This window comes from Pelecanus crispus, chromosome 1 (genome assembly GCF_030463565.1).
Source record: "Pelecanus crispus isolate bPelCri1 chromosome 1, bPelCri1.pri, whole genome shotgun sequence".
Taxonomy (NCBI): Eukaryota; Metazoa; Chordata; class Aves; order Pelecaniformes; family Pelecanidae; genus Pelecanus; species Pelecanus crispus.
The window spans coordinates 8,763,359-8,828,867 of record NC_134643.1 but is presented as its reverse complement, the minus strand read 5'-3'; the positions used below and the strand labels follow the sequence as shown (position 1 = coordinate 8,828,867).

The following is a 65,509-nucleotide window of genomic DNA, read 5'->3' as shown; positions in this document are numbered from 1 at the left end:
AACATTTCAGTCGTTTTAGGTAAAAAGAGGCTGCTTGACCTCGGGGCGCGTGCTGTGTACGCAGGGCTCCGGTGCACTCGACCTCCACTCAGCCTCCTGCAGTCAACGCACTTGAAGACCAAAGCACCGCAGCTTCAAAGATGAAAGGCGTTACATTCAAGCAAGGCCAGGAAATGACCAAGCTTTCCACGAGCTTGACTTCTTCCGGAGCTGAAGTACCGGGTGGAAAGTCAGAAACACCTCCCGGAGCCCTCCAGCAATTGCTCCCACGCTCGCTGTTTGGTGAAGAAGGGTCTCCAGGACTCAGTGGAGAGACACTTCATGTCATTTTGAGCCACTCAGAAAAAAAAAAATCCCATGGGGTGAAGGATGTGGCTTCCCGACATGCAAGTGCTCTTGACCTACAGAAACCTTACGGTTGGGTTTACGCTCGTTGTTCGGCACGTATATATTATATTCCTGAGCAGTCTCTGGCTCCACCTGGATTAAATACTGAGGGTTGCGGAGGGTCTGGGTGGGGAAGCTCTGCGTTGCTGGAGTGGGGCGACTGTGGGGGTCCCCTGCGTGGCATACGGCATTTATGCTTGGAGCCACGGCTCAAAGGGACAAACGGACACAACCTTCTTCAACAGCTGTCAACCAAGTACCAATAATAAAGAACAGATGCAAAACACAGGCCAAACTGGATGAAAACCACAAACCATTGCTTGAACATAAATAACGTGAACAGATAGTTCATAGATGAGATGAAGATGCCACCCAATGGTAGGTGGGTTTCTTAAGACAAATAAAACTGGTTTTCTGTCGTTTCCCCAGAGGTTTCACTTGTGTAGCTCATTTCAAGGCTCCTTTCACATTTCCAGCCGAGGGGATAGGTTGTGCTCGTCTCAGCCTCTTTAGGACATAAACCAACAAGAACTCCCTTTCCATTGCTTCTTTCCCACCCGTCCTCAGTGCCTCCAACACTTGAAGCTCTGAAGATTTTGGTACGAAAGGTATCGCTTGGACCGGTCAGGAGTAAGAAGACCACACTTCATCCTTAGGGCTCTAGAACAGTATTTTCCATTATCGAGTGCCATTAGATAACAGCCATTAGGTTGGCCTCCAGGGTGCAGCAGTCTGTGGTCTTCAGAGATGGGTCACAGCCCCAGCGAGCTGGTGCCATGGCAGCACCGAAATCTCAGCTGGGCCCCGGTGGTGGTGTGGGAGAGCCCTGGCCCCTGTGGGCTGTCTGGTGGCCCTGGGACCAGCCAAACACACCCTGAAGGGGACAAAGTGCTCAGGTGTCCGTGCTGAGATCAGAACACGGGAGTTACTCAGCCCGTGCTTTGCTGTAGTATCTCTTTTTTTAAATGCTATATGTCTTCTCCACTTAACCGATGCACGTCTCCTGCCTGGACCACTTGCTTGTGCATCCAAGTGCTTCTGTGGGTGACATGTTCAGTGAGTAGGCAGCAGCTTTAATCTGATGAGTGAGAACCTGATTGAGCTGTTAACGTAACAGACCCCATAGATAACAGCGGATTTAGCAGTTGACTCGGCCAGGTGTCTGTTTTCGTGATACAAATGGTTTGATAAATTCTGTCTCCTCCAGTGGATGACAACAGTTGTTCAGCACGCGGCGTGCCTCGTGGAGCTGGGTCCTCTTTCTCAACAGGAGACGTGCTTGGATCGTTAGGTGAGAAATGTCCCGTGGGAGCTGGTTTGCTTCATCCGAGAGATGATGCTTCCCAGCAGCAAGTACCTCAGCGAGACTGCTGCTTGTGCACGTGGTCCTGTCCATGAATTTCATTCTCTCTGTCAGTGCACGATGCAGCTGAATTCCTTCGGAGGCTGGGAATGAATAACTCTTTGTAGCAGTAGTCCTCAGGGAAGGGAAGAAAGAAGCTAAGGTTGAAAAGTTTCTCTGAGAGACCATTTATTGGAAGCTATACAGGAATAACAGCAGCGAGAGGACATATCAAGACTCATGGGTCGCTTAGGGACAAACAGGAATTTCTGCCCTAAGCTGGGATTTCCTCCATCAGAAATGGAAAAGCAGGAGAAAGCTTTTGGTGTCGGTCATATGATATCCATGAACCAATGTGGTATAACAGCTGCACAGGCTGATGTGATCCTGGGCAAGGAATTTCTACAGGAAAAAGGAGTAATTTCTGCCACGGTACCAGGTACCAGTGAGATCCCATCTGGAGTCTGTTCATCGTTTTGGCCACTCAAGCTCAGGAGAGACTGTTTTGTTCTGAAACAGGTGTTGGGAGGAGCTCAGCAGTGGGATGATCGGCACAAGTGCCTGTCTTCCAAGAGAAGACTGAAACGCTTGGCTTGGTTAGCCCTGCGACAGGGAGGCCAGGAAAGGATGCTGTGGTTTTTATACACAGCATGGGAAGGAGTAAATGCTAAGGAGTGAGATAAAATGTTTAAGCGAATGGGTTATGTTGGCACAAGAGCAAATGGCTATGAAGGATGCACTTGTAGTATCGTGTTCAGACTGCAGGATTTCAGTCAATCGAAGGAGACCAGCTCTAGGACAACCTTTCAGGCAGAGTTGTTGGGAGCAGAAAACCAAATCGCTTTAAAGATGGTGTTTCAATGACTTGTGAAAAATACTGTAAGGTGTGGAAAGGGGGCTGGCATTGGAAATCGGACATCCTTTTCAACCTGAAGTCCTTTTTCCATTTTTTTCCATTTCTTTTTCAATTTGGCAGCAGATCCTATACCATCCATGGACTAGGATGCATTTTGTGTGGTCCCTCTCCTGCAAGCCAGAGCTCCAGGAGCAAGCCCTGCTGCCATCAAGAGGCTGATACACATGAATTAGGATGCAGGATCCACTGAGCTCATGTGTCAGAGCTCATTAAAACTTCTGAAATCTTCCTTGGAAAATGAGACCAAGCCTCTAGTCCTGGCACCTGTGGTTAAAGAACTCTCTGCCTTAACATTTATGTTAGTACTCAAAATACACGTCTCATCCTGGGTGAAAATCTTCTACCTTAGGTATCAGTCTGCTTCATGGATATTCCGTATCTTACTTGGTTGGGCAGTGATGCAGCGTGGGTGTGCAGGGCATCCACACCACAGGACGGATCGCACGACAGAGCTGTTGGTTTTCTGCCACATTTCAAAGCTTGGGGGATCCTCTGTTCCCTCTTTACTACCCGGTGGAATTGAACAAATGATAAAATTATTTGCCCCATTTGCTTGGTGATTTGTTCTCTTTCCCATACAGACTTTTTTTTTGTAAAAACTGAAGCAAGCTGCACTGTCTGAGAATAAAGACAGGCTGCTGACATTAAGTTCATAACAAGAGCATCCATGACTGCCACAATTCTGGTGCCCCATAACACTGACTCACTTCTTTCTACAACGTAAAGTAAGTATACCAATCTTCAGTGAAAAGTACATACACTTTTCAGGTCTGAAATAAAAAACAACCTGCTTTTTAATGGAGGAAATAATACAAAAGGAAATCTTGGATGGTTGAATGTTGCAAAGGTTTGCTCTGCTCAGCTTGGACACAATTTGCTTTCCCTTGTTCTTGTTTAGTGCGCTCTACAGTTATCATAGCTGGCTGCGCCAAAGTGTTAGAGCAGTTCCAAGGTTTGCGTGCTGAGCTTTGGCTCTCCTTTCTCAAAAACAGTCCTGGCATTGCTTCCAAGAAATAGATTTTGCCCATAAATTGCAGAGAGCTTTGGAGTCTCTTCAGAACATCAGCACTGCAGACTCATAAAAAAATATATGTTCTCTCCCGGCTAATATTTTATTTATTCTAAAGGCCATCATGTGGTTTTTCCTGTACTCTGGGCAAAGATTTAATTCAGCACATATATGAAAATTTTAATATATCCCAAGGCTAATTATATATCATTGTCATCGATGCTGCTGCCTCCATAACTCATCAGCTGGCTGTTCGAGTCCCAGGGAGGTCAGTAACTCATCTGTGCAGGCAATGCTGTCTTTCGCTCCTCACCGGCCCAGCTCTCTGATGCTCTGCGTGTGCTTTCAAGTAATCTAATGCGCTGGGTTTTCTAATGCATCAATTTATTCCCTAACTCTTTGTTAACACTGGCTTTCTGCTGCAATTTATCTTAGTCGCAGCTCCAGCAACAGCTGCCACTGCTCTCCTGTCTCCTTCCCCGTAGCGATTTCAGCTTCCCGACACAGCCGTTAGTGATTACAGCCTGGTAATTGGTTTTTGCACCATTAAATCAGCCTTCAGCTCCCAGTGCGATGGCCCTTTGGCTATTCTATTTGGCATGCTTTATTTTGAAAGGATACAATTTTCTTCGGAGCTTTCTAACAAAGCTTCCACAATCCCAAATTCCTGGAGGACCCAGGAGCTCTTTTCATGTGGTTTTAAGACCAAAGGGAACCTGATTAACAAACTTGCTTTGTTACAATGGACTTTAAACTCATCTCTGTCCTAACAAATCACCCAACAGCTCCCAACCTGAGGAAATGTTCTGGAAGCACTAAAAATGAACAAGATGTTTACAACACTGGGATCCTTCTCTGTCGTCCCAGAAGAGTTGTGTTTGTCTCTCTCCGTGGAAACAGTCACCCAGCCCTGGCAGATCATCAGTGGGAAAACCAGCCCGAGGACTTCCAGCATTGCTCCTCCACCCCAGAGCAAGGGGCATGATTTTTTTCCAGTTAATCCTGCAATGCTGAGATTGTACATTTCTTGCCTTTGCATGTGCCAGGGGACATCTGCTGTGAGGACACGGGGTTTCTGAAGGTTGCTTGTGAAAAGAGGAGAGTAACCAAAACCTTTACGTTTTGCGGTTCCCACGGTCCGTTTTACTTAGCAGCTGCCAATAAGAACTGAGAGGTTTTTAAACTGATACCAAGCAGTGTTACAGATGTCTTCAAATTGAGGGGGGAAAAAAAACCAAACAAACAACAAAACGCAGAAAAATATTTCTAGCATACTCTATCCGTAATCTAGTGATCTAGCCAAAGCTCCTTGCTCACTTCTCTCAGCTTATAGCAACTTTCTTTGAGTGCCTTCCTTACAGCTTTTGGAGGTTTTCCCTTAAACAAGGCTTAACGCATTATTTTAGCATTAATGGAGAGCTCCAGTGGCAGTGGGACCCGAAGGGCAGATGCCACGCGGGGGAACACGGCACTGCTGGAGTGACCAGCGCCGGCACCACGGGGCTGGGTCTGACGCGAGCAGCCCATATCCATCAGCTCCCTGGACGCTGTGGTCATTGCCTGGAACACGGGGAGGAACATCAGCCCAACGGGAGCGGGAAAAACAATCATGGCCTTTTATCGTTTGTGATCAAGGGGAGGTTCGGGGGAGGCAGTCAGCAGAGGGAGGCATGAGCTCACAGATGCAGTGCAAGCCTCAGCCCGTGGCATCCCTCCGAGCTGGGAAATACAGGCAGCAGGCTTTAACTGGTACTGCAAAACCATTTTACTTTTTCCACATTTGTGTTTAGCTCTTGGGGATCACATGAGAGGTTGAACAAATGAAGAAGCTGAAACATTCAGAGTCAGGGATGGGTTGTCTGAATTACTCATTATAATCTTCACTCTCCTCTGGGTTTTCCAGCAGTCTGAGTTTCATGAGGATTGTGGATTCTCCCTCCTTTACGTTATTTTATTTAATGTATCACAGAAGCTTTCCCATCTGCTCCTTCATGCCCCAAAATCTCAACTGAAAGAGTCACAGCATTTGCTAGAAGAAGATTTAGAGAAAAAAATACCTTCGAGATTTTTTATTTCTGAGAAAAAATATTTTCTTAAATATTCTTTAAAATATATATATGTAGGCATATACCATGAAAATTTCCCTTCTGAGCCTCTGATACGTGTATAAGCAATTTACCAACATCCAGCTCTTCTTTCAGGTTGGTGGCAGACTTTAAGTGGGGCAGCACCTGTGGGCCTGCTTCAAAACATCCCTTTGAAGAGCAGGGGAAAGATGCTCAAACTGACGCCGGTCGCTTCCGTGTTTGGAGCCTGTGCACCAGGTGAACGGCAAAACCAGCCCTCTCATCTGCTGTGTTTGCAAATTAGACATCGCTTGTCAGCCCAGGCAGGGTGGCAGTAACATCACAGGGAAATGTGGATTGTTACTGTATTTTCAAGAGGAAAAAAATGCTGGTTTTAATAAATCACAAAAGGACATAGAACAACAGTACCACCTCCTGATTTTGCAGGTTTTCTATGTTGTCATTTAAGCTTTCCACAGCAGGATGAACAGAGAAGGAAAATCTCCCCCTCCTTGTCCTTCCTTGTTATGGGCATATGGTCCCCTTGGCACCGCCACATCCTTGAGATGAGGAATTTTGCGATGCTCTCTGCGGAGAGCTGAGATGAAAGACCCTCCTCGCCCACAGCAAGCATGCTTCGCCCTGCCAGGAGAGGTCATCCCACCAGCAGGGAGAGTCTGTGTGACTCCTGCATCTTTCCAAGTCACCTCAAGGCTACCTGGCAGCCAAGCGCATCCAGGAGAAGGAGGTTTCCTTCCCCAAACTCTGTGTCCCCGAGGCACACAATCCATTAAACAGGGGTTAGTTGTGGGTTGACGAAAACACCTGCCTGAAATCCAGACTGCTGCCTCCTGTGCTGAAATATTTCCTGCTGGCGCTGCCAGCTGTGCAATTCAAAACCTGTGGCAGCTACAGCCTCTGACTTGGAAAGTGAGTCATTTAAATCCTATTTGCACAGGGGAGCTCTTATCTTACTAAAAGTTTATGGATTTCACAGAGTCTGAGGGTGGAGGGCTCCATCCCACGCGAGAGGTGTGAACCTCTCATCTCGGGGTCTCGTGCAGCACCAGTCACTGCTTTTGTTTAGGTAACTCTGGGCTGAGATTGATGATAGTGGTTAGAAACTGTGTTAGTCCTAGGTGGTAAAATAAGATGTTCCAGAAACAAAACCTCTGAAGTGCCTATTTCTTCATCTTTCCTGCGGCTTGTTGCTGATACTTTGAACCAGACAAGATGCATCTGATCAGCTGAGCCCAGAGGACAATACTTTCTAACACCTTTTTCTTTATTGACAGAGTCCTAGTGTAACCACTTCATTAATTTATCCCTGATTAGAGTCTGTTTACCCAGTCTAGTATCATTCCTTTTCCTTTTAAGTAGCAGATCATGTTGACCCTCCATCAGTCCTCTGGCACCTTTCCAATTTTCCAAAGTCTGTTAAGATCTAAAAATTAGTAAATTAGAGAGTCCTGAGCTACTGGTCTTAAGACTGGGAGTGTACATGACCCCGGACTTCTCAACTGAACATGTTTATATTTAGCAGGTGATGCTTCACATCCTCGGTTACAGATGGTAAATTATTTCATCTGGTTTGGATTGGGTCCTCCTGCTTTGCTCTGCTATAGTAAAGCAGGAATTATGAGTATTTGGTGTGTTTTATTCTATCTGATGGATGCAAATGGTAAAACTGTAAATAACAGAGAAGCTATTCCTTCCCTAAGATTCCTAATGACATTTTAATGTCGTCTCACTGTCTGTAGCATACTTAAGCTTTTATATTTCTTCTTTTTCTTTTGCCTTGCATTCTCAATAATCTGCTTGCAATATACATACTATCAATGAATATCTCTTCTAAATACCTCTTCTGAACTCATCCTTCAGATACATAAATCTTTGTTGAAATATTGCTCTGGTCTGAGAAAATATTAATCCAATGACATTTTAAATAGATCTCTGTGTTTGTAGTTGCAAGGGTGGTGATCTTTCTCACTTGTTGAGACCAAAGTTGTAAGTGACAGGGTATCAAAGAGATATTTCATGTTTTTAATTAGTGTCTCCTCAAAACAGTGATCTTTCAGCCCTTGGTACATAGACCTCCTCCTTTTTGAAGAGTCAATGGAGAGAAGCAGGCTCCCTCTGGGCTGTGACACAAGTTCCTTCTGAACAAGATGAAGATGGATCCACTGGGGACATTAGGATAGGAGTCAGCAGGCTCTACCCACCGCAGCCGCAGAACAGGGCTGCAGACCAGAGCCATGGAAAGAGGCAGATCTGCAGGGCCACCGTGCTCTTTCCTCCAGAAACACTGCCCAACACGTCCCTGTATTGAGCGTGCCTGGCTCCAGCCTGTCTCTCCGTGCACAGCATCCTAGCACCTATCTCCTTGTGCCCACAGCCCACCTGCTGGCTCTTCCCTGCTTGCATCCCGGCGCTGGCTGTTCAAAAACATCGTGTGTTTGGCACAAGCACATCCCCCAGGGCAGTGCAGTGCAGCTGACATCCTCTAGACACCCCGGGCAAAAATGAAAAATGTGCTATGCATCCAGTCCGCCTGCTTTTTGCTCCATCCCCCTTGCAAAACCAAGCAGCTGCCAGCAGCTTATCCACCCAAGCAGGACACCTTCCCCTTGGCTGAGGCATGTGGGCACTCCTGCCAAGGCAGGATGAACATCTGCAGCGAGATGCTGGGACCGCATCCTGCTTCCCCAGCCAAGAAGAACTGAGCTACTGCCAGCAAGGGAGGAGGTTTCTGCGAGTACAAGATCACTGGCAAAATGCTGATGCATCTGCGTGATTGACTACCTACACACGCTCATCCTTCCCTGAACTCATGTGACCTTTTTCCCTCCCTCTCCCATCCTCCTCCTGTTTTTAGGCATTCCCTTCCCTTTGTCTCCATGTCCTTAGAGCTGCCATCTGCCTGGACATCTGCAGCAGCAGGACAGAGGTCCTGCTGAGTAGGTGCCTTTACACGGCATCATCCTTCACATCGCAGCCAAGCCGCCCACCTCGGGGAGGTTGGTGTGAGGACATGTGAAATATGAGAGCATCTGGTTCCAGAAGTTATTTGGTTAAAGACTATTCCATACCATAAAAATATCAAGTAACACGGAAAATGCTAAATTAAACAGACAGACACGCAAACATTAATGAGCAGGTGATGAGAGAGACAACAACAGAGGCCAGAGGCTGTCAGGCACTGACTGATGGGCCATTAAAAGAACTACTCCAGCCTTGGAGAGGCTCAGCCTCGATTTTGTAACGGATAAGGAGGAGGAAACCTGGGTAGCATGAATATTAAGGGATATTTGAGGGGGTTTGGGGGACTGCACAAAACTTACTATGGGATGTTATGGGGAAGGACCACAGACACAGAAAGGGAAGGATCAGGGTGGAACAAGTATGGGAAGATGGTGAGGAGGGAGGATGGAGGGGCCAGAGGTGTGTGAGCAAGATGTCAGGCTGGACGTTCACCTGCCTGAGCCCTGCCCCTGCTCCCTGCAGTCTGGCATGTCTTCTTATTAAATCCCATTCTTAATTACCTTTTCTGTGTCATCTCAGTTTCTATCCTGTGTGCCAGGCATATGTCACCAATCACCCTCCCAAATGCTGTTTGCGAGTGTGATGAGCTTTGAGCTTCAGACTTGAAGTAAATGCAAAGTCTCAACTGCAACAAGAAAGAAAATGTGTTTTATTAAGTAATTACAACTTGCCAGCAGGTTCTCAGTACAGGCAGGCTACTAAGAAAGCAGCTCTGACAAATAAATATAAAACCAGTGGAACTAGGGTAATAGGAGAGAACCTGCAAAGACCGTAAGGCAGCTCCATTCAAGCTGCTTTCAGACAGACTTTGCTTGTGCCAGACAATGTGAGGAACAGCAGCATCAACAGCTGTTGAGTTACAAAGTTGTCTTTAAATGGTTTGAAGCTGGTCAATCATTTTCAACACCCTGAAACAAGGGAACCATGTTTGAAAAGCAAAAGGTTGAGGCTCAAGTGTCTTCAGAGCTGGAAAGACAACAGTATGCTCAGGTACCAAAGTGAAAGTTAAAATGCTTATACGATTTTTTAGGTGCTTTGAGCTTCTGTGACTGCAAAGAAAATAACCACAGTATTACTTTCAGACAATACTGTTCCATAATGAATTCCAGTAAAGGCTGAAAACATAGAAAACCAGCCTAGAACACACAAACACACCCTTTATTTCCCCAGTGTAACTGGATGAATTCAGAGAGGTTGCACCCTTGCCATTTCACTTGTAGCTGTCAAACACAAAGCCTGAAAAGTAGGTTTTGGAAAAGTTTGGTTTACCTCCTTTCATGACCTTCAACAAGCACAGAAAGCATTTATTCTTGTCTTGTACAAAGCCACGAAGTGAACTGGAATTAGACTAAGTATGTCAGACTTGGGCAGCTGGTGAGCACTCGCTAACAAGGAGCCTTGCCATCATCCATTTGTTGAGCTGCTGCAAATGGTCCCTGAAAGCATTACTGTGTTCCCTGATAAGAAGAATACCAACAGATAAGAAAAGTACCTTGGAAAGTATTTTCAAAGAATTACTTTTTATTAAGACTCAAATCAGTAAAATAGCGAATATTTTCATCTTTAAGCAATAAAATGGAGAGATGTGATTTTATCTCTCTCTTCAAAGTTACTGAAGTTCAGTAAAAAAGTTTTTGTAATGACATTCAGAAATAAGTTACTTATCTTGATTAACTGTTGTGTCACCCCTAAAATGAAGCACAGCTTCCCCAGATTGCTTACGTCCAATACTTCTTCACAATTTAGCAACCTTAAATTAAGACACAAGAAAGCTGACAGGTCTCAATATGCTTAAAACTCAGGTGACAGACAAGACATTTCAGTTACAGATTTATCAAATAAGAGAAAATACTGACACATTAAATTATTTTGACAGCTTTTTTGACTGAAAGAGATACATCTAGCATAACAGTAGCCGAGGAGAACTTGTAAGTACTTGAGTATCAGCTTCACACTCAACAAGCACAGCTGAGTACCCAAGCCACTTCCGGAAGAACTTTGACAGGCTGGAGGAGTGGGTCTATGTCAGCCTCGTGGAGTTCAACAAGGCCAAGTGCAGGGTCCTGCACATGGGTTGTGGAAACCCCAGCATCAGTGCAGACTGGGAGCTGAATGCATTGAGAGCAGCCCTGCCAAGAAGGACTGGGGGATACTGGTGGATGAAAAGCTGGACATGAGCTGACAATGTGCGCTTGCAGCCCAGAAAGCCAACCGTACCATGGGCTGCATCACAAGAAGCGTGGCCAGCAGGTTGAGGGAGGTGATTCTGCCCCTCTACTCCATGCTCCTGAGACCCCACGAGGAGTACTGTGTCCAGCTCTGGAGCCCTCAGCACAAGAAAGACATGGACCTGTTGGAGCTGGTCCAGAGGAGGCCACAATCACATTCTATGATTCTAAGAATTAACTCAAGCAAACATCCTTATACTAGATTAATGTTATTTTTGTGATCACAGACAAACTTGAACTCAGGCAAGAAGCCCTGTACCTGTTTCTTTAAAAAGAGAGGAACCCCTTTGGCTTCATAGCTAAGGCCATTACACAGCTAAGGTCTTTAAAAAAAGAGAGGGGTTTTAAGTAACCTCAAGTTTAGCATAAACTGGAGTGAAATATGGAAATTAACTGAATGTCAAAGGACAGCTGTAACTGAAACTGTCACTGCCAGTACAAAACCTGCTATTTTGCTAGTGAAGTGAGTGAACTCCCAAATACAGCATTAGGGCTGACAAAAGCTATGTCTGTAAGCTGGTCTCCAGCACTAATTATAAGGCTTTTTTTTCCTTTTCATCCCATTAATCTTTTAAACATCACAGTGAGATTCAACCTTGTAGCACACTGACAATGCTGCAAAATGAAAGTAATAAAATCTCGGTAATTCACTGTCTGAAAGTGAGAAGAATTTGCCAACTCATACAAAATCAGCATTTCAGAAGTGAAACATGAATTCCCATGCTACTTGTTTGAAAAGAAAAGAAATATCCATGGGCTGTGTGAAACACACACTCATTGTTTTAAAACATAATACAAAAGAGAAAGCATCCAGCAGCATTGCAAAACCAGTGAGGTGTAGTCAGGTAAAATGAGGGAAGCCCAGAATAATCTTTTACATTTGTCTCAATTTTTAAAAGTCTTTCTTTAAAAAAAGTTAAGCTCTAAAAAGTTACCTGCAGTTTTAATTCCTGTTTTTGAATACTCAACTATGGCTTTTTTATAGACTGAGAAAATGGCTGTACCAAACATTCTCACTTACTCTGTGTGTGTTGGTAGCAATAATTCCTGCCAATAAATTTGAGTTGGCTATATAACACATTTATTTTTGTGAATTTTTTAAAGGCTCTTTTCATATCCACTGGAAGATTTCTTTTTTTGGAATCTATGAAGTTAACAAAGTGAGATCCACTATCTTAAAGTGACAAAATAGATGGTTTATCCTGATAAATTGTTCTGTTCCCACTGTTTGATTGCGAAGTATGCAAAAAGTCCTCTCTTAAAAAGTACATCCAGAGCAATCCAAATAAAAAAGAAATCATAATGAAAATCTGAAGTGAAATTTACTGTAGCAATCCTTTATTTCGGTCACGGCAGTAACTCTCTATTTATATGCCATTAAAACCTTCCTGGAATAAAAAAGCTTCATAGTTGCTTCTGAGTACCTTTCAGTCATTTTTCTAACAGAGCTCATAAGAATTTAGCTAAAAATTTCCAAGTAGTCTAAATAAGGTGACTAGATCATCATCACCTATCGTCAGTGAGATCTTTTGAATATTGCATCTATACTACTTATTTTGACCTGGAGCTCTAAGTCCTCTATTCTGCATGTTGAGTTGGCGACCACCTTAGGTTCAAATGAAGGAAGAATATCCATAAGACAGATGGTCAAATGTACACTGCTAATCCATGCCTAAAACTTAGTTTAGATACCCCTTGGTTTACAGTCCAGAGACAAGAGATATTAATAACTTTGTTTTCTGTAACACACCTACTGGTTTACATAGCAATAATCTGTTCTACTGGTCAATTATCTAGGGTTTTGGCATCTTAAAGTATTTTACTTAAATTCCCTAATGAGTGAAGGTAAGTATGGTACCTCGTGTTTACCGTGTGTCTTAGAGTAGCACATGTATGGACAGCTTCGGCAGAGCTGATGTCACAGCAACATGTTACACATCTACATTTACAAGAAATTAATTGTGCCCAGAAGAGCCAACTTCTCTCCATTCAGAACAAAGGGTGTCCGAATGACAAGGTCAGGTGTAGATGTTGACACTGTGACATTTGAAGTTAGATGAGATGAATTCTGCCCAGAAATCCCACATATTATCTGCGTAAGTTACCTAATCTTAAATATTACATGGTATGGATTTCATGTTGTCCCTGCAGTTTTCTACTCCCTGATCCCACCATATATAAATCCACAATCTTTTTTTTTCACTCTCCATAAAAAGGCATATGCTACCAAGTCAATTAATACTTCCTCCTCAAGTAATTAATACTTGCACCTGACAAAAATACTTTGGGGATACCTTACCTATTGCTTAGAAAGACATTTTTGTTGTGACTGTTTCTATCACAATAACTAGTTTTTAAATCTGCAGCTTAGCACGGGTCCTTGCTATTTGATTATTCGGTGTCCTTTACTAAATTCTCTGCTTGTTATTCTTGCTGTTCTCCAAGGGAACTTTAGCCTTTTGGCCTTACTCTGGCCCTCTGTAGTTTCATAACCTTTAGCTATACCAAGAGACTGTGGCTGACATTAGCCAGTGTCAACAAGATTATATTGTTCTGAATAAAGATTGCTGCCTCTTCTTATAATGGACTTTGCACACAGTTAAACCAAATATATGATGCCCATTTGCCAGCTTTTTATCTCTTTGATGTCAAAACATTTGTAACTAGGAAAATGAGGGATAATAATATTTTTGATTATAGCAGGAAAAAAATGTAATTCCTGTGTCTATAGTTCCAGGCTTCTCCACATTTCCCGTATTCCCCTTTCTATCCAAGAATGACATCAATACTTAAGGTAAGTTAGATTACACAAATCTGTTTTACTTACAGGTTCCAACAAACAGATTTATAAAAAATACAAACAAATTAGAATAACAAAGCTAATACACATAAACTTTCACTTTATGGACTTCTTTGTCTTCGCATTCTCTTTGTTTATCGTAATAATAGAATGTATTATCCCTTCTCTGAAGTTTCTTAACAAATCCAGTTTCTGGCCAACACTCTACCTATGAATAGAATAAAAAGGATATACATTCACCTGAACATGCTCACATTGAATGATGTTTGTGCATTAGATTGGAAAGAATATAGAGTGTACTTCCATGGAAAAACCTCATTTGCATCTGAACACTATTTTGCTATTAATTTGCTTAGCTTTTAAAAAAAGATTAAGAGCAAGATGTCAGAAACCAGTTTTCTGGTCTAGTATAAAGAATTTCATGATCAGAAAAGTCTAGAAATAAGGATTTAAGAATATTTGATAGACTAGAGTCATTTAAAAAGTGGACTAGTCAAAGCTTTTGAAATACATTGTTTAGGAAAAAAATGATTGATGTTATTCAGTACTCTGAGAGGCTAGATGATTCCACCTCTGTAAGACTGACACACTTTCTTCAGGACCCTTCTGACTATGAAAACTGTGTACATCGTGCTTTTCATTAGCAATGTCATAAAAATAAAGTGAGCTACATGTATCATAGTCTCAAACACAGCTGGATTGGTCCTGCAGGAAACCAACACCATCCTGGTGCTCTTCAGTGTTCCACAACATGAAGCGTTAAACTAAAGGCTTGAACACTTGTATGTTCAACAGCTTTATGGCTTTAGTAGCCATCTGCAGCTTGAACACCTCTGACTACTTCTGATCAAATCAAACCTTAAAAATCAGGTAATAAGAATCTTATTTCTCTTCCAGGCAGGGTTGACAATAGGATGTCAAACTACAGCATTCTCTAATTGGAGAGTCCCAGAAGTGGTACTTCTATCACTTATTACTTTAGAAATACAGCTGAGTTATTTGCATTCTCTATCTAAACATAAGAGCCTTAATATTATAATTTCATCATTAATTACAATTACATTATGGAAACATAATATGGAGTAAACAAGACATTTCAAAATGTGTAAATTGGAAGAGAACCACTGCCAGGTCCTGGCAAGTTTGAACAGAATGCACGCTCGTTTTACATTGAGTAAGCGGTGTTCTTTAACTTTTACCAGGGTTTAATTGATTATGCCCTGCCATAAATCTTAAGCAGACTGCTCCTACCACACTAATTGCAGGATTTCCTTTTGCACAGTTAAAGGAATTTACACCACAGCCTTTACAGTGTTATCTGAGCCCACGACAAAAGAATAAACTGCATCTTATTATGCACAGCAGCATTTTGCTATATTTTGAGTTAACTGGATGAGGAGCGACTTTCTTGGGAACATTCTGCACTTACATGCACAGGAGGTTAAACTCTTTTAAAAGTGGATGTTTCATACTATATATGCTGCTTTGGAAGATAAATTACAGAGCTCTAACAAAGATAATATGTTGTTTGTGGTATTAACGTCTTGGTTGCTATTTTGAATCTCAAGTTGCCACTGAATATCTGGCCATTATTCATTAGCTCATTTGATGTGCTAGGGAGAATTGCCATCAACTATAGTGAGCAGAGGACCAGGTCCTTGATGTTCTCTGTTGATAAATGCCTGTGTCACAACTCCCTTTACCACAGTCGGCATCAAATATTTCTGTTGTGGACAGTTTCAATAGAAGCCAAGTTTTGAGTGTGCACAAAGTCTGATCATGCTACCCTGCAATTCAGCTGTGAAACTGAAGTTAGTAGCAATGACACAAGACTGGCTCCCTGGGCAATGAATAAGTTTCCTGTCAGGTCTGTTGGCAGAATATCAGGGAAACTTCACAGAGAACTAACTCTGATAAATTCCTTTCCTCAAAACTGAATTATTCTCTTAGATAGCAGCTACATCTACTCAAAGAAATCTATAATGCTTCTAAATGTATAAGAGAGGGGGAACAAAAACACAGGCTGGGTAGTGTTTCCATTTCACTTCTGTGAAATAAGTTACTCTGCACAGTTAATAGCCCAAGAATTCAAGTCAGACCTGGGAGAAAAAACTGTATCAGAAACTAGCCTAAATGAAAGGAAATAAGCAGCACCTCCATTTTTATTTAATCATTTAACATAAGACAGAAGTTTAAATAACCTTTGCAGAGTTCTACATCTTACCATATCAACTTGTTTTACTTGTTTATATTCAACCTCATCTCTGTATCCAGCCTGCTGAAATCTGTATAAGTTCTCTACATCATCTGACCATTTTTTGGCATGATATATAGATTTTGGTTTGATGTCAGCTTTAGCCATGACTACAGAAACTTCAGACTTCTTCCTGAAATTAGATTTTTAAAAATTAAATAGAGAAGATGGAAGCAAGTGATTTTTTTAGGGACATATAGAACTGGGTAGAACAAAATTTAACAATAAAGAAATTACATCCAGTACAATCTTATCTTCCCCTCAAAGTCTGAGGTTAAAAAAGAAAAACGTTAGAAGCAGTTGGAATCAAATTAAATGCACTACTTGGTCTGAAACAAACCCAACTCATCTATACTTCTCTATACACCTCTATACCTCGACTTAACCTACCTAATATTTATTTGTGCATATTGATGCATTAAAAAAAAAAAATACCGTAATTTTTAAAATTTCACATCTTCGCAGTTGCTATCCCTTTGGGGCAGGCAGTTCTTCAGGTTTTTCTTTCTTCCTACTGAAGGGACACCAAACTGGGAACCACAAAATGAAGAGCTGGGCTGTTACTGAAGAACAGCAAACACTCAGGATGGGAGAGGAGGGGAAAGGAGAAATGCACTGCCAGTCACATGGCCACAGTGGACATGACAAAGAAGAGGTCTTAAGAAATAAATTGGGTAAGGAGGCAAGGCACACAACCTACCAAAATTCATCCTGTTCTACCCTTGCCCCATCAAAATCTGCACTGACTGCCTCTGACTTCCTCCTCACACAAAACCCATTTGTTCAATCTCTGAGAAATAGCAAATAAGTTAATCAACTGCTAAACCTGAACAGAGCAGAACTGGGACAAGATGAAACTCAAACTGGGGGAGGGAGGGGGGGTGCAAAAAGAAAAAAAGGCAATTAAGAAAAATTGTGGAGTCAGTAGAAACTCAGCAGGGATGGATTTGAACTCTCAAAAAAAAATATGAACCATTTGACTTCTGCCTTATATCTGAATTTCACTGCATTTGCTTTCTTGAGTGTATCTTATTCTACTACTGAAATAGAACTTTATGCTGATTGTGCAAGCAAAACACACAGAACACTATCATGCCTAGCAAATATGATCAGAAATGAGTCCTTTCGTAGCTTTGTAATGTTACCAAGCTTCAGCTTCATAATTAGGAAGGTTTTTTCAAAGAAGGAGAAAAAGCTTCTGGATTTTGTTGGGAGAGGATGAACACAGTCTCACTCCCTGTGGGTAGTATGCTGCCTCCAAATCCTGCACACAGAGTAAAATTTCCTTACTTAGCAAGTTCCTGTATCAACCAAGAACTTGAAAAGTTGAATGCTGATGTCTTATCAAATGCACAAATGCCCTTATGTCTGTTAGAAAGGCAGAAAAGGAGAAAAAAAAAATTGCAGCACAGCATACAAATCTTCAGGAAAATGATATCAAGAATTATTGTTATTATAATGTGGAAATAGCAGAAGTCTGCATTTCTGTCATCTAACTGTATGAGAGCCATTAGCACACAAAGAAAGGGCCTTTCATCTCTTACTGTACATGCTTTATTAAAGATCAATAAAAATTTGCACAAGTGCTCTCTTCTGGCAGAGTTCAGCACTCCAAACATTCTTTTACCAGGCTCTGCAGCATTTTGTAATTGAAGGCAGCCATTTGCTAAAAAACCAAGGTGATTTTCCCACCCAGTTATGAGGTGTCACATACAAATTAACATGCTGAGCATACATCCTTATTATAAATCTTTAGTGTAATCTTTGAGATACCTATCTCAAGATAATTTTTTTCTCCTTTGCTGCAAAGGGCCCTTTTGTAGCCATTACAGAATTTTTCATACATTGTATGCTCACCTATATTTGATGAGAACTGTTGTCAATCTGGGACTTTAGACAGTCAATATTATTAGCAATAACATTAGATCTTAATAAATGTTAAACTATAATGAATTTAAGTGTCTTATGATAACTTACATGTTACTAGTGTTAAGTACTTCTTTATAGGATGTACTGAAGTCATCTAATGAATGTGCTCCTTCAAGACATCTAGATACGCATGGCACTTCCTGAGTCACCATTAATTCAGATGGCCTGTCCACAGGCTTTCCTGCTCAAAAAATATATATAAAGGTCATGTATTTAAAGTGCCAGCTTGGTGACTTCAGAAAATAAAAGTGCCATCCTGACATTTTTAGGCTGCTATTTAAGCCCTTTAAAAATTGTACTCTCTCTGTTGTAGTGCCTCTGAGTTCCAGGCATAGAGCTGGTTTCATTGTACAAGAGCACGAGATGAGCTGTACTCCAGACAACCTACAATTCAGGGAAAAGATGAAAGACAGCAGACATATATAGGCAAAAGAAAGAATGCGAAAGAATGGTAAGAAAGTATTCAGCACAATAATAACACTTTTTATTTCAAGGGAATTGTTGAACAGTGAAGTGGACTTGGCTAAGATGACAATGTTTGCCTACTCTTAATTTAGGTGAAATAGTGGGATTTAACGTAGCTCTGTTTTGGCTTTGGGGAAACAGTTTTTAATGTCAGTCACAGCACAATTTCTATGGAATCCTAACTAGCCTGGGCTTGCATATGGTAGTTTCCTTAATGCTTATACAAGTTGTAAAGGTATGTGGAAAGAGAGTGTCTGCTCCTTTAAGGGTATCTGGTCAAGGACCTTTTTCAGTGCAACAAGGGATAATAAGAAAGGGAGGAAGCCATAAAACAAGAGCATATGGGGACACAAACCTGACCAGCAAATGATAAGGGAGGTGGTGAAGAGAACCAAACCTGGTCAGTCACTCTAATTAATGAGGGCATGTGGGATCCTGAGGATGTTTATTCCAGCAAGGTTATCTGATCTGGGACCTTGTCAGTTGGGAAACTAAGGGAAAAAGGGGAAACCAGAAACTATACAAAGACACAGACCCGACAAAACAAACATAGAGACCATGACAAGAAACAAACCTCCTCAGACTAATCGATGGGCTGTCAAGAAACTACAGGCACCACTTCCAGGAATATCAGCCTGGACTTTGCAACTGGTAAGACTGTAAACCAGGGGGACCCCAGACTCGGAGGGGTGCAGGAATCGACAGAGCTGTACAAACCCGTGAGGCATGTGCAGGGGAAGGGGAGCAGGGGGGAACAAAGACAGGAGTAAACAGAAAGGAGCATAAAGATGTCATCTGTGTGTAAAACAGGGCTAGTCAGTACACTTGCCTGGCTGAGCCCTGCACCTGATCATGACAGTCTTGTCCTACCTTCTTATATCTGCTTATTAAATCTTAACTATCTCTCTGTGTAATCTCACTTTCTAACCTGTGTGTATGTGTGCTGCAAGGACTAAGAGCCAGCTACTGGTGAGACCTGCGGGCGTAAGAGAAAACTGGTGCCAGCTCCTGGAGTCAGACTGGGGATATGGGCGTCCTGCAGCCTGCGGTGTCAGCTGCTGGAGCGAGTGGGGGCCCCAGCATCAGTAGTGGGAGGGGTCGCAGCTCTCCAGATCTAGGGAGGGTCCTACAGACTTTGTGCCTGGAGTGTCAGCTACTGGGAGGACGGGCGTGAGTGGATTTGGTGCCAGCTACTGGAGTCAGACCAGGGGTGTGGGCACCCCTAGCCTGTGGTGTCCACTACAGGACTAGCTGGCGAGTAGGGGGACCTTGGGTCCACACCAGGGTATCAAGCAGGCAGGGGGGTCCATGCTGGTACGCCCAAGGGGACTTGTGAACATGGAGTGCATGAGGGATGAGTGTGTGAATGCGTGTTTGCTAGCGAGCATCAAGCTGGACTAGTGGGCAAGTAGGGGATCCGTGAAGCAGGTAAGGGGGCCTGGGATCTGTGCAGACAGAGGGGCCGTGCTGGCACTCAGGGATCTGCAAATGTGTGTGTGTGCTTGTGAACCTAGAGAGTGCTGCGTGTGTGCCTGCACTAGTGAACGTTTATCACTAACAGCCAAAGAGGAAGGAGGGGACTTGTCTGCATTTATGTTTTATGCAAGTCCTGTATGTAGGTGCTGTAGCAACAGCTCCATCTGTGGCAGCCTGTGTGACCAGCCATGTCTTAATATGTGCTCAGCTTTGTTACTGGTTGAGCCTGCAAGTGGGAAAGCAGCAGCTGCATCCCTCAGCCTGTGCAGAGGCCCCAGGTCCCTGGGCAGGAGAGGCTCTGGGCCAGAGAGGCTGGAGGAGATGGCCGCGCTTCTTGGATCAATTAACACGAGTTGGCATTCACAGGACCTATCTGGGGTCCTAGAATAGTCACTAAGAGATTTCCAATGACTTCAACAGACTTTACATGAGATCATCTTGTATTTGCCAAGGTGTTCAGGCCCTGGCCTGAGTCACCGCTGTAATCCCGCCCCGCTCCCACGGCCACAGCCACAGCCCGGCCGCCCAGCCCTCAGACGACCCACCTCGCTGCGAGGGCCGCAAAGGGCTGCCTCTTCCAAGGCGGGCGGCGCGGAGCGAACGCTGAGGCGCGATGGCGACGCTCCTCACGGCGCCCCGCACAGCGCCAACGGCCGCCGCCGGCCCGCGTTGCCAGGCAACCGCCCGCCACGGCCTCCTGAAGAAGCCGTTCCCGCCTCCTCCCGCCGCGCGTCTGATAGGCCGGCAGGAGGCGGGGCCGCCTCGCGATTGGCTGGGGGCCGGGGAGGCGGGGCGGCGGGGGAGCGTGGCGGAAGCGGCGCGCCAGTCGCCGCCATGAGCCGGTTCGGGGGTCGCGTGCGCGAGTACCCCGCCGTGTCCATCGACCGCTTCGACCGCGACAACCTGCGCGCGCGCGCCTACTTCCTCTCGCACTGCCACAAGGGTGAGCCCCGCCCCCGTCCCCATGGCGACCGCCCCCCCGCGCGCCCCCCCCCCCCGTGACGGCCGTGCCCTCTCTCCCCAGATCACATGAAGGGGCTGCGGGCGCCCGCCCTGAAGAGGAGGCTGGAGGGCAGGTACGGGCTGCGGCGGGGCTGCCGGGGGGGCGGGGGGCGGGAGGGGCCCCCCGGTACGGCCCCGGCCCGGCCTCAGCGGCTGCTGCCCCGGCCCGGCCCGCGCTGCAGCACGCAGGGCCAGGAGGCCTGGGGAGGAGGCGGCTGGTTCAGAGCAAAGCGTGAGCAAAATACGGTAAGGAAACTGTATGGATCATAGAGGCACAGAGCCCGAGTGGTTTGGGTTGCAAGGGACCTTAAAGCTCATCCGGCCCAACCCCCTGCCATGGGCAGGGACACCTTCCACCAGACCAGGCTGCTCAGGGCCCCGTCCAACCTGGCCTTGAACACTGCCAGGGATGGGGCATCCACAGCTCCTCTGGGCAGCCTGTGCCAGTGTCTCGCCACCCTCACAGGAAAGAATTTCTTCCCTATGTCCAATATAAACCCACCCTCTTTCAGTTTAAAACCCTTGCCCCTTGTCCTGTCACTGCAGGCCCTGGTCAAAAGTTTGTCCCCATCTTTCTTATAAGCCCCCTTGAAGTACTGAAGGGCTGCAATAAGGTCTCCCTGGAGCCTTCTCTTCTCCAGGCTGAACAACCCCAACTCTCTCAGCCTTTCCTTACACAAGAGGAGTTCCATCCCTCTCGCCATTTCTGTGGCCTCCTCTGGACCAGCTCCAACAGGTCCATGTCCTTTTTATGCTGGGGGCCCCAGAGCTGGACACAGTACTTCTCATGGAGTCTCAGGAGCATGGAGTAGAGGGGCAGAATCACCTCCCTCAACCTGCTGGCCACGCTTCTTGTGATGCAGCCCATGGTACGGTTGGCTTTCTGGGCTGCAAGCGCACATTGTCAGCTCATGTCCAGCTTTTCATCCACCAGTATCCCCAAGTCCTTCTTGGCAGGGCTGCTCTCAATCCACTCATCCCATAGTCTGTATTGATACTGAGGATTGCCCCAACTCACATGCACTTGGCTTTGTTGAATTTCATAAGGTTTATGAACTTCATAAGCATCCTTGTTGCTGTTATTCCCTGGGAGTCTGTCAGTGCGTGGAGACAGCACTTGTGCCTGTGCTGGAAGGAGGCCAGCTGCGCTCAGAGGTGTATGAGCAAGCAGGTAGCCAGCAATTTGAGGGAAACAGTTATTCCCCTCTGGTCAGCAGTTGTAAGGCTTTGTCTAGAGTATTGAGTCCAGTCCTGGCCTCCCCTGGACAAAAAAACCCATCAGTGTTTTGGAGCAGGACTACCAAGCTGATCTGGGGCTGGAGCATGTGATCCATGAGAGGCTGAGAGCTGGATGTCTTCAGCCTTAAGAGGAGGAGACAACCGTGTATCACTGTAGATAAGGGTAGAGAAGATGGAACCAGACTCTTCTTGGAGGTGCATAACATGAGGGCAAGGGACACCTTTTTCACCATGAGAATGGTCAAACATGGGCACGGGCCCAGAGAAGTTGTGGGCCAGTTCCTAAGCACTGTTTAATTTATTAGAGTAGATGCTGCATCTCCTCAGATGTGCGCAGAGAATCTCTCTTTGCTTGTCAGGTCTCTGGGTGCTGTGCAAAAGCTAGAGTTTATAGGAAGTATTCTGTGTTCTGCTGAATGCTAACTGTCCCAAATACTTGTTCCAGGGAAAGCATGCATGTCTGAAACAGACCTTGGGGGGTGTAGAAATGGGCAAAGATACGTATGACTATGTACCACACACTTTATTTATGTCTGCACAAAATCACACAGGCATGGGCACACATAGGTAAGTCTTTGGGTCTGCTGTGTTGAAGAAAAGCCTGCTCAACAAGGTGGAGTAATTACACCTTGATCCCAATTCAGGTTGGGGCAAAACTGCTCCTGCAGGTCTCTTCAGATGAGAAAGGGGTCTGAGCGCATGTTTTGATGTACTGGGTGCCAGGTGCTGATGTGTCGTTAGATTGTTCCCTCGCTCTACTTTAAAAGAAACCACTCATCTGTGTTTTTTGTCTCCTCGCAGCTTGAAAGTTAAATTATACTGCTCGCCAGTAACTAAGGAATTGCTATTGACTAGCTGGAAATACAAGTTTTGGGAGAATCACATTGTGAGTTTTTGTTTATTTTTAAATTAACACTTTCCAAGCAGTGATCCTAGCGAGGAAGAAGCATCCCCTCCTCAAAAATGTCTAAATATTGGTATTGGTGTTGATACACTGTTTCAGGGCTTAAGTACCTACCTCAGTATGCCCTTCCTTGCTGCTTGCTGTGTGGGATTGGTTTATTGTTGTTTACTGTTTAATCTTATTTTTCCCTTCACAAAATTTATCCTTTTCTCTCAACTTCAGCTTTAAATGTCTTCCAGCTGTACATTGATCATTTGTATGGCTCCTTCGTTTCCTTACCTTGCTCATGTCTCTTTGCTCCTGTTCTTATTTCATTTCCCTTTTGCTTCACGTAAAGTCTCATATTGCTTGGAATATGTATAATCTTTTAGTTATATTAGTTTCCTTTTGCTTTTTGGAAAATGGACTATCTAACATGAAAATGTTTTAGTGATGTAAAATCACTGAAGAACTTAATTAGTTTACTTGATTTCCACTATTTGGAGCCAAAATTCAAGTGATCAGTGGTCATGTATGGGTATGACTTGTAGTTGTGTATTTCCTTCCCTTTGCAGATACGGGCTTTGAAATCGAACATGTTTCTTTTCACACCTTACTGCATGTACTTACATTATCACATAGTGTAAGGATTTTGCTGTATCCCCCAAGCAAGGACAGGAGAGTTTTCTAGTCAAGTGGGAGGTCAAGAAGGACATCAGGCAAGCTGAAACTTTTTTCCTTAGGGGAGTTACAGCTCAGAGTTTCCTTAAATAGGTTTTAAGTGTGGGTCTTAAGCTCCATATCCAAAGAAACTCATACGAGTGGGACCTAGGAGGTAAGTCTGGGTAAGAGAAAAAAGAGAAGTAGGGGGCTTTTCTGTTCAAGGTCCTAGTTCAATTGTGAAGCCGAGCAAGAAGATAACTAGTTTTATATGAAGCCTCAAGAAATGGAAAGATTTAGTGATTTGGAGCATCAGCATGATTCAGGGCTCTGTAACAGACTCTGAACTTCCTTTAGGCATGTTTGATGTGTGAAGGAGCACAGTGTGCATAGGTGACAATTTTTCTAAGCCTGTAATCTTCTTGGACTAGCAAAAATGAAATGGGGTGGGTTTGTGGTGGCTTTCTTGTTGGTGTTGGTTGGGTTTTCTTATTTTTGTTTTTAAGCTTGTGTCCATTTGCTTCCAGTATCCCTTGAGTTTAATCTAGAAGAAGAGGTCTCTTGTGGAGAGATACCTGTACACTATTAGGAGTTTGTATGAACAGGGAAAGGAAAGTAGGCAGTGCTGGTCCTGACATCCCTGTTTGAGAAAAATCTTAGTCTGGGAAGAGATGCCAGAGGTACCCATGGTACAGTCTAAGATGAAGCACAATTAACACAAATCAACACAATTAAAAAAATACATAGATGTTTGCAGCTGCTGCTCCCAGGAGTGACTGCTGGTAAAGGCATGAGCTGCACAGGCCCTAAATCAGATAGTAGCTGTTTGATGTCTTGTTCACAAGCTTTGTCTCACAATAAATAAGATTTCTACTTGTAGCGTGACTGGAAATGAATTAACAGCTGATTATCATGATGTCAGCTTCCAGACAGATGTTTTTATGATTTCCAGTCTGACCTTTGTTTGTACATATGGCATGAGAGGCTCTTTGAATCTGTTGCTGGCTTTAACATTTAAACTATCAAAGATGAGAACTCTGCTGGAGATGTTATCATTTATTCTTATGAAGCTAAACTTGTGGCTCTCAGTGAAGAAAGAATTCTTCAGGCAGTTTAGATCTAGAACGTGACAATTGTTTCACTGCAGTAGGAAATTTGAGAATTACTGAGAAATATTCAGTATGCAGAATTTCGATCAGCCTCTTGAGTTTATTCAGCTTCAGAAATTGTATGTGATAAAATTAGTATCGATGTTTAAAAAAAATCAACCCTTGCTAGTGGTTTGAATTCTTAGTATAAAATACTTTTTGACACACATATCTGTGTTTTGGAGCAAGCTCCAAGTTTGATTGGTGATGTGGTTTCTGGTGGAGAAGCCAAATGTTACCATCTTTGTGCGAGTACCAGTTGAATAGATCTTGTGGAGCTGCCCAGAAATTTGTGCTGCGGTGTCTTGTGAATCCATCTAGTGCAGTGAAACCCAAGGTGCTGAGGAGACTGCTCAGCTGAGCAGCTGGAGGTTATACCTAAGGAGGATAATGACAGGAGACTTTCCTTTCACTTTGGCTTTTTTGGGCAGGAGAATTATATACAAATATTGTCTGAAACAAAGGAAAAAAAAAACCAAAACAGGAGGATGGGAGAGGATGCAGGGCTAACCTTGCAGGCAGACACAGAGCATGTATGTTGCAGGACTAGGTTTTTTTTGTTGTTGTTGCTTTTTTTTTTTTTAATTCGAGGATATGGCAAAATAGGGGATTAATGCAGTCTATAGATTAATCACCCCTACACAAACAGAAGTACCTACTGCATGTGATTTGTGGGCTCTGCTTCTGGTAATAGGGAGCAGTGAGGAGAAGTTGTGCTGCAGCACAGAGACCTGTCTGAGCAAGGTCCACTGGTGTGCTCTGGAACTGGGATGTCTTGGGCTTTGCAGTCATCCAAAAATAAGGCATAAGATCCAGCTAGAGAAACGGGAGCTGCTGCTGTTAGAAGTCAAACATGTTCTAACTTCTTTAGGCATGCACACTTTGATTGGGGTATCTCCATTTCATTTTTAGACAAATTTGAGAAAACTTATTTTTTCTGCTGGAAATGGAAATGGCTTACTATGTGAAAATGGGCTTAATTTTCCAGGCGTAGCATTAGCTGCAGTCAGTGCTAAAGATGTCTATGTAATGAATGCTTAGCTATAAACATGAAACAAAATATTCAGTAAATCCTGTAATGCATTTATTAATTTTGTTAAAGGTTGCATTGGAAGTTGAAACTCCAACTCAGATTTCTTTAGTGGATGAAACATCTGGTGAAGTAAGTAAAAAAAAAAAAAAAAACAAACAAAAAAAAACCCCAATATATTTGTAATGGGCAGTAATACTGTTTAAATGAGCATGGGAAATGGTTCTTACCTGTAACATCCGAAGTGGAGAAGCTATTTTTAAAATATATGTTCCCCTTCCTCTCTCCAGGATGTGTAGCCACATCACTTCGTTCTTATTATCATAGCATTTTTTTGGTAATGTTTTTCCATTGTATTAGTGATCTCCAACTTACCTTTTTCTCTTGTGATTTTTTTCACCTCATATTTCCTGGCTTATTTTAGCGAGTTTTAAGTGCAGGACTTAAAGGTCAGGTACAGGCCTGGTAGAGCATCTCCAGGCAAAGTGTATTCCAAGATGTTTCCATGATGCTTGTTGACCAGGAACCAAGGAAGTAGCATTGTTTTCTGGCTGAGTGGCTTTCATGAGCACCGTACCATATTCAGTCACCTTTTCTGGCGTGGCAGGATGGTCATTGCTCTTCAGGGCTTGTTGGAATGGGAAGAGACTTTCTCTTTGTTCAAAAGCAATGCTAAATGCCACAAGAGGCTGTGGGGAGTGACGTGTTGCTTCCACTGTCAGTGAAAGTACTGGTAGTACTTATTACAGTGTGAAAATAATGCTAACCATCTCTTCCAGAAAGAAGATATAGAGGTGACACTTCTACCAGCTGGTCACTGTCCAGGATCAGTCATGTACGTCCTTTCAATACTCTAAATGTCTCTGCTGAGAAATTTGTCCTATAGAGTTCTCACTAAGTACTGGTTTTTTTCTAACTAGAAAAAGCTAGTGAATTGAAAATTCTTACTTGGAGATAATGTTGTGGCAGGGCCTACCAGCTTTGGTAAGTGGTTGGAAAACCGCTGTACTATCTGGAATCTGTCCAGATAGAAGTTGTTACCTTGGTGGGGCAGATTACTTTTCCCCAGGCCTATGAATAACAACTTTCTTGATTTCAACTGTACTTAAAAATGACATACAAAACTGGGATTTAAAATAAATCCTCCATTTCTTAAGTATGACATTAAAAAGAAGGTGCCCAGCTTCCTGGTATGATGCCCAATAGATTCCTTTGGCTGCAACAGACAGCTGGGCTACCCTCACAGAATCTGTGAGGCTTTCGTCTTCAACTCTGACCAGCCTAGGCACAGGTTATTTTTCAGACATACTGAGTCTGAATTACTGGGTTTATCTGAAATTACTCTGGCACCAAATTGAGCCCAGTATTTCTATTACATCATACATTAGTCACATAGACTGCTGTATGCAAGGTAACAAATCAACATCTGGCATTTAATGCTTTATATTGTTGATTTTGACCAAAGTGTTTCTGTTTGTAGGTTTTTGTTTGAAGGTGAAAATGGCACTGTGCTGTATACAGGGGATTTCAGGCTTGCAAAAGGAGAAGCAGCCAGAATGGAGCTTTTGCATTCAGGGACCAGGTGAGGCTTCAGCTATTCATGAGATTTAGAAAGAATGAAAGATCACACAGGCATGAACAATTCAGGAATAAAGTACTCTTTTTTTTTTTTTTTCCTCATTTTTTATTCTGGATTAAATTTATTTGCAGTCAGGCAATACTGCAGTTACAAGCCCATTTTGACTTGCTCTTTGTAATAAAGAGGAAGAATTGCCTCCTTTTGAAGAGAGAGGAAGTGGTGTATCTTAGCAGTGTGATGCACTGCTCACTCTGATATCACATCTCTCTTTCAGAGTAAAAGACATCCAGAGTGTGTATTTGGACACCACTTTTTGTGATCCCAGATTTTATCATATACCAAGCCGGGTAAGTCTAAATAAGCTGTGAGAGGAAAGGTCCTTTAAAGCTGGTAATTAATTAACCACCTCTCTGGTAGGTAAGTCTTGCAAGGCAATGCCATTTTGCGTTACCAAATCACAGCACTTTGGAAGTATCTTCGAAGATGATTCACAACATTTTCTAAACTTTTCAGGAGGAGTGTTTGAATGGGATCTTGGAGTTAGTGCGAAGCTGGACCTCACTGACTCGCTATCACGTTGTGTGGCTGAATTGCAAAGCTGCCTACGGATATGAATATTTATTCATAAACCTCAGTGAGGAACTTGGAATCAAGGTAAAGTTTCTGTAATTGTTGCTTTAGAATAGATCCTCAGGAACGATTGTGGCTGGTCACCAAGCTGGAAATGGCTGTTGAGAGGACTGCTGTATGTGCATGCTTTCATTAACTACACTTAAAAAGCTACAGTTGTGCCCAGAATGAGTTAACTGGAACATCTGGGCTCTCCAGGGAGAAGTTAGTACCCCGTTTTCAAGCTCAGTGTTTACCTTTCTCCCTTTTACCTTGCAAATGATAAAAGCCTTCTCATTTACATATGACATTAATAGTTAGCAGATATATTCTGACTTTCTTTGATGAATATTCATCCCTCTTCAGCATAGGACGTACGTTCCGCTTGTTCTAGATGTCCACGTTACTTTTTGCTATCACTTCTCTGCTTGGACAGTATTAGTGGGTGGTAATTGTTTAAATGCCTGCCAGCATTTGTTGTGAGTAGAACCACATCTGTATAGTTGCTCCAGCTGCAGTTTGGCAAACACCTTGAGCTAATTAAGAGTAAACTCTGCCTTTCTCTAGGTACACGTGAACAAACTTGATATGTTCAGAAAAATGCCAGAAATCCTCTACCATGTTACTACAGATCGAGGCACTCAGATTCATGCCTGTCGACATCCTCGGGTGTGTATCATTTTGCAAAGCTTCTCCTAACTTTGCTGTGAAAGACTGCTTATAGGTGCTAATGTTTTGGTCCTATTGTGCTAAGGAAGACTTGGGCCAAATGGTGGCTTAACACAAAGGAGAGTGACAACTTTAGTTACTGGGTTGAAGTTTTTTTTAAAAACAAAGAAAAGGAACAAATATATTAGCTGATGCTAGAAATATTTTAATTGTATTTGAAACTTGAAAATTGTATTTTTAAATGAAGTAAGACAAGCAGCAGATTAGATCATTCAGGTATTACCCATTTAAATACATCAAAAGCAGCTCGTATGGTGTCTGCTGCAGCCACGCGCTGTGTGCTTGTAGCGTATGGCCTGCCCTTTCCAGGACGTCGATCAAGGTGAAGGCTCCAACTTGGAGGAGTGCAGGTAGAACTGGAGACGGCACGCTGGTGCATTGGTCTCTGTGATTGATTTGCTTTGTCAGCTGCACTGTAGAAGCAAGATGCAACAGCACAGGGTGTTTCAAAGGAGTTGGAACTGAGATGAAAACTTGGTCTGGCTAGATACCATGTTGTTCAATTTCGGGGGGAAAGAAGAAAAGGTCAGGATTGCACCTCAGTTTATGCTGCATTTGACAGGATGATGACTGCTTTCGAGGGAACAGACTGCCCTGTGGGATGACTTCCCAAAATGGAACTCCCTTGCACATAATCAGCATCAAGCCCTCCACTATGTGGTTTGGAGAAAGGATCAAGAAAACTAACGTAATAGTGAGGTGAGCATTTGGGCCATGCAGAAACCTGTTGTTTCAGGTGCATATCTTGCCTGACGTGCTTGTATAACTGAATCTCAAAATGGACTTTTTAAAAGAGTACGTTATGCTTGCCTGTTGACTGAGGATGAAGAGCAGTTACCTAATTTTTGTGTCACTTTTTTTTTTTTTTTTTTTTCTCTCTTTTAGGACTGGGGAGAGAACATACAGAGCTTGTTTTTCTTTCCACTCTTCATACAGCGAGGTTTGTATACTTGTAGTACTGAGTATACATCGATTAAAAAAAAAAGTAGTTTTGATTATTTTGGAGTGGATGACATGTCACAATAAAAAAATCTCTTCAGTAATAAGACATAAGGGGATAGGAAGTTCTGGATGCTGAAGACAGAGAAGTCTTTTAATATAGCTGCAGAAGAACATGTCAAGGGAGGGCAGGATTACAAGCCTCTTTTTTTCTTTTTTGTTCTCTCTTCTCAAAGTATTGGTCACTGCTATGACTGTTTTGACTGCCTTTCTATTTTAGATTAATGTGTAACTATGCAATGCTTAAAGCTTGGAATTTCGGTTTTCAATGCATTATCTGCTGTGACTCAGTTTTGGGTGGGTTTGCCGCCTTTTCCCTGCCCACACATGTAAACAGAATTTTTTCACATTGTAGCTGCCACTGTTACTCCTCTTTCTGCATTAAAGACTAAAAAGAAATCGGTCATGGCAGCATCCTCTCCAGAATCACACACTTCCATTTAATATGACTTAATCCAGTTCTTAAAATATTCTCTATCCTAAGAAACTGAACTGAAACTGGATCAGTGATGACAATTAACCTGTCACAAAGCCCTGCAGATACAAAATGGAGATTTTTCAGAGCCCTAGGAAGGCTGTCCTGCTTTTAAGATGGTGGTTAAGTTTTAATTTGCTCTGCCATGCAGAATTTTAAATGGAGGTACTAGCATAGTACATACAACATGGCAGTTTCACTGGCAGAATATGGGGGGTAGGGTACTGTAACAGACTCATACCTCCACATGCAAAAATAGATGGGTCCTACTGGTCTGTATAGATAGGAGTGTAATCTGCAAACTTGGAAGTGTTTTCAGCACTCAGCACTGATAAAGGCTCAGCTGGAGTGGTGTGCCCCAAACTGGACACAATTCTTCAAGAAATTGACTGTCTGGAGAGCAGAGATCTAGAAGACAACAGAATAAGGCCTGGAAACAGTGATGTGTTTTGTCATATGGGCTTTTATAGTGGACTGAAGGGAAACTTTAGAATAAGTCTTTGAGGAAGGGAATACTCTGATCTGCACAACTAGAGACTTGAAGTCCAGTAAGAAAAATGCAGGTCTGAAAAGATCTACAGCAGTAAGAACAATGAAGCGCTGGATCACATTCCCTAGGAACAGGCTTGTTTAGCCTTTTCTTTCAGAGGTAGCAGTGCTCTGCGTAGTAGTTGATAATTGCAGGGAGGTGGTTAGGTGAGGTGGCGTTCTCAGCACCCCTTCAGACCTGTTTTCTTGTTATGGAGCTGTCCGCTTTGATAAGAGTCTGGCTCACGGGTCATACCGCTCTTTACACTGACAACTGGTAGTACGTATTGTGCGTGTGCTTGGATCAGTGCTGCCATTAAATGAAATTATTAACTGTTGATGTAACTTGTCAAACTGCTGCTTCTTTTCTTCAATTTAGATTAAGGATTTCCTAAGCTATATCTGTCCTGTGAATGTATATCCCAATGTACTGCCAGTGGGTGGGACAGAAGACAAAGTTATGGAAATGTAAGTGACAAGCGGCTGCTGAACAGAGGTGCTCTGATCCCTGTTCCTGTAAGGACACCTCCCCTCCTGAATCCCACCCTCACAAGCAGGCCACTGCTTCTGCTTTACTTGTCCAATAATTCAGATTTAATTTTTTTTTTTTTATATATTCAGTCCTGCAAACTTCAGCTTTCTGAAGAACACTTGTATGTTGTGCTAAGTGAGCATTTGTATTCCACACACTACTTACATCTATGTATAGAGGCTTTTCTGCTGTTAAACTCTCTTTGGGTGGAATCTGAATACACATTCATCTCACTTCATTCTGTGATGTTTGTCATCGCTACTTCTTTTAAAGAGGATTTCTCTGGGGACTTGAACTCCTACCCTCTGTACAGCATCGCAGAGGCCTGTGCTCCTGTGCTGTTACAGATGTTGGCAGCTTAGAAAGTGCTCTTAGGGAGCAGAAGAGTAGTGGTGTCACTCAGTCTGAAAAAAATGAAGACTCGTTTCTTTGCTCCTTTTTCTTTTCCTCCTTAATAAGAAAGGAGATACAATTACTGAATAAAATTGCAGTCAGATTTTGAACCCTGTCATCTTGTCTTCTCTAAGCAAGGGACTAAAAGATAGTTTCCAAATGGTGTGCATGCTTTAAGGTAAATATATAGAAATGAGATTTCTACCTTTCAGCTGCCTAAGCTTACCAATGAATTAAGAACTTTTCCCTAGCTATTGCTGCCTTTGCTCTAACACTTTTGCTGCAGCGCCTGTGAAAGCCACGAAGCAGTGTACTTAGATCAAATTAAAAGCTCCTGAAATTTTCTGCCGAGTTCTAAATATTAATTGCTTTTCTCCTTCACCTCAGATTAAAGCCATTATGCAGGTCGTACAGGAGAAACATGGAACCCAAGTACAAGCCCTTAGGAACACTGAAGAGAGTCCACAAGAGAGACTTACCCGATACAGGTAAAGGTACTGCTGGTGCTACTGTGCCTTAAATGCAAGTCTGAGACTACGCAGAGGTGCCAAAAGCCATGGTGTTCACCACAGTCTGTGTTCAAAGCAACGGTTAGAAAGGCGAAATATAAATTAAGTGAACTTAGGAGGGTGAAAGAGCACCAATTGTGTAAAAGCGTACTTGTTTGTGATCTTGAAACGTACTTAATGCTTAACAGCCCTTTAAGGTTCTGGAAGAGTTCCGTTCCACAGTCCTCGACCATCCCCAGTAAAGCCGTTTCTAATGGAACTTTACTTGTATTCTCTCCTGTGTTGTGGAGGACAGAGTGGTGTATGAGTGGAATTGCTCCTCTTGGTTATCTCACGCTGCTGGCTTTTTAGCACCTAGGAGCTTTTTTTTTAATTTATGATGGTAAACAAATGCTGTACATAGCCTCTGGAAAGCCACCTGGGAACCAGAAGACAACTTTGGGCTTGCTACATTCTCTTTGGCTGTTTCTGAAGTGCCAGGTATGCAAGGGTGATGTAGTCCTGGCAAAACACGTCGGAGGTGTAAGTATGCATCTAGCAGGGCTACATCTGATCTGCGGTAGCTTCTATGGAGGACGACAACTAGCAGCTTTCCTTGTGAGGCACTGCGCTAGACAAGGCAAACGCTGTTGGTAATGCCCTGCTAAGTCTCCATCTGGGTTAAAGAACTTTTTCTTCTCTTCATACTAATGAATTTTTATTATAACTTTGCTCTCAACAGAATTTTCTCAGAGATCTGAACTTTTCTTAGTGTTCTCCTTTTCTGCTCTTTTCTTGACAGATGAAGATGATCTCTTTGACTCAGAATTAACTTCTGCAAGGCCTAAGATTCCAAAACAGCAGAGAGAAGAGAGCAGGCCCTCCAGCACAGGACAATCTGAAAATGCTGAAGGAAACATTAGTAAGAGCACAGAAAGTTACAAAGCGACCACAACTGACACCTCCCCCAAGGTAGACTTCATGGACTGTGAGGAATCAAATGATGATGATGATGATGAAGATGACGAAGAAGAAGAATCTGAAATAAGTATAGTTCAAGTTCTTTCCCATGAGCCAGATGCTACTTCCACATCAAATTTCAATGGAGTAACTAGTGACCAACAGGAGTCTAATGCCGATGTCCCTCGCTGGGATGCATTTTTTAAGTGTAACAAGCTAGAAGAAAGCTCTGAAAATGAGGATGCCTTCCCATCTTCAGCAGACGCTGGTGGGTCCCAGTCACTCTTCAGTGATTCGGATGGAGTAAGCGACTCAACACACATCTCCTCCCAAAATTCTTCCCAGTCGACACACATATCGGAGCAGGGTAGCCAGGGCTGGGATAGCCAAATGGACACGGTGCTCATTACCTCCCAAGAGAGAAACGCCTTGGACTATGGCTGCTTGGGCAAAGGTGGGAGCAGAGCAGTTGTTTCTGTATTGCAGGAGGCCGCCAAAGACAGTCAGCCTGACAACAGTAGGTGGAAGCCAGCGGGTCAGAGTAGATCCCGTGCCTATGACATTGCCTGTGATGTGAAAAGCAAAGACTGTCAGAAAGACACAGAAGCTGGCACTGCTCAGGTTCCAGATGTGCTGGTGGAAATAAGTGACAACTCCAGGACTCCTGATCTAGAACTGAGGAGGGACTCCCAGAGCTCCTCTGACTTCGAAATTCCCTTGACTCCTGATGCTGAAGTGCCTCAGCCAGATAAACTGCACTGTTTATATAAGAAGCTAGCAGCAGGTGAAAGCATACTCAATGAGAAAAAACTCTCCTGAAAACAGGTATAACTGATGACATCATGAAAATAAATACCAAAATTGGTTTATTAAACCCCAAATTATTTTTCTTTAGTGCTGATTACTATCTGCAGCTATGCTACTTCATGCATTTTTCTTCAGAAATATCTTACTGTCGGAACTAGAAATTCGCAGCCTGTGTAACTTTATTGTTCCTTCCATGAAATACTGAAAAGGAAGTGTTCCTAGGAGGGACTGTAAAAGCCTTCTGCCTCCTGAGGTTTAGTTCTCCAGGATTGTAAGTAGACAAAGAACGGACCAGACAAAACTAAGGGTAGAAGGAAGGGGTAGAAGAGGAATGAAATTCAGTGTTTCTCTTTATCATGAGCTCTAAGAGTTTGCCCTCGATATATATGTGATCTCAGGTTTTACTAAAATACCACATTTTTAACTGTGGGGAGGAATTCGTATCTTTCAGGAACAACCATGCAAACAATGTAATAGTTGCACTTTGACTTTAATCCTGAGTTCTCACTGCATTTATTTTTAAAAACAACTGTGGAACAGACTAGAGAATTATTGATAAAAGTTTATTTTTTAATTGTTCTTTTCAAGCAGTCTCTCTTTACACTAAGTGTAAATTTAACTCCTGAATGAGGTACCATATGCTGTTGTCTATGGTTTAAATCTAACTCATTGCAAACAACTTGTCATCCTAGAATCAGAGCATCGTTTGGGTTGGAAAAGACCTTTAAGATCATCCAGTCCAACCATTAACCTAACACTACCAAGTCCACCACCAAGCCAATTAAGGGTAGAGTAGCAATTTCATGTTTCCTGGCTTGGTGGCTGGATTAGTTTTTAATGAAAGTAAAAACTAGGAATCATTAAGACTGGAAAGGACCTCTAAGATCATCAGTCCAACCATCAACCCAACACCCCCATGCCCACTAAACCATTACCCTTTCCGTGAAGAAATTTTTCCTCCCCTGGCGCAGCTTGAGGCCATTTCCTCTCATCCTATCACTTGTTACTTGGAAGAAGAGACCAACACCCACCTCGCTACAACCTCCTTTCAGGTAGTTGTAGAGAGCGATATCAGTTCCTCAGTGTTTTGGGTTGTTCTGAATTGTTTTTCAGAACCACTTAAAAATAAACTCCTGTGGCATGTGGTTCCAAAGCCACCAGCAGTAGCCTGCTCTGGGGGCTAACTCACAGCAACAGAAGCTAACCTGGACAGGTGGTTATGTTACCTGAGGCTCTTACGTTACCAAATTTCACCTCCTCCCCAACATTCTGTTGACAAACATGTTTAGATTTTTTAAATCAAGACAATAGATTCTCCATGCACATGTGCCATCATAACTAAGTCTTTGCCAAAATTCTTCGCTTCTAAAATGGAAATGTAATTCAGGTTTTTGTTAAACTGCAATGCCTACAAAAATGCCTAAACAGCAGAAGTCATCTAAAAATCCGTGTGGTCTTAAGTTCCCAAAGAATTAAACAGGCTTTTAGTGTGACAGCTTTCCCCTCTGAGTATGTCTTCAGTCTTTCTGCCATCTTTAGCAATATGCAAATGTTAAACCAGCCGGCATTCTGCTATTGGGAACAGTGGCAGGCAGGGCAGAGAAGAAAAAGTGCTATCATCTATGTAGGGTTTTAAGGACGCTCAAGTCCATGTATTTCTCTACTGTCACCTTGCCCATTCTGTTCCTGGGATTTGTTAATGTAACTTCCAAATGTGGTCTATCAACTTGTTATTTTTTAGCAAGCTTGAGTGAGTGAAACTGCTGTTTTAACTACCTCTGTGAATAAAGTCATACAGAGCAGAATTTCTTCTGTTGGCTTGTTTCCTTAACTGTATTATACATGTAAGTCCAGGGCTGCATTTACAGGAACCCAGTCTGCTTTAGAGAAGTTGACAGTGTAAATTTATACCAGTTCTTATCAGCCATAAACTGAGTAGGAAACACATGACTTCCTCATGATCACTCTAGTTACAGTCCTTACAGCGCTAGAAAAGTTGGGTACAGGACAGAAATTAAGAGGTCACAGCCTTTGAGCAAATTCTACTGGCAGACCTACAGCTGATTATGACAGGCTAAGGGTTGGGGTTTTTTTGGTTAAGAATGACAACAACAAGAGAAAAACTAAATTTAATTTATTTTATCAAAAACTATAGGAAGATAGCAATACTAGAGATCACACATTATGAAAAGAAAATGTTCCTGAGCTTACAAACTGCATATTCTAATGTACACAGTCCTAAAATATACATTAGAAATAACCAAAAGATGGACTTAACTTTGAGATTAAATAACTAGACAATAGCTTTTCTTACAGGTGACCCTGCAGCTTTAGTTTTGCTACCAAAAGAAACAGACAAAAGAACCCAACAGAAAATGAACTGCTAGAGGATGGATCACAGGCTACCAGTCTCTAAGAAGTGCATACACACAACTGAACTGGTGGCCATGATGATGCTAACAGGCCACAAAGCAAAACAAAGGCAGAAGCTAGGCTGGTTTAGGCTCCTTAAGAAACTGAAAATTTTTCTCCTTTTCCAACTTGGCAATTTTCCCCCACACTCATACAAACAGCAAAAGGAGTTTTAAAAGTGACACAGTGTCCCATTAAACTAATTCACTGACTGCAATCCAAATGCATTGTGAATACGTAAAATATAAAATACTGTTCAAGGCTCTAAATTGGAAACCGGGTACATGGGTTTAGTTCAAATAAATACAAAATACTGTTACCTCCCAGAACATAAATTAACGGTCCTTTATTTATCACACAAGAGGTAACACACATATCCTTAAAGAACAGCAGTGTTATTCCAATGCTGGTGGTAACATATACTGCCCTGGGAAAACGGCAGACACTGAACTCAAGTACAACTTTTAAGACTTTTATCTTTTAAAATGCATTTACTTGCCATTTTTAAATGAAACTGGGCATGGACATAGATAGACAAAACGAGTGTCAAACCAGCCCTGTGTCATCTTGTACAGAAGAGGCCAGAGAAACCGATTTGGTAAGGAATCCGTTTCTTGCCGCAGCCACTCTCGCCATCCTGTACCCACAGGCAAGGCTGCAGACTGCAGTGGATTAAGGAGCTGGAGACTGCAGATTCCATCCACGTGGAATGCATCGCTGAATCGGGCTACATGCAAGAGAAAGCACTAATGACTCCAAATGATGCAAGATCATCTGGAGTTTGCTAGCATTAACGCTCCACATTCCACTTCTACTTTATATTAAAAAAACCCAAAACAATCATCAGAGATGTGGCATGATAGAAGTTGACTAGATTCAGCATTTATCCAAGTGTGTGGATACAGGTGAGCCTGGTAATATCAAATAGTTTTAAATCGAAGCAAACTTCCTCCTATTCATTAAACAATATAAAGTATCTATTTCAACGTGTATCTCTTTGTATTGCAGATTACAAAACTCACACAGCACTTTCAATGGCCCACACTCGTCGCCCCAACCGTGAAACTGATTTTGACCAGTAGCATATAAAATTTCACTTTCTGCCAAAGAGCCGGATCTTCAGTGCAAATGCAACTGGGCTTCTTAATGAACAACCAACCTGTATTATCCTTTGAAACACTCTTTTTGGAGTGCTAGTAATTAACATGAAATTTAAGGCATTTTCTAACAAATTAAGTAAACAGTTATATGCTGGGTACTCAACTTCATTCACCTGAGCCAACAGCTGTGCACCTTATAAAGGTAACCAGCTGACCTATGATACATAGCTAGCATACATTTATGAAGCATCCATTTATGGAGCAACATTATTCTGCCTGACCCTATCAACATTTACATGATTTATAAGCAATATGCAAGTTTTACAAGCTTTTAATCCATGAGAATAAAGCACTTAAATCATCCCTGGAGCATGGACCGTGGCTGTAACTCTACTCGTAACCTACATCAACGGCTCTTCAGTGTTTCTGAAGCCAAGCAAAACTTAGCATACATTATGAATAGATCGAGACAACTTTAAGATGATCAGGAAAAAAAAAAAGACTCAAGCAGCTGAAGAACAGTACATTTCTCAGCCTTTACATTCGAGAACACCTCACAAATGTCTACAGCAAATGGGTAAACTCACCCCTAGTCTAACTTCACTGAAGTTAACATTTTTGCAACAAGAAAAAACAGGCCTAGTATCTTAAAAGTCTGTCACTAGATAAAAAAAGTCACAGTATGTAAAAACTTAATCAAAACCAGTTGTGAATACAAATCAATTCCCAGGGTATTTTTCACCTAAAAGATAACTGAGCATATCTCCGTAATGCGTCAGCTTTGTTAGACAACGGGCTGCTCTCCCTATTCTTTTATCTACTTCCAAACTGTAGCCAGTAATTTGTTTCAGCAATGACTGCCAAATTTCTGCAGTGAAAACAAACAGCGTATGTTACTACCAATAATCCAGTATTTACAAATTCTCTGTAGAACTGCAGACCTCCTATAGCATCCTAACTAAAAATCGTAACAACTGGAAAAAAAAAAAAATCTATTTGTAAAACTTCTAAATAACATCAGCTAAAAATGTTCGAGACCTTGATCTTACATCTGGAACCTGCTAAAGCCAATTGCTTTACTTGTGTGGAGTTCAATGGACATTCTACAATTTGCATTCCTGTGAACCTTCATTTAGACACAGTCTGATGGCTGTCCTTAATCCTTCACCCTGGTGCCATAAATGTTATTGCTAATCTCCTGAAGTTTTTCTTTATACAACAAAAAAGCAAAAGAACTGTCAGCTATGATTTAGCATTCAAATCAAATGCCTCCAGACTTTTCAAGGTACAGAACGTACATAACATCACTCTGTCCCACTGACATCAGCTCCTAAAAAGCCTACCGCTGTAAGCTCTCACTCAAATATTCAAATCAAGGTACATTTCAGAGAGTTTTCTTAGCATACATTTTACTGCTTCCTAAATAACAGTCCTAGAAAAATCAATTTTTAATCCCCATTATCAGTTCTGTATTTGCCCAAAACACTACATCTCTTTCTTTGGCCAATGCCATTTCAATTACAAACGTAATGCCTTGTTTTCACTGTACTTATTTACATTAGCTGTAAGAATACTTGAATGCATGTGTGAAAGAAGAGTCTTCTTAAAACACATTTCAAAGAGAACAAAGTAATTGTGACTTTGGATACCCAAACTCAGTTGAGATAGCCTCTGCAACACACAGCTCCGCATTTACAGACAGTTCTGATCCTCTTTCTGGATGGGCTAAGACCATCAGCAGAGTCTGTCGTCAGATCTATTGAACCTGTAACACAGATAAACACAAATAAAGAAGTTTTAAAAGACAGACTGAAACTGTGCTAAGTATTCAAATGGCTTCAAAAAGCCTTCTACCACCCCAGTTCTTAAAAGAATTGTGTGTGAAGCTATACTCCAGTTCTACCGACACACACATTACGACTACTTACAGCAGACCTAGCGCACGTGTCAGAATCCAAAGCCTGACAAACTCGAGCCTTGTACCCTCAGGTCTGCATCCACACTGGCTGGCTGAGACTGCAGCCTGCCTTGAACGTTAGTGTTGCAGACACCACAAGAAAGAGGAGTTTTAAGGATTTAAGTAGGATCAATTTGTCAGCACTTAAAGAGAGCTTCTACAAGGAAGTACAGCTCTGGAGTACAGATGCGCTCCTCTGAAAACTGAGTAGTGGGGCCAACAATACATCGCTGTTGTGGATAAATGGTTTGCACGCAAAGTTGGACACGCACCACACCCCTGCCACCAAACCTCAAGAATTTTTTATTATACTGAAAAAAAAAAAAAAAAAAAATTAAGTCACAGAATGGTTTGGGTTGGAAGGGACCTTTGAAGACGACCTCGTCCAACCCCCTGCTGTAGACAGGGACACCTTGCACTAGATCACGTTGCTCAAAGCCCCATCCAACCTGACCTTGAACACTGAATGAAAGATCAGTGATCGAAGAATCACCGAACAGCCCAAGTTGGAAGGGACCTCAAAGGATCAACTGGTGCAACCTTTCGTGGGCAACTGGACCCTGTCCAATCCCATCTTAAAAACCTCCGGTGGTGGGGACTCCACCACCTCCCTGGAGAGGTTGTTCCAGTGAATGATGGTTCCCACTCTAAAAAATTACTTTCTTAATTATCAAAGAGCTGATCGTATTTCATCAAGAACTTTGTTTCCTGAAGTCTCCACATAATGATCAAAGCATCCAGCCTAGCAAAACGGCAGTAAACTTCAGACTGTTCTTCTTCTGTCCTAAACATCTGTACATCCTGTGGACCTACATCCACAACTGAGGCCTACAGACACCAGAATCCGGAGTCAAATGTATGGTGCCTTAGACCGCTCAGCTGTTACAACTGTCTTTGTAACTATCACTAGCAGATTACTTTGAAAATAGTTTACGTGAAATGCCATGTAAATACCTTTGAATAAAGGAAAGCTTTGTTTAATGGTAGCCTGACCATTCCTTTGGGCATTCCTGTGACAAATCTTCAAAATAATTTGCCTCGTCAGACATTCCAACCGCAACCCCTTGGTGTGAGCCAGGAACACTGAAGGAGGTAATGTACCAGAGGTGCCCACAAAAGCTTCTGGGTGCACCCTGTCGGTGCTACACCTCAGTGAGCGCCGTCTGTTCTAGAATCCACAGAGCTGTGTTAGGGAGATGCAGTGCCTGACCTGAAATGCTAACATCAGTCAGGCTGCAACAGAACTCGCCAGTGCCCCAAACCTCCTGCAAGAACAGTGTTAAAATCTGCAGACCTTTCATCTGATAGTCAAAAGTTAGCTCTTCTCCAGCCTTGATGGTTCGTGTAGAAAACAGCGCTATTCGAGGAAGACGCAAGTCGAGGTTATCGATAAATACATTGAAGACTTGAAGATTTGGATCACACTGTAAGGCAAAAATTTACATAGTCTCTGTTAAGAAAACTGCACAATAAATTTCACTGAAGTGTTTAAGTGAACCAAGGTCACAGGAAAGCAAGAACTGGTTCTTCTCTCAGTGACAGAAGTCTGAAATGGATTTCAGAAGAGAACAACAAATTACATTCTTGAAATAGCGTTAAATGTTAAAGGAGAACATTCATAGCTTAGGGCTGAGTCCTTTCAAGAAGGCAACCTTTACAGAGTACATAGACTACACTAATATGCAACAGCCGATTAAAAAAACAATATGGTACCTTCAAAAGATGACAAACAAAGGTTTGTAGGTAAATACTAAGGTTAGTATTTACCTACAAAACCCACAAAAATAATTAAAGTTCAAAGAAAAAAAACCAACTTAGCATTCCAAGCCACACTCACTCAGCATTCTGTGTTTAGGTTTAAGCATTGCTTCCAGGCCAGAAACAATACCTTCACACTGTGAACAAATTTCTATTTTCAACTGCTAACCTGCTTGGCTTCTGAATTATCCACTATGGGCTAGGTGGCAGGGGGAGGATCAAGGACACTAAGCAGGAACTAGAAACCACTTTATCGGTTTTTCTGGATTAAGTGTCAGAAGTCAGTAGTGACTGGGATGGTTTGTAAAACTCTGTGCACTTTTTTGCTCTTTAAGAGTGAAATATATCCCATGTTAAAGAACCAGGAATGAAGTCAGATGTTTAACTTCACACTGAAGTGTGAGAATACTTCACTCTGATTTCCAAAAGTGAAGAGCAACTGGCTGTATCCAAAACTCTTCTTCATCCTTCTCCCTGTCAAGCCCACATGAAATACCAACGCCATCAGCTCACAAAGCTGAAGACATGAATTTACTGTATTTGTAAACACTGACTGCATACCTCACAAATATTACATCAGAAAGAAACAGTAATTTTTAGCTCGGGAATGATACACAATTCCTTTCCAGATGCAGTTCAGCCTGCTTGCTTTAGGTACTTCAGTTGAACAGGAAATAAAACACTACAAAAATTTCCCATTTAAAATTTACTTTTGAGTGCTTTTACAAGTTTAGATTTGATATGAGGGGGGAAAAAGGTATCTACAAGGGAAAAACACCAAAGAAAGCATAGGAATTTTCAATTTTTTCCTCTACCAGTGTTTGAAGGACAACATTCGGCATAACCCCCCATCCTGCCCTGCTACAAAATAATGCATCAATTCCTATCATTCACTAATTCACTAATTTTATTAAGTACTTCTCGAGCATCGCGTCTTTCAGTTACTTGGAAAAAACCCACACCCAAACCAACCCTATTTTGGTTGTCTAGAATGAGCAGAGTCAGTGACAACCCCAGTGCTACCAGCTGCCCACTGCAGGCAGCATCTCACTCCCAGATTTTTGTAGGTAGTCCTACTCCGAGTAAGGCTAAGTATTCCGTTCTATGTATTATGTCATCTAACTGACTGGACCGTGCTGGCATGAAACAAACCACTCAAGAAAAACTGTGAATATGGTAAGAAAATATTTACAATAGAAGATATTTCTGGCACAATTAGGATAATTCTCCAAATTCTTAGTATACAAAACAAGGTCTTACGCTGTGATTCACAAAGTGGGACACATTTCCATATCGAGCTGCATCTACTGTAAATTCATCTGAGTCATAGTCCAAATCAAACAAGTATGTATTTCCCTGGTTGTCATAGAGCTGGCCTCGTCTCTCTGCTTCCTCACTTGTAATCACCTAAAAAGAGAGAAAAAAGAAACCTGCATCATATTATTAACTATTACTAAATTAAAACAAAAATCACAACCAAGTTAGGAAAAAAACCCACTTTACTTAGTAAATATCACATTTGCTTTTTGTTGTTGAAATAGCATTCCATCTCTAATGAATAAAGAATACATACATACATACAGCTAAACTAATAAGCGACTGAGGCTTCTCTGGATGTAATTTGTCTACAGCTGATACACAGCGCTACCTCATCTCAGGAAAATAAATATCAGCACCTTCTATTACAAGTTTTGATGATGACAGATACAATCAACTGTTTCTACTTGAAGTTTCTATACACACAATTTTTTCATTAGACCCAGAAAGCCTTGTTTACTTCACATAAAATAAAATTTCAACTTTCTCCCTTTGCACAGGCAAAGATCAACAGGTATCAGTCTTTACAACCCAGTCATATTTACAGTCCAGTATTCATCTCCTCCCTCCCTAGAAGCACCTCTTCCTGCTATTTTTGACAGCAATGAAAGATCCTATTCATGACAACTTAAGACAGATACATCCCTTCAGCTGAATCTACGGAATTAGGCTAGCATGTTTCAGCACAAGGTAGAAATCCATAAACTCCCCAAAGGAAGAGAAGAACTACAGTCACTTTTGACAGAAGCAACAGCTTAAACAACTTCATCTACACCCCTTTGCGTTGAACGTATTCTGTTGTGCTGACTCAGCAATCACAGTTTGTCAGCATGACAGATATGAAATGTGGAACTGGACAAAAAATCCCTCTAAAATCTTTCCCAATTTGAGAACTTATTCAGCAGCAGGGAATAAGCAGATCCAGGTGAAAGGGTAAATACACACTCTTTCCTTTAGGCAACAAATTACATAATCGCCTTTCTGCATTAACCCCTCAACAGAGCTATTTTGCATGACTGATCTCTTGTACTTTTACAAGAAAGGTACAACCGTGAGACGTTAGATGATTTGGGGCAGGAAGGATGGAGGAAATACAATAAAGACCATAAACATTTGTACGAAGGGCCGGCAGGAATTATTCTGAGTCAACTTAGTAGCAAGGCAGACTTGTGGCAGAAATACAACAGACGGGATCAGAGAGGCTGCCAGGAGCTACCGACGTGAAGAGCCCTGAAGCAGAGCAGAGGCCGAACCAGATAAACACAGGGCAATACAAAATCTCGAGACTAACTCAAGGTCTGTGTTTTATAACATGAAACGTCTGTCTGAAATAGTAAGAGATCAAGTAAACAGGTAACATCCATACTACAAGTCTTATTCTTGATGTTAATCAAAAGTAATAAATATGTTTGGAAATACTAGCTTAGAAGTTCAGACAAAACAGGAAAGGGACTGACAGACTGGGTGTGTGGAGTCTGGTAACGTCTGTGCCTGGGAAACAGCAAAAACTACAATAATAAAGATGATCAGGGAACAATATGACTGCCATGAAAGAAAAGAAGGACTTGCCTTTAGAAATACTACTAGGGCACATATCTAAAATAATCATTTAGCAACACACAGGATTATTCTCTTTACACTCAACCTTTTACAATTGCCCTGGAATAGAGGGCATTCTGGACAATACATTTTTTCTGTATTCCTCTACTCAAAAGTAGACTAATCTATTGTATAGTAGAAGTCAAGAAGTGTTAAGACTGAGAGTAAGCTCATCAAGATTTTTCTCCAACATTTCCTATACTGTAAATAATTCATCTACATGAGATAAATACATACCTCTCCAACATACTCCATCACAAAACTGTTGGTTTTAATTTTCTGGAGGGTCTTTACTCCCCAACCACGGCCATTGTTAGTTCTGAAGATGCAAAGAGAATACGGTGTACCTTTCTGTACTATCCTATTAGGGCAGTCAGGCCCACACCTACAAAATGAATTGCATTCATAGATGGGCAAGCCGGGCTGGATTTTCAACTTCTTTTGTTTATTGTAAGCCAAAATAAAACCAGCCTCCTTTGGACAGCACTTCTCAGCGGGGCAGTCAGCGCACTCACAGCCAGTCGTTATTCCATTTATTACATTTATTCCCGGAGCAGGTTTATACTCATTAATGTAGTAGAAGTCTAAAGGAGGGCCTTCAAGATCCACAGTGTTTTCTACCAGAATCATTGCTTTATGATTCTTTTTCCTGTTGAGTTCTTCTTTCCATCTCTGCAGAGCTATTCTTTGCTTAGCCTTCTTTACAATGTAATCTGCAACCGCAGGTTTCAAAGCTTTAACATGGTTTCTCACTTTCAGTGCTTTGCCTTCTCTCACCCGAGACAAGTATTCATTCTTGTCACTAAGAAAGTTTTGAAGAAGCAATGGGCATTTCAGATTTTTCTGAGGCTCCCAAGTATTTGAAGATTCTGGCCATCCTTTCCATTTCACAAGATAGTATTCTGTGCCCTTGAAATACAGAAACAGATATAGATTCAGCCACATTTCTTTTTGCCGAAATCCAGCATCACAGAGTACACAGACAAACACAAAAGAGCTCTGGAGTTAAGAAACAGCATACAGTGCTGAAGGTCTTGATGTCCCCATAACAATTAGAATTGGGGAAAAAGAGAAAAATCAAGTTTTCTGTTTGCAAATTAACATAGAGTACAACTTTGGATACTTCACATATCATCTCTAGGGGCAAAGAAATAAACAGCCGGGACGAACCTTGATCACTAACATTATACCTGGAGGAGGCTAGTTTCTTAAGGGCTGTTAGGTAAGTTATACTAACTAGTTGCATGACTCATACGTACAGGCAGAATGTAGCTGTATCACGTACAGAACAAAAAAAAAAAGTTCTAAGCTTACTGAAAAAATCTCTAAAAAACACTATTTGTCGTATCAACCATCCTCCCAAAGTAATCCATTCAACACACGTAATATTTTATTTATAATCAAGGAGCATACATTTTGTACTTATTTTAAAAAGGCCAAATAACTCTAAGAAGGCCAAATCCTGAGACTGAATTTCACTGGCACGATCAAGCCGTAGGAATCCAGTTGCAGCACATGGCCCTAACTCTTCATCAAACAGACTACAACAGTCAAGAGAGAAATATAGACTGTTACCTGCAAATAAAGGAGAAGCACCATAATACATACCAAGCTACAACCTAAAAGCATCAGCATTTTGCTTAACTTCTAGATACGCAAAGGTGAAACATTTCATAATCTGACATCTCTGTAATTTCAGAAAAAGACCTTCCTTTGACATACTGAAAGCAGTACTTATACCGCTTTCTGTTTACAGGTCAAAGTTTAAAAGATGTTTCGTTCAACATCAGCAAGAGCTTTGTCCTCACAGCCTGCTACTTTATATTATGAGCAAAACTTCCTTCGGCTCACTTCCAAATTTCAGCTGAAAGAGTGATCAAATTGGTCTGTGTTTCTCTTACCTCTTCTACCTTGTAGTCACACAAATATTCCACCTCATAACTCTTTAGATTCCTGTTGAAGATTCCAATGGATTTACATCTGAGATTTTCCTTCCTACATAATTCTTGGAGAGTCTCAAGTGAAGCTAGACATGGCACATACCAAGCTACAATAAGAAAATTGGTAAAGAATCCTATTTAATGTCTCGGCTAGATTGAAATCATTACGCCTTATCCCAGAGTCCCCACACGATCATTTGTGACAGCATTCCGTGAGTCTCTTGTACAACTACAGCGTCTCAAACTCAACCCTCTCCAAGGGGTAAAGCGAAGCACGTCAACGACTCCCTCCCTGCACCTTTGTTCTGCACAGCACGTACATTTATAAACAGCAACAAATATTTTGGGGGGCGGAGACTTCCACAGGTGAAAGCTGCACTAAGAACCGAGTAGTTTTCCTACAAGTCCAGCATCCCGTCACTGCACTACGGCCACAAGGACACCTCCATTCTTTCGCAAGACCGCCAAGTATCTGTAGGTAGCCAAGGGGAATCGAGCACTTGCGATGCAACCATGGTGACCGGACGAGGACAGAGAGATCCGCCGCGCTCTTCCAGAAGGATCGCGGTGCCGGGCCAGCTCGGCAGCGCTCAGGGGCCGCGAGGGCCGGCGAGCGGCAGGCGAGGGCCGGCGAGCGGCCGGCGAGGGCCCGCTCCCCGCCGCAGCCCGGCAACGCCGCGGGGGCCGCGCTGGGCGCCGGCCGGGGCTCGGCGGGGCTCCCCGGCCTCAGCAGCCGTCGGCAGCGCCCCGGGCCCCCCCGCCCCGGCCGGGAAGGGGCCGCCCCGCAGGAGTTCGCCTCCGCGGCGCAGCGCCACAAGTTTGGGAAAGGCGGGGAGGGGGCGGCGGACTCGCTTCCCGCGGCCGCCCCGGGCCCCCCGGCGCCTCTCCCCACCCCGCTCCGTGTTCACCTCAGGCGCCTCCCCGCCCTCCCCCCAGCCCCTCCCGGGCAGCGGGCAGGCTCCCCGGCCCGCCCCGCCCCGCCGGCGGGCCCCGCCGCGGCCGGGCGGCTGCGAGCGGCGGCAGCGGTGCGAGCGGAGCCGGGCGAGGGGGGCTGGCAGCGGCTGCCCCGCCGCGGGGCGCCGACGGGAGCCCCCCCTCACCCCCCGCGCCCCTCCCTCTCGGCCCACCCGGCGCAAGGAGAAGGGAGGGGAAGCCCGAGCCGGGCGCCCCGGGCGGCCCCGTCCCCCGCCACCGCCCGAGCGGCCGCCGCCGCCGCCGCCGCCGCCTCACCTCCTCGCCAGCCCTCCATCTTGGAGCGGGCCGCGCTCGGGGCCGCAGGCGCCAGCCCCGCTCCAGGCCCACGCGGCTGCGCCCCGCCCCCGGAAGTGGGCGGCGGGGGGCGCGCGGCGCCGGCGCGGTGGGGGCCGGGGCGGCTGCGGGGCGGCTGCGGGGCGGCCGGCGTCGGGCGGGCTGCGGAGAGCGAGGCAAGATTTGAAGCGGTTTCTCCTTGTTCTTTCATGGCACCGGCTGAGACCAATGGGGCTCCGTGGTCCAAGACCCCTTGTAGAAGTTTCACGCAGGAACTGGGCAACAGCTCAGTTATTCTGCAGAGGTGCGAAGCGCCGGGGTGAGGGAGGCAGAGCTTTCCCCGCCCTTCCTCCACTCACAGCCCGCGCCTAGGCTGGTAACCCCACCGTACCGACAGTGCCTTGGAACGCAGTAAGATTTCTACCTATGCTAAGCAGTATCTGTTGCTTTTGTGAGGTATGAATAATACCGAAATACACATTCTGCAAACGCAAGACAATTAGGGAAGCCTGTCTAAAACCAGGTAATTGACCACAGTGCTCTTCAAATCCTTGCTCTAGTTTCTCTCTGATTTTGAGGCTCTACTGTGTCACTTTGAATGCTTCACCAGGTAAGATCTGGCCCCAGGGCTGAACTGTCCCCCGTTAGCTGCACATTAAATCCTGTAACTACACTTGCCCGCTCTGTCTCCTTCTTATTACTCCCCTACCTAAAATGAAAGCCACCAGCTTATATCCAAACAAATATGAGACATACAGATTAGAACAGTGCCACACAGAATGGAGGATGCCAGGATCTGCATAAAAAACATATTTTATTAACACATAAATAAGCAGATATAACCCTTACACACATTTTTCAGGTAACATCACAAAACCATCTTACAGTAACTCCAGAAAAAAAAAAAATCCAGCACAAATGGGCATCACCTCCACGGTTTCAGGCAACATCAAGACCACGCAGGACTTCAGTACAATTTGGTACACTTAGAAAGCAGATTTGCACCGGTTTAGCTCTTGCTGGTTCAATGTTATGCTGCTGAAGCCGCAGATGATGTGGCTGAATGGGTACATGACCCAATCAGTCCACAGAAAAAAAAAACTTCAGACCATGTAACACGCTTGTTGCTGAACCACAGGCATGAGGATTTGCCCTTTGCATTTTTTAAATCAGGCGCTGATAATTCAATGCTCTGCTGTCTGCATGTCTTGATTAATATTTTACACCACGCTCCTTCTACTCCAAACAGACTTGGTGGCAAATTAATGTTTTACTTCAGTTTATTACAGTCCTCTAAGAATCATTAAAGACATCTCAGACAGTCACCACTTTCGCAGAAAGAGAGGCAAAAATCAACTTAGAAAAATGTTGCCTTTCAAAAGGGACTATGACGCCACTTCAACAGTGATGATTTCACACTTTCCGGTATCTTGATCTGTGCAGGTAACATGCAAGGACCCATCCCTAGATAAAAGAGAAAGGTAAGTTTAGGACTATCGCAACACAACACTTGGTACGTGACAGCATGTTCCAGAGGATAAGCAAGTCTTCATGCAAACAAAAGGAAAGAAGATGAGCATCAAAATATCCAGGGAAGAAAATGCTTCAACACAGACAAAATTAATCTATGAAATTAAGTTTAGTTTATTGAGTATTTAGATAGGCACTTCTTGCTCTCCATTAAAGCATGTATCTTCTCTACATATGGTGGAACAGATTCAGGAACATGTTTAAATATTGTAACTAAGTTCATTTAGTACAGGTTTAGTAAATTGAATATACAGTAATATTATTCAAAATACTCATGTTGAGAGCTCTGAGTAACAGCAACCAACAGATAAGCATGTCTTCTCAAAGCATGAGAACTTGACTTTTTAAAAGTAGTAATAGTCTTTAAATACCAAGGATCTCCTTCAAGGAGGAAGCCCCTAATTTTCAAAATCCACGGATTAGAGACAATATTGAATTGTACTTCATCTAGACATACAACAGTCACATGTAATATTTAGATAGAAATAGATGTGTTCTAGGGAACCTTCCCTCATCTTTTTCACCTAAATATTACTAAAAAACCCTTTAAAATAACGCAGGTTTTCTGCACTACACAGTTGCATATATAACCCCCAAGATGTTTTTCTTATCAGTGCTAAGTGCTCTGTATGACTAACAAGGTATTTTAGGTGAAGTCTATTAACAGAGCATTAATACACCTGATAGTTAACATAAGAAAACAAAGTACTGTGAACTCAAATCGCAAGTAGGGATTTCGTTTTTCAGCAACATCTAGACAACTTTCATATTATTTAGAAAAGCAGTATGAACTTCAGGACAGTCCTCAGAAGACAAACATACTTTGACTACTTAGAATTCCACCTTCTGATATCTTTATAAACTATTTTGACTGTTTCAAATGATCCCAAGCACCTCTATTAAGACCTAAGAAAGAGATGTTTCTTCAATATAGTGTCATCCCCATTCCCCACCCTGCTATAAGATACTTCATACCTTCCCATAATAACCAGGTAATTCTGTAAAAAGTAGATTTATGAAGCCTGATTTCCCGTGGTGTTGTTTCTCATGCTTAACAACCCTGTCTCTGAAAAGACAGAGCCACAGGTTTTCATCACAAGTGCTGCACAGGAGAAGTCCTTCATGGATTCCTTAGCAACTAATAACGACCGATTGTACTTGAGTCTTTCTTAAGAGTGTGGGCATTCAACAGAATTCCCCGAGCCCTTTCACAGGAAACTTGAGATCAACTGCTCTCAAGCATGGTTAAACTGATCAGCAGTTCAAAAGTTGATAAAAATCATCTATACAACTGTGTTAAGTTTCATTTCTTTAGGAATCAAACAATGACAGCACAGAAGGTACTGCATAAAAAACACATTCCTACAGAATTTACCCCTGCTAGGACACAGCCCTCTAAGCAATGAAATGCTGAAATTTCACAACACAAAATTACACATTCTGTAACAGGAGAAAAGAGTGCTTGTAAGAAGTGTGACATAGCAAGTTAAACAGCAGAACAACAAATATTTTGGGTACCTTTTCATTGTGAGTACAGTTAGTATATCATGTAGGCCATCCTCCTTTTTATCTAAATCCTGGAGTACAATCTATTAAAAAAAAAAAAGACGTTAAAGTTCTCTAAATCCTTGCACAGCAGTTTAATGGAAGTGACACAATAGCTAAGGTGCACAACTCATTCTGTTTAGCATCTCATACTAATAATTCAACACCAAAGCATGCCCTAGTGGACTTCATTCATCTGTAGTGCAAATCTATGTATTTTTAGCTATTTGCAGTACTGTTTCAGTGCTTTTGTTCCAAGGTCTATCACTAAGATAGCTGTAGTACCTACAACTCCCACAGACTACAGTAAGAGCTAAGCATGTTCCTTTACTTAGGATCAGTTCTGTAATTATCAGGTAACATCTTTTCCCTATCCCCTTAAAGATCTTTGGCCGGAACCAAGGTGGAATAACAATTTTCTCAAGTATTCCATCCATTTCAGCCACATCTGCCCCCTCCCTGATGCTGTAAGTGCACCGAAGCCAAGGTAAGCACATCATCACCGTTTCAAACAAGCTGTGTTCTCTCAGTAGGTTGACTCCTGAGTCATATCTTTATATCGGGTGAGGATTTAGTCATATCATCTTACCACTGTGAAAAATCAAATGTGGTATTTAATACCAAGAACCTGCCCAATGTAGGAAGATCAGAAAGTAACCAACAGTACATACACTAGCTACATCATAACCTCCAGCAGTTTTATTTCTAAAATTTTGGAGATCCACGTACTACTGGAATGACTGGTTATGATCTCTCATGCCAGGTGAGCTTACTACAGTAGTGCCAAATATCAAACTCAGCCATTTAGAAATTCAAAAGGGAGACTTCAATTTCTTAAAGTGCTTCAGTACTTCATAACACATTTTAGAAGAATGCTTAAAAGCCATTCCTGAAGAGATGCACGTCATTCTAATTTTGTAACAAGAAGTTTTGGTAGGGGTGGGATTGGTTTTAGTTTTAATTTTTTTTTTTCCTCTGATGCACTTGATTTCCCAGTCATCGATATTAAAAGTGCATATGACCATATATACATACTCACCTGTGCAAATTTACCTTCCTCATTCATGGGACTTTTCCCCAATGACTCATATAGTTCAAGGCACACAGAAGACATGTTTCCAGGAGCATGCAGGGTGTGCTGCCTTCGAGCTGGTAATGGTGTCCCTGATGGAAATAGCACTGTGAATTTGTCAGCCCCTGACTCGTCTACTCCCTTTAAAAAGAAAAAAGAAAGTTCATGCCTTTCTCTAAGTATGTTAGTGAGCTGGAAGTGTTATAACAGCTCCATAAGAAAAGAAATCCAAGATTCATAGATTCATTCTCTCTGGCACATGTACCATACCATCAAGTATAAAAAAAAGGCATTCCTATAAATAAATTAAGAAGTCCAGCTATTAAAACATAGCAGAGACACAATTTATCTCCCCTTAAAATCAAGGAGTTTCTCCTGTCAATTTTTTTATCAATAAACCTAAGTTACCACTTACTGCTGATCAATAGTCAATCTGTAGAACTAATAATAAAACAATACAGTTTCTTTAACATCAATCATGCATAAGTAGTGCTGTATATTCATTGCAGCAGTAAGATTTTCTAAGTTAAATAATTTTAGCCTTACCTTAAGAAGAATATCTTTGGCGGAACACTCAATAAAGAGTGCTTCTTCTTCTAACAAAGGATTCTCTTTCCCTAACAGAATTCCTGCCTCTATGGCGGCACCAATGGGAATAACTTCATCTGGAGGAATTGAATTCAGTAATTCCACAGTTGGGAAAATGTCTTTGATCAGCTGCTGCAGCTTTGGGATTCGAGCAGACCCACCACACAGGACTACCTGGAAAACATGCCTTAATGATTTCAAATCTTTCTTCTGACAGATAAAACAGGCAGGTGTCAATCTGCAATACAGAAACGCAAACTGCTCTGGGATATTTTATCATCTGTAGCTGTTGAAGTAAAAATTGATGCCATCTTTGCTCGACTTCTGTTACTTTTGTATTTGAAATTCAAGGAAATAGCTTGTAAGTTTGAAACGATACCTTGAAAATGTGTTTCTTATAGTAAACATCAGCTAGATTAAGTAACATTTTAAAAATTGAAGAATTCATCATAAAATAACATCAAGACTGGAAGGGACCTCCAGAAGTCTAGTCCAACCTCCTGCCCAGGACAGGTCCAGTTACAACAGGCTGCTCTGGACCTTATCTCCATGGATATAGATCCCACAGACTCTGTGGGCCCTTGTTTCAGCATATGATCACCCTCACACTACAAATTCTTTTCTTGGTATCTAAAATTTCTCCATGTTGTAACTTGTGCTGCTTGCCACTCACCCTTCCATCATGCACCCACAGTAAGGAGTAAGTCAGGTTTTGTCTCATGTATGCCCTCCTATCAAGTAACTATAGGCAGCACTAGTCTTCCCTGAGCCTTGTCTTCTTACAGGTGAGCAAACACCCAGACTGGCTCCAGTCAGTACCCTTCACCTCCTGAAGCCCAAAAATTATGAGATTGTATCTGGACACCCTGTTCAAAAGCCAAACAGGGAAAGAAATGCTCTCCTATGCCCATGGCTACACCCTTGCTATTACAGCCCAGCGCGCAGCTGGCCGCCTTTGCTGCAGAGGCACGCTGCTGACTGCTATTAAACTTACTGCCTGTTAGAACCCCCAAGTGAATAGAAATTACCCCCAAGTCTTTTCCTGCAAAGCTGCTTTCTAGCAACTGCTAGCCTGTCCTGCTGCACAGAATTATTCCATCCCAGACTCTACATTTGTCTTTGTTGATCTTTGTGATGTTCTCCAGAGGACTAGATGATCACTGTAGGTCCCTTCCAACTGAAGTATTCTATTATATAAATTTTTCTTGCCTTTTTCAACCCCTCTGAATAGCAGCCTTGACCTACAGTGATACTGATTGCTCCCCTCATTTTGGTACTGCCTGCAAACTTGCTGATAGCACACGCTACCCCATCATCTGTGTTATTAATACAGACATTAAATGGTATTAGCCCCAGTAGCAAATCCTGAGGGATGTCACTGACAACCAGCTGCCACTTACTGAACTTGCGCAAGAGGAAAAAAAACACACTTAAAAACATTCTCTTATTACAGCAACTTTGTGGAGATAAACCAGATCTGGAAACAAAGCTAATTCCCACTTCTCTTCACGTAAAACATAACTTAAGAGTTGTAAATTAGGTTCATTTATTTTTACATTTAAAGTGCCCCTGCCCGCCCCCCCCCCCCAAAGCATTAAGGCCTGAGAGGACAGCACATTGGGCCACTTAAAAAATACTGCCACCAGAAAACAAAAGACTTTCTCTGAACAATGGCCTAGGATACTTCATTATCCTACCAGTGAAATTCAGATGTGACACAGCAAACATTAATGAAGATTCTGAAACAGCATCAAGTATCGTTAAAAGCACCAGCTAACTTTTGCTGCAGAAGTTACGCGCCAACTCCACCAGGAATAAATGCAGCACTATTTGCCACACACAGGTGCAGAGGGGTTGAGATTGAAGTTACTCTCTTATATCAAAGCAAAAAAGACATTTGAATGAACCTAGTAGTGTTTCCTACTTTACTCACCATCTTTGGCATTAAAACACACTATGGTTTGGCATCTAATATGTTCCTGTGTTTAAGCTTACAAGGAAGAACGCAGGCACCAAGTAGACACTTGGTGTTCAACTCGTAAGAAAAAGAGTCGAAACTCAGGCTTTCTTCAGAAGTGTCAGAAAACCCCATCCAAAGCTCAGTGAAGGCAGAAGGAAGTCTATATACTAAACCTAGAGGTAATCCTCAGCTCTACCAAGAGTTACACAAACACACCAGAGACAAATCCTCTACCGTTTACTCAATATACAGCAGTAAAAACACATCACTGACTCTGACTCTACCTTATACTTAACTTCACAAAACTGAAATCAAAGCAAAGATAGGAGTTCAAAAGTTTTGAGTCTACATACTTCGTTGTATCTGAGCCAAAAATGCTTAAACACATCATGAAATAATCTCAGTCTGCAAGGAAACCAGGCCCCATAAATATTCTCCTCGTGGAGTTATAAAGCATGCTACACACAAATAATTTCTATTATTACCTTATTAATATCATCTGCTGTAAATCCAACTTGCTGCAAGAGCTTTTTAATTGCTTCTACACATCTACTAAAAAGTGAAGAACAGATAAGTTCAAACCTGGCCCTAGAAGAAAAAAAAAAAATTCAAGAAGTGTCATCTCATCCATTAGAGACAAATACCTGCAATGGAAGAACAATCATTTTTAGAATATACTTGGTTCTCTACATACCAGCTACACCAAGTACTAAGGGATTTTTTTTTTTAAATCTTATTTCCCAATTATTAATCTCACAGAAGTGATTTTGTTGCTGTTGTGAAAATAACTGTGCTATTGATTCCATCATTAACACCTACATGGAACACACATTCATTCTTCTTCAGCGTACTCTAGAGAAAAAACAGTATTGTTGTCTTGACAAAAGACAGCATTGTTGTCTTGACTCAGATGTGAAAAAAAGAAGCAAAAATCCTGGAACTGCTTCATCATCTTTAAAATGGAGACACAAAGACTCAAATGTGCCTCTTGAATTTTCAGAGGTAAATCAAGCTGTGTCCCGATTTGCACACAAGGAGTAGGTACTCAAGCAAAGTGAAAAACAAACTTGTGCTTGCTTTGGGCTTTCAAGCCTGAAGATGAAGTTTTACTCTGTATGAATACAGCAAGTCAAATTCTGCAACACTAGTCCACAGGACTACCATCCTTATCCAAAACTGAGACAAACAAATTACACAGCATTGCTGCTCACGCTTGCAAACATACTGTGCCTTATTTTACCAGATCCAACTGCTGCAGCAGTGGATGCACAGCTCTGGAATTGAAAAGTCTGTTTCATTTTGCTAGAGCTGCTGCTGACTGGGAGAGCAATCAAAATTAGCTAAACATCTCATTAAGATATCATTCCAAGAGAGAAAAGACTTAGAGTAGGACAGCAGTATGAACAAAAAGAAAACATCTTTTGACTCCGTCTGTCAAATAGAGGCAACATCAAGACTTCCACAACTCCTATCACATTACTCTGGAGCTCATTGGAAGAGTCCAAAAGTCTTCTTTTCTTTAAGGAAAAAACAAGAACAAAAACAATAATAGGGGGAAACACCCTCCCACCTTGAGTAACTACAGCATCTATGCCCCTCTCATCAACAACCAGACTCCAAAGGTGAGGTCTCCCTGTGCCATTTCACACTTCATTTTCTAACCATGAGGGCAACATTGCTAGTATTACCACCCTAACTACTACAGATCACATCACAACAGAACCATCAATATGAAACAAAGCTGCAAGCAAGCAAGTTTTGTCTTCTATCTGACTTCTGTTTCTAAAATTTATGCCACAAAAAAATCAAAGCTTACCGAACATCCTAAATACCCCCTAGAAATATTTCAAGCACAGTTTTATGCAAAAGCAGTAGCTTCACTATTTGTTTTACCTGGACACATTACAATCAAAATCCAATCCATCATACAATGAATCTACAAAACAGTTTGCACTTCCCAGGGTTGATAACGAGTGCTTTGCAACATCAGCGCTGTTCATTAACTTCATCATGGCTCTGGGATTTCCTCTGATATCATGTTTGCAAGACCTACATTTAAAAAAAAAAAAAAAAGCACAGTTTAGAAAGGCAGGCATTTGAGTGACAACACTAACTTCCTGAAAGGAAAAACAGGTTAAAGCTATTGAACTTCTTTTCTGTAGACATTTTAGTATTATCTACAATGTCACTATTAAAAGCTCGCAAAGAATAGAAGTGGCTATTTCAGTTTCAACTACAGAACACTGCGTAGAGGCACCTTGAACTCAGGCATTAGCGTTTATCATACAGATTTCAGTCTTTCTGAACAGTTTCTCAGCTGAACAAATCCTGTAAGTGACTGCAAGGAACAGCAAGAAAAGGCCTTTAGTTAAGTTAAGTTAGTTAAGTAATTTTAACAACAGATTAAGAAATAGAACACTGAACATTAGGCATGTCAGCAGAATAGCATGTTTCATCCAAAACATCTCCTCCTGTGACAGTACACAACTGACGATCTCAAAATCACTAGAGCTAACAGTAATGCATTTTTTCATTTTTGTTCATCACAGGATGACGTGCCATACAGACTTCAGTCTGATGACCCAAGCCCTGCCACAGTCCTTCATGCCAACAAGAAAAACAAACAAAACTCACACAGGTGAATTCCCTGCCACCCCTAGAACTGGTGACTGAAAGGAGGTAACCAGCCTGCAGTCACATACATCACTTAAAACACAGAACAGTTCATAGCTGAGCCCTTATAGTTCAACACCAACTTCAGGCAACACCTACCCAAAACCAAGTATTTCCCAGTCTTCCTCCTTGGCCCCCAACAACTGAATGCTCCTTTAATATCTTTGAGCCATTTCACTCGCAGTCAGTCTACTAGATCTGACAACCTAATATAATTTTTTTTTTTTTTTTTAAAGCAAGCATCAGATAATGAAGCTCCTGTCCTAACAGCAACATGCTTGGAATTCAAAACCCACCTCTGAAATTCAGAAGCTAGGTGTTGTGCTAGAGCTTCTGTGAAGCAAACTCCACCAATGCTGTCATCTGTGTTCGTAGCAAGCACACGATATATTCCACTGTTTACTTCTATGACTGTGATAGAAAGCGATGTTCCACCAAGTTTATAAACCAACACATTGCTGCCATGGTTTAAAAAAAAAAGTAGTATTAATACAAGCCACCTAAAGTTATGTTTGACACACTTCCTAAAAACATGACCACCATATAATGTATTGCAGGTTTTAATCAGTTTTGTCAAAAGAATTTGATTTGGGGTGTCTGTATTTAATGCATCTTAGTACCACTGACTACTTGGCAATGTTCCCTAAAGAACAAAATTAGTCTGTTTCACACAGTGAGAGTAGCCAATGTTTTTCCTACAACACAATTCAGAACTGAACATTACATTCAAGATTATAATCAAGAATTCTATGAGAAGGGTAAAAAAAAAATCAATCAAGAAGAAAAAAGACATGTTTGCACTGACAGCAGTTTTTGCCATTTTGTGAATTACTATGTGCCATCTTGTGAATTATTTGAATAGTCATAAGGGAAACCCAATGCACCTACTGAACCCAGGAACTTGACTTTAGTTCTTCTACCACATGTAAAATAACCCCATCTCCCGCAATTAAAAACTAGCTATACCACAATCTGTTTAAGAAGGGATGCATTTTTCTTCCAGCCAATCAGCTCATTAAGGAGCAAGACAGAATCTGGGGACAAATCTTTGAAGACAATTCTAAAAAAATAAAAACCAGAATGAAGGGACTTAAAACACTACGGATTTACAACTTCTAAATTGTTATTGGTTTTATTGAGAGAAAAAAGAACAAGCCTCAAATCATTAATTTGGTATTGACTGCTAAGGCAACACAGCATTCCCTCGTTTAAGATTTCTCAGGATTTAAGTACAGCAGCTTAAATTTAAGCAGTAAAATATTAGGATTTTACCTTTTCCCAGTGGGTGAATCTTGGCCAATTCCATAAGCCAGGAGAGCTGCAGATGGTTCATGAATTAATCTCATAACATTAAATCCAGCAGCTGCAGCTGCTTCCCTGTGATAAGGCATAACAGCATTTCATTTTACTTTAATATTTCACTATAGTCACACACACTATTAAGATTTCATCTGAACTACATGTGTCACCAACTCAAAACTTGGTTACAACATAGTATTAACAAAGCAAAGTGACTGGAAAAGAAAGGTATCAAGAAGTTCAGTCGCTACTGTGTTCTTCAGGTAATTGGATCTGCTGTGTGCTTATTATCAAAGAAAACACAGATGTATCAGTCTACATGCCCCATAAAAACCAGCAACTCCACCCTCAGTCAAACTGGCTAACTTATCTTCAGGTGTGGTATTAAAAGTTCTTGGTACATTATTTCAACAGATACCACGCTAGGAAAATTGCTTTTACTTCCAAATCAAGTTACCGCACCCCACTTCTCACATTTTCTTTATGTGTTTTCTTGAAACTTCAGTAACCCTGGGACTGCCCTACAAGTTGTTTCCTCCACTTTGAAGTTATTTTGAAACTTGTATGGCAAAGCAATAGAATGTTTCATTATACATACTGCAATTACCCAGCTCACTAATATTCTATGACCAACTTTAAGTGTGCTTTAAGTATTTCAAGACAGTTCAACATAATGGCTTCTACATACTAGAAAACAGAAACAGATGCTGCCAGTTACGCACAGCTTTAAGCCTATTTATGTTTTCATATGAAAGAACTTTTACAGCCACACTTCAAAGCAGAACTTCCAAGAAGAATATTGGTGTGTATTCTGACCTGCTCTCTGATAAAAGTCCTCAGTAAAGTCATGAAATGCCATTTGGTTTGGTGAGTACTGTTGTATGAAGGGATGGGAAATTATGGAAGAGGGATGAGAAACTATTTGCATTTCAAAGCTATTTGCATTTCAAAGCAGACACTGAAGTTCCACTACAAATAAACACATCTGAAATGACATTCTATCCTTGATGATACCAAAATTCCCTCTCACTTCAGTTCATTCAGAATTTCATTTTGGTTACAACAGTAAATTCCATGAAAAGTTTCTGAAGTCAGGATTTTTTACCTCCTACTTTCACATTTTCCCCATTCAAATAGCATCCCAATGTCTTGACTGATAGTCGCAAGCTGAAGTCCAGCAGCAGAATTCCCATTGCTGATCTGCCAGCCAGTCTGCTTTAGGCATGTTAAATAACAGAAAAATCTTAATCCTCTTACCCAAGGGCATTTTTCTGATTCTCTCCAAAATCAAACGGTACAGTGATAACAACGTCATTTACATCTGAACCCAATGCAGACTGAGCAGTTTCTGTTTATAAACATAGGCAGAACATGTTGATTAAAAGCAAAAAAACCAATATACCACATCTTAAAAAGATGAGGACAGCTTAAAAAACTAAAACATATTATGATTTTACTTATTATATACCTTTCATTTTACTGAAAATTAGTTTTGCCACATCTTCTGGGTTAATAAATTTATTATCTATTTCATATTGAAGTTTTCCATTCTTCTCAATTATCTGTAAGCAAAACCAACATACTTTTGTTAAATACGTAATTTGGTTATTAACAAGAAGTAATGTTAATTTGGCTTCTGCTCAAGTAAAAACCATGGGACTGTGTAAATGCTTTCTGCATTAGTTACAAGAGAATAAATGCTTCCAAGATGCTTATCAAAGATCACAAAAACCCCCTTCTATTATCCAACAGACATGACAGTAACATTGATATGGACTTAAAGACTCCAGACTTTCTTTTTCTATTAAGCAGTTTTCCTCAGTACAAAAGCAATTTTTAGAACAAAAGTACTTGCCTGCTTACATTCCTTAAGAAAAATAACAACAATCTACATAAGCCTGTTAATACAAACAGTCAAAAACCAGAAAAGGCTCATTCCTTCTTTAGGAACGTATTTCCCAGGATAATTTTTCCTCTTGTTTTGCAAAAAGGTTTCTAGTAACAAGCACAGTATTATTTAAATTAAACACTGAGACTAAATCAGGTGGTGAAGCGTTTTTTATCACATGATGCTGGAACCTGAGCATCTTCTACCAGTGCTAAGAAACACCACAACGCTATTACCCAAATATATTAAAAATCAGACTGGCCAAGAGATACATATAATTTTTCTGTTGGACTATATTATGATGGCAGATCTCAGAACACAGTGAAGTTCTCTACTTTATAAAAAAGATAAACATTCTATACAGCAGCAAATGGACCTCATATAATGAGAGCTCATCACTACGGAACACACGCATGGTGTGGCACCAACAATGCCAAGAACAACAGTATAAAATGATACAAGTTAGTCTGAGAACAACAGAAAAACTAGATCATACTCACTGAACATTTGCTTTCTGCGATATATTTCTCTGCCTGTGGGTCGCCAGAGCTGTCCAGACAAATTCAAAATAACAAAATAAATCACATGCTCAAGGATAATTGCACAAATTCATCTTGCTGGTATTCCTTATAATGACTACAGCATATGAAGCTATACTTCAACCAAAATTTCTGTTTCCACTCTATGGATATATTTATACAGGAGAAGAAAACCCAAGTTCTGACTGCTGGTAGCCTTAAATCGCCTTTCCCCAAACTAATGATAGAAAAAAATACCTACTAGTTAGTCAAAAGGGAAAACAAAAACCAACACATTTTTTTAACGTGCTACCCCAATAAGCATTATAAAAGATTTATAGTGGCACTTTTGTTGTATTGACTGAAATAACGTGGCAGCAATAAGCTGACTACCCTTAATCCTCTACTAACTATGTCAAGTTATGTGTATGAAATATGCTGAGAAATACATCAGAATGGACATCATCTTGTCAGCTCCTTTCAGAGGAATAACACACAGCTAGGTTACCACTGAAAAGTTTTGTCACATCTCTGACTTCAGACCTAAACCAGCAAGCTTAGTTCTAGTATCACTGTAACTGCCAGTGCAAATCGTCACAGCTCCACTAACTGAAGAATCACAACGAGCATTACGTCAACGTCTTTCATGATTGCAACAAAAGGCAATATAAAGTTTCATGCAACTAAAACCACAGTGGATTTTAGCCACAGGAAAACATCCAGGTAACAAAAAGACATTTTAGTTAAGCAACTTAAGTATATATCAAAAACATACACGTGACTTGCTAATAAATTTCACAATTTGATTTCCCAAATTCTGATATAAAATACTCCGCATCTCTTTACTCCTGGAATGAAATGTAGAATAAGAAGTACATAATGTAATTAATTTTTAAGATCTGACATACTCTTCTGTCAACGCCAAGTCAACTTAACTACTATCACACTAGATTAAAACACCTTCGATACCAGTGCTGAGGCTATGTTTCACTGACCAGCTTTAATGGGGAAAACTGAACTTCTCACTTTCCCTTTCACACTTGTTCTCTTACCTTCGCCCAAGGATCTGCTTTACTTTCACTACAGTGTTTGAGATATTTCTTATTCTACTTTGCTTTGCAGCTAAGCCAACAACCTGAATGAAAAATAAAGAAGAAAAAAAAAAAGTGAGCAACAGGCAGAGCTCCCCTCCTTTCCAAACCACCTCCGCAGAAAGGAAGCCTCACCTCCTCGCTTTCCGAGAAAGCAACGACCGCAGGAGTGACCCTGTCCCCGGCGTCGTTGGCGACCACGTCGGCGCGGCCATCCTGCGGACAGAGGCATCACCCGTGAGCCGCCCCTCAGGGCACCCCGCGCCCCGTCAGGGCTTTACTCGCTGCGCGACCCCCGCAGCGCCGTGAGGGAACAGAGATGGGCACGGCAGGGCACGGCAGGGCACGGCAGAGCACGGCAGGGCACGGCAGGGCACGGCCCTCCCTCCCGGCAAGGACTCCCGAGCGGCCACGCCGCCCTCGTCCCGCCCCGGGCACGGCGGGCACGGCGGGCGGGGCGGGCGGAGCGGGCCCAGCAGCCCCTCCGCCCCTCACCTTATAGACGGCGGCGCAGGCACAGGTAGCGCCCAGGTGAACACCGATGGCCGCCATCAGCTCCACGCGCGCCCGCCGCCCCACAATGCACCGCGCTCCCAACCAATCCCGCTCCCCTCCTCTCCCCGGCCGCCAATCAAAGCCCGCGCCGCGCTCTCTCGCAAACCAATCACGGAGAGGCGCACTTGGAGGTGCCGTCATCGGCGGAGCGGCCAACGAGAAAAATCGAGAGAGGGGCGTCATCACGCATGGCAACGGGGCAGAGTGCGTGCGCGCGGCGCGGGCGGCTTGGCGGCGAGCGGCCGCTGAGGGGAGTTCGGCAGGCGGCGCGCGGGGCCCGCGCGGCTGCCGTTTGTCTAAGCCCAGAGGGCCCCGAGCACTGGGGAAATGGAGGCTGAAATGGAGAAGGGCGAGCGAAGCTATTTCATGCGTGTGCTGGGGCGTGTGGTTTATGTCAGTGGCTTCTCTCATGGTCTGATGGCAGGCAATGAGGCACGTGGAGACGCTGTAAATATTTTCTTACCCAAGTGCTGCAGTTATTAGCGAAGCAGTCAACCTGAAGCGCTGACTGTGCATAATCCGACCAGGCATAACCAGTGCCTGAACGCAAAGCTCTGTGTCTCGTTACGTTGCACTTGTATTGGAGAAACCCGTCTTGGCATTACCACAGGGGGAAAAAAAGGCAGCCATTTCTGATCAGTCCTGGGGGAATTTAACGTCATTCGCACGGAATTCACTGCATGGCGGCCCGAGGCGCCTCGGATTTCCTGTGGCCCTGTAAGGGGCACAGCACAGTTCTCTGCCGTAGCGGGGAGCAGGTACCTCGGGCGTGCGGCCTCGCTGTAGAGGTGACGGCACTTCTGTGGGTTTGGGTGCACGTTTGCCGCTCTTCCATAGGGAGCCTGAGTGCCGTGCAGTACCGTCTCACTGTGTCATGCACAAGTGAAGATTGTCCTTAGCCTTGCGTTGTATATGATATGCTGAAGGGTTAAAGGAATGCATTAAGATCACATAGAGATGAAAGGAGTTATAGGGAATCACAAAGGGATTTTGTGTCCCAAAACTCATCCTAGGTTTCCGAAGTCATGGGACTATCTTCCTTTCAGTAACGGAGCTTGCTCAAGTCTGACCAAAGGCTGGAGCTCAGGAGATGATCGCAGCGTTAAGAAAGGCGAAACTTGCGCAATTAAAAACAATACCTTTGAAGTGTGTCCAAATTGTGGTTCCTTTCTGCCTCCTCTTGTAAATGGAGGAATGAAAAGAGAAGAAGGGTAGAGGAGAGCAGGAGAGACCTGTGGGGACTGGAGGAAGGAATGATAGAAGTGATGCTTTTGATAGAAGTGATGCTTTTGTCAAAGGTAGAGATGGAGGGAGTCTGAGGAGAGACACTGAAGATAGGAGGGTAAAGGAGAACAGAAGCCCCTAATACAAAACCCATCCAACAATGAATTTCCTGTGCTTTCCCCCAAATCCTAATACTAGTTGCACCATTCATGACAGTAGGCCAGTATGTGTAATCTGTGCCTCAAAAAGTGCTTGTGGCCACAATGCTAACATCTCCCATGCAACTAAGCTCATCCACGGTTATTTTCCAGTTGTTATGCCATGGACATATCAGGATGGACACACAGAAGTTCTGCTTATCTTAACTAAAGCAATTAATGCTCTTTTCAGGTGTAAGCAAACCTGTGCAGAAGCTGGCAAGAAATGCCTTGGCAGGGGTTTGTGGTGGCCAGTAGTGTTGGTTGAGAAGTGAAAAGCCCTTATCTGCCTGTGCCCTCCCTATTTTTTCAGGTGGTGTCCTCAGCTAATGAGAAGCTCTGAGGTTGCACTGAGCTTGAGTGAGCTGAGAGATGGGGTGAACAACCCACTTCTAAATAAAAGTGGAATAGGCTGCCCTGCTTGTTATGGCAGTTCTGTAAGTGGAAGCCTTAATACACTTCTTCATTAAAGGCGTAAAGGCGGGGTTGAGCAGGTGAACACTGGTCCGAGCAGCAGTCTGGTTTCAGGATGGAAGAGAATTTAATCTTTCACACCCCCAGGAGAGCTATCCCTCTGAGTCAGAAGGAGGAGGAAAACCTAGCCCCAGTCTGACTGGAGTCCTGCACATCTCCAGGTACCTACATCAAACAAACAAGCCCACAATGTTCCCCTGCAACAAACTCACCTCTGATTTAGCCAGGTACTCTGCTGAGACCTCCTAGTATTATTTCTCAGCTGACAAAGCAGTGGCACAAACCTTCACAGCATCAGAGCTGCCCCTTCTCTCCCAGTCTGTGGCACATGTCTCAGCCATCCAAAAACCAGGCAAGCCACCGTCAGACCAGCTGTTAGCACAGTACAGCATGAGCTTGCCCAAGCTGCTTCTGTACTGAGAGCTCGCAGGCAGCCTGAGAGGCTTGAATGCAAAAAAAGGGATCCCCCTGGCACTGTCCGTAGCAGGCTGACTACAGGAAAACCACAGAGATTATGGCAAAAAGGCAGTAACATCTGCTGAGTTATTTAAAGTGGAAGTAAGTGTCTCTATTGAACAACACTGGTTTGCGGCTGGTAAATAGTATATACTCTAAAATGTCCCTTGGGGTGAGGAAAAAAGGATGAGAGATCTTCTTTTAATTATCTTGTGCATGTTCTGACTTAATTCTTGGGAAATTAAGCTCCAAGGAGGCTAGAGATGGCAGCTGCAAGACCGTGGCCTGTGATCATCTCCAGCCTGGGGATGTGAACAGAGCCAGTGGAGTCGATTCTCAGGAGAGCTGCGGGACAGCCTGGCTGCGGGGGACCGGGACAGTGGTCCTGCAGGTGGCCCTTGCCCCCGGCTTCGAAAACAGCCTCTTCCCCAAGACAGCGCCGTGAGGCTGTACAGTCCTACTGCTGGAGATGCCGACGTCCTACTGATGGAAAACTGGTGTCCCCATGGCTTGCCTTCATAAAAGCATCCACGAGGGTTTTTTTTTGCGTAAAAAGAGGCTCTTCAGACTCACTGCCTAAATCCCTCGAAGTAATTGCACCATCATTATTTTTTGCATTGCTTATTTTGGGCGCAGGAATACATGCTGTTGGGAGGTCTGTCTGTATATCACCCCCAAAGTTGCTGGCTTTCAGTGGCTGTAGGCTATTTCTGGGTTTGCTGTGACACTTGCCACCTATTACAAAAGGCACTTGATAAAGTTGATTTCAGTATCCTCATTGCTTCATAGTCACAGTACCTAAGTGATAGGGAAGAGGGAAGTTCAGTTAGTGGATCAGATTAATTAAATACTTGTGTTAATTTTTAATAAGCTGAACAGAATGTTTTTATGAGTTGAAGGTCAGGGCTGACTTCTACGGAGTCTTCTCATGGCAGTCTGAAAAAGAAGTACATAGAAAGTTTGGCAGGCAAACCTGTTGAAAAGCTGGTATTAATGCCTGTAGGTGGCATAAATGCAGCATGTAATTGCAATGCTACAACTCATCTGCAACGTTTAGTCTGGCAGCTCAGTAGGTTTGCAGTAAAGTTGAAGCCAGATTTATTTTTTTTACTTACACCGGAGTGCTTATCAGA

At 42.6% G+C, this 65,509-nt stretch overlaps 4 protein-coding genes across 5 annotated transcripts; 1 reads left to right on the top strand and 3 right to left on the bottom strand.

Annotated features, from left to right (window-relative positions):
• Window positions 1–13,869: 13,869 nt before the first annotated feature.
• On the bottom strand, window positions 13,870–18,125 carry MEIG1 (meiosis/spermiogenesis associated 1). The gene is made up of 3 exons (XM_009481531.2): window positions 18,022–18,125; window positions 16,015–16,177; window positions 13,870–13,998 (listed from the first exon to the last, which is right to left on the bottom strand). Exons 1-3 carry the CDS (start codon window positions 18,123–18,125, stop codon window positions 13,870–13,872), a joined length of 396 nt encoding a protein of 131 aa, XP_009479806.2.
• A 2,623-nt stretch (window positions 18,126–20,748) lies between these two features.
• Window positions 20,749–34,037, top strand: DCLRE1C (DNA cross-link repair 1C). Its single transcript, XM_075719652.1, is given in 15 exon segments — window positions 20,749–20,857; window positions 20,939–20,990; window positions 22,957–23,041; window positions 25,949–26,008; window positions 26,656–26,711; window positions 27,357–27,458; window positions 27,730–27,802; window positions 27,969–28,109; window positions 28,632–28,733; window positions 29,356–29,492; window positions 29,679–29,733; window positions 31,175–31,263; window positions 32,108–32,208; window positions 33,011–33,966; window positions 33,968–34,037. Coding segments are annotated over 15 exon segments (2,154 nt in total). The 3' UTR covers window positions 34,004–34,037.
• Window positions 34,038–36,145: 2,108 nt separating this feature from the next.
• On the bottom strand, window positions 36,146–47,307 carry SUV39H2 (SUV39H2 histone lysine methyltransferase). 2 transcript variants are annotated; one of them, XM_075710537.1, is made up of 7 exons: window positions 47,289–47,307; window positions 46,020–46,165; window positions 44,356–45,027; window positions 42,463–42,609; window positions 40,739–40,868; window positions 39,137–39,252; window positions 36,146–37,114 (listed from the first exon to the last, which is right to left on the bottom strand). In XM_075710537.1, the coding sequence occupies exons 1-6, from the start codon at window positions 47,305–47,307 to the stop codon at window positions 39,143–39,145; spliced, it is 1,224 nt and encodes a 407-aa protein (XP_075566652.1). In that variant the 3' UTR covers window positions 36,146–37,114; window positions 39,137–39,142. The 2 variants fall into 2 exon arrangements, with proteins under 2 accessions (XP_075566652.1, XP_075566644.1); XM_075710529.1 differs by lacking the exon at window positions 36,146–37,114 and having other exon boundaries at window positions 37,992–39,252.
• Window positions 47,308–48,233: 926 nt separating this feature from the next.
• HSPA14 (heat shock protein family A (Hsp70) member 14) lies at window positions 48,234–62,022 on the bottom strand. Its single transcript, XM_075719309.1, has 14 exons — window positions 61,966–62,022; window positions 61,606–61,686; window positions 61,432–61,514; window positions 60,362–60,410; window positions 59,442–59,535; window positions 59,231–59,321; window positions 57,947–58,051; window positions 56,971–57,132; window positions 55,895–56,050; window positions 54,487–54,589; window positions 52,000–52,215; window positions 51,421–51,594; window positions 50,355–50,425; window positions 48,234–48,770 (listed from the first exon to the last, which is right to left on the bottom strand). The coding sequence occupies exons 1-14, from the start codon at window positions 62,020–62,022 to the stop codon at window positions 48,692–48,694; spliced, it is 1,521 nt and encodes a 506-aa protein (XP_075575424.1). The 3' UTR covers window positions 48,234–48,691.
• Window positions 62,023–65,509: the final 3,487 nt, after the last annotated feature.

Coding starts and splice junctions, on each gene's coding strand:
- MEIG1 (XM_009481531.2), bottom strand. CDS start 18,125: ATGGTGACTCAGGAAGTGCCATGCGTATCTAGATGTCTTGAAGGAGCA. Junction 16,178..18,021: donor GTACTTAACACTAGTAACAT/GTAAGTTATCAT, acceptor ATCTAATTTCAG/GAAGAAGTCTGAAGTTTCTG. Junction 13,999..16,014: donor AAGTAAAACAAGTTGATATG/GTAAGATGTAGA, acceptor TTCTATTCATAG/GTAGAGTGTTGGCCAGAAAC.
- HSPA14 (XM_075719309.1), bottom strand. CDS start 62,022: ATGGCGGCCATCGGTGTTCACCTGGGCGCTACCTGTGCCTGCGCCGCC. Junction 61,687..61,965: donor CCTGCGCCGCCGTCTATAAG/GTGAGGGGCGGA, acceptor CTCTGTCCGCAG/GATGGCCGCGCCGACGTGGT. Junction 52,216..54,486: donor CAGCAGATGATATTAATAAG/GTAATAATAGAA, acceptor CATGTTTTCCAG/GTAGTCCTGTGTGGTGGGTC.
- SUV39H2 (XM_075710537.1), bottom strand. Junction 42,610..44,355: donor TGATGGAGTATGTTGGAGAG/GTATGTATTTAT, acceptor CTCTCTTTTTAG/GTGATTACAAGTGAGGAAGC. Junction 39,253..40,738: donor TTTTGACTATCAGATGAAAG/GTCTGCAGATTT, acceptor TCTGTGTTACAG/GTTCAATAGATCTGACGACA.